The 72,089-nt window shown below is 46.4% G+C and overlaps 1 protein-coding gene across 1 annotated transcript; it reads right to left on the reverse strand.

Moving 5' to 3' along the window:
* Positions 1-863: 863 nt before the first annotated feature.
* LOC142783743 (uncharacterized) lies at positions 864-36,866 on the reverse strand. Its single transcript, XM_075882323.1, has 3 exons — positions 36,719-36,866; positions 28,251-28,541; positions 864-1,680 (listed from the first exon to the last, which is right to left on the reverse strand). The coding sequence occupies exons 1-3, from the start codon at positions 36,756-36,758 to the stop codon at positions 1,661-1,663; spliced, it is 351 nt and encodes a 116-aa protein (XP_075738438.1). The 5' UTR covers positions 36,759-36,866; the 3' UTR covers positions 864-1,660.
* Positions 36,867-72,089: the final 35,223 nt, after the last annotated feature.

A 72,089-nucleotide genomic window follows, 5' to 3' on the forward strand; every position in this document is an offset into this window, starting at 1 on the left:
GCCCAAGCCTTCCATTCGCCGAATTTTCGATATCTTCTTCCAGTCTCAACAAACCAATATAAAAGAATGAGGACAATGCTATCGGCAATTTCGATATTTTTTCGTGTTACTTACCACACAAACACTCATTTTGATTACTTTATTTCAGTTTTGGTCATTCTTACTGCGTAATGAGATCCCAAAGAAAAGTACAGAAAGGATGGTTTATGCAGTTTTTGGCTCTTCGTGCAGGTTGGCGGTCATAACAATATTGCCTAGTCTAGTTTTAAGACTAATAACGCCTTTTTTGTCATACTTTCGAGCCCAAAAGCCATGCTGAATCATTTTGTTTGTTATTGCTGATGTTGTGTGGTGATGTTGAAAGTAATTCTGGTCCCTCTAAAGAGCAACCAGAAACTTTAAATGAAATATCAAGAACTATTAGGGATCTAAACCAGAGAACCAATAGAATAGAAGTTGTACAGAAAGAAAAGTTTTCAAACACAATCGTTGAGCTTAAAACAAGCAAAAATTGGTTGCTACTGTTGTTTTTTGACATCCGTGAAAAGCTTGTAAATGTCGATAATGAAACTGGAAATATTGATCACTGACAGAGCGAAGTCAGCAAATCACGCGAAAGAATGCAAAACTTCGTGATCTTTCAAGTGACTTGCGTGTAAGACTTGATGATGTGGAAGACCCTTCCCGCCACGATAATTTTGTGTTTTATGAAATACAGCAAGATACCTCAGAGACTGCACTGCAGCCTGAGAAAAAAAGTGTCGGAAGTCATAAACACACTAAATCTTGCCGTAACTAGTGATAACATGGCAAGAGCTCACAGGATTGGTCGTTTTTGTACTATAAAAAAACCGTCCCTTGATTGTCAACTTTGCCGCCTGAAAAAACAACAGATGAAATTCTTCAAATACGTCCAGTGTTTAAAGAAAGTGTTGTGTCAATAATGTATATATCTGCCATGAAAAATAATCTCCCAGACCTGCTACAAAGATAACCGAGTTCGGCAAGGCCAACAATGTCCAACTTGCTCATGCGATTATCGATGAAATGACCCGTAGTGAAATCTCATTGGGTAATGCTTAACTCAGTGCGTGGAATGACTCGAAATATTATTCAAGGCGTAAACTATGAGCCTTCTTTTAGGGCATACCAATAAATGGCAGCAAGCGTTGATTTTTTTGCCTGAAAGTAGACAAAATATATGTTTTAAGGTACTGTTATTTAACGCTTACTATATTATCAGGTGTGGCCATGACGGTGGCCTTGTATTTATTATGTTTATTTTGGTGCCATGTGCAGGAAGCCTCAAAACGAATGCTACTTCAGTTGTGTATGTGTTTTCATTTTCTACATTTTTCCTTCATGTGTCACCTATTCTTAAGCATGAACCTCAGGTTGGCTTTCTTTTGATAATTACCAAGCGGTGCATAAATTCAGCGTATTAGTAACAACTCACTCGTAAAGGTCAGCGTACAGCATGGCGACTTCTCTCAGCATCAGGTTTCGCAGGTACAGATCGTCGAAGCTGCTGAGGGTTATGCCGAACAGACGTTGCACGTAAGCAGCGTACGAGGCCGTGCCATGGTCTCGGCCTCTTTCGATATCGATGGCGAACAGATCCAGGCCAAAGGGGTTCTCCGGAAGGCGAAACAGATTTGCGTCACCGCTCTGTCACCCAACCTGCGCAAAATCCATAGGTCGGCAATCTCACCCGGGAGCCGACTCGTTCCGATTCAGCCATTATTCTCAGTGTATATAAGTATCGGTTTGTGATGTGTTCATAAGTTTGAGTCAGTCTAGTAGAGGTAAATTTTGGTACCTCAAGCAATAATTCTGCTTGAGGAAAATTCTCCTAAGTCTGAGTCTAAGCAAGGCCTCTAACTTCTGTTGTAGTGTTGAACTGCTGTTCTCATTTTGTTTCTGCCTGGAGAATTGCGGCCACCGCCCTCGTGACACCTTATTGGCTTTTTGCATGGTCATGAACCTTCTATTAATGATGAAACAATTAGACTTGATTTGATTACTTATATTTTTAGAGTGAACTCAGTGAGCTCCATATTTGTGTGCTGATGTATGGGGACTCATCTTCGGCATAACCATCAGCTCTATGTCGGCTTCCATTCATATTCACATCTATAGTGCAAAGTAACAAAAACGCCGACCAAGGTGAAATACACAAAAGGTAAAAAGACGTTTTGAATCCCCACACGGGAGCCTTGTTCACAGTCCTGTTCACAGGACTGTGAACAAGGCTCCCGTGTGGAGAACCAAAACGTCTTTTTACCTTTTGTGCATTTCTCCTTGGTCGGTGTTTTTGTTACTTTGCACTATGTTTGCCCCCGACCAGATGGGATTCCATCGGACTCTTGACTATACTCAAATCTACTCCAACATACCATCACGTAGTAGTGTTCCTTCAGAAGCTTGATTTAGAAGCCTGCCTTGAATCCCCGGCCACTACTCAGTCCCAAATCCTTCCATCTCTTTCATGGAAAGTTTTTTCAGGGGGCACTGAAACCATTTTTTTCGGGGGCGAGTTTACTTTGCCATACAATAATCACTGCACTTTTTGCTGAACTAGTGGCACCGTTAAGGGGTACGGCTTGCTGCTAATCAGTCGCGACTGCGTGTGGCTGCGTAGGCGAGAAAATACCAGTTCGAAGGGATAAAACTGACTCGTCGTTAGAGAAGAAAGTTGCGTGTATTGCTTCAATGACATTTGCAGCGACGCTGTCGGTAAGTTGCCAAAAAAATAAAACTGTGCGGTTTTGTGTTGAAGGCTCACGAGTACGAGTAATGAGAGCGTCAGATAAGGATAGGGATTGTGCGAGATAAGCATGATCTCTTCATTTTTCCACGTACCGGTATTGCGAATTTATGCTCAATCAGCGCCGCCAGTAGTGACCATGCACATGAATCCGTCGCACACATCATCCGAGTGCCGCAGCGCCACCATACCACCTGTCGAGGCCCATACAGGGATGGCTCTGACCAAGCGTGACCTCGACAAATGCTGATATTGCAACGTTCCTTCCTGAAGATTTGCTATCACCCGGATACAGTGTACGCAAATCTCATTCCTAACTGCGCCTGCAGTTTTCTAGAAGCTTCCGGATGGCTGTAGATCATTTTGGTAACACTAGGCCCACTTTGCAAACATTACAGATTATTCTTGAACCTACGCGACCACTATCGATGACACTAGAATATCGAACGGCACGTGCATAAATGCCGCTGCGCTTCGCCGCTTGTCAGCTGATCGCCAGCCGACGCTCTGCTTGCCGCTATCAGTGCCCATGTGCTGCGTAAAACTGACCTTCAGTTTCCTGGCCACAAGTTCGCCGAAATAAACCCCCGTATTCTAGAACCTCGCTTCACTCGACGTTTCGCCTCACTTGATGGATGAATGGATTGATATGGCTGTACCCTTTAGATCGGGTGGTGGCTAGCGCCACCAAGCCGTAATACTTAATGAACCAAAAACTAGATTTATTTGTTTGCCTAAATAGTGAAGTTGAGGATTCGTACTTTGTATAAAAGGGTTTAATTTTCACTCGTGCCTTGACTTTAGCCACCAATCAGACGACCTCCTTCTAGGTAATTCTACCCGCTTAAAGTCTATTTTACCCTCACTGTCCCTAAACCCCAGTGCTTTGAAAAACTCTGCGCCATCATCCTGAACAAAGGGTGAAGCCCTTTACAGAACACGATCAAGTGTTCGGCAGTTTCTTCTTTCTCTACACACGCACTGCATACTGTGTCTACCCCTTCGTATTTGGCCCGATATGTCTTGGTCGCAGTACTCCCGTTCTGGCCTCAAACAGTAGAGAACTACCCCGAGTATTATCATAGATCCTTTGCTTGGCAATTTCTTGCTTAAAAGTTCGACATATCTCTAGTGCGGACTTCTTAATCATGCCCATTCTCCACATGTCAGTCTCCATATCCTTCACTTTCTTCTTAACAGGTAGTTCTTTTTGGTTTGGCCACCTGCTGTTTTCTAAGTATTTACCAATCAATTTCCTTGTTGTCTTCCTCCATTTTGTATCGACATTCTTCATGTACAAGTAGCTGAAAACCTTCCTAGCCCTAACGCTCCTCCCCCATTTCTCTCAATCGCTTTTCAAATGTTATCTTGCTGCTAGCTTCCCTGCCCTCAAATGATGTCCATCCTATATCACCTTGTACTCCCTGATTTGGTGTATTTCCGTGATATCATAAAGCAAGCCAACCTATCCCACGTTGCTTAGTTTCTAATCTTGCTTGAACTTCTGATCTCGTGCACAAGACCGCATTGCCGAACGTTAGCCCAGAAACCATGATCCCTTTCCTTATTCCTCTCACAACATCATACTTATTGTAATTCCACGGTGCCCTGTTTTTCATTACCGCTGCATTCCTGTTACCTTTTGTTGACATGTATATTTCGTGTTCCCTTAGATACTCGCCCCCATTGCTTATCTATACGTCAAGACATTTGTATTTTTCTGTTATCTCTAGCGTGACCTCCTCTATTTTAAGCTCACTACTTTCATTGTCATTAAAAATCATGACTGCTGAGTTTTCCTTAATAATCTGAAATCTAACCTATCTCCCTCATTACCACAGATGTCCACCAATCTCGGCAAACCTTCCTTGTTGTCTGCCATTAGCACTATATCATCTGCGTACATTAATGCTGGTAGTGCTTGTTCAATGAGTTTTCCTTGTTTGACAGAAGAGAGGTTGAAGCCCAGCCCACTTCCCTCCAATTGGGCCTCTAATCCTTATAGGTACATCATGAATAATAAGGGTGACAGGGGACATCCCTGCCTCAGCCCCCGTTTTACCTCTGCAGGCTCGTGTACCTGTTTTTCCCAGTTTATAATTACCATGTTACTTTTATAGATATCCTCTCAATGATTAGTGACTACATCTTTCACGCCTAGTGTGTCCAGTAATCCCCACAATTCCTCTTTAACCACGCTATCGTACGCTTCCTTGATATCCGAAAGTGCTAGCAACAGGGGCCTATGTTCCTTTTCGGCTATTTCGATGCACTACATCAGTGAGAACAGATTGTCTTCAAGCTTCCTGTGTTTCCGAAACCATTCTGCAGTTACCCCAGCACACGCTCATCTTCTGTTCATGCCTGCAGTCTTTCTTTTATAATCTGCATCGCGAGCCTGTAGACCACTGATGTCACTGTTATAGGACGGTGGTTGTTTATGTCAGCTTTTTCCCCCTTTCCTTTATAAATCATGCTCATCCTGCTAAGTTTTCATCCATCGGGAACTTCTCCATCGATTATTATTTTGCTCACTGCCTCTCTCAAAGCCTGCTTAGACTTCGGACCCAATGTCTTTATCAGCATAATTGGAATGTCATCTGGGCCGGTTGATGTACTACTAGGAATCTTTTTCTCAGCCCTTTCCCACTCTTGATTCATGCTTGTCTTTTGTGGCGCATAAGGCGCTTCGTTGTTGAAAATTTTCTGTCACCCTTCTTCTTATATATTCAATAGCTTCGTCCCCTTCTTGCCTAGCACCTTGAACTGTAGGTATAAACCTCTGCTCTAGGCTCGTCTCATTTCTGAGGGAGTTCAGAAGGTTCCGAAATTTGGCAGCTGTCTTTCTATCATTTTTATGTACTTCCACCAGCCACTGAGCCCCCTTTCTTCTAATCTTTTCATTGATCAGAAGAAATGCTTCCCATCAACAGCTTAAAAATATTTCCCCTTTTTTTCAACATCATCTGTCAGTTCACCCCGCTGCTTAGCAGGTCTGTGTTTCCTAGAGGCTTGCTGACGTTTTGCTATGGCTCTCTTAACTTCCTCATCTCACCAACTCTTGGGTTTGTGTCTTTTTTTCTGAGGTGACTTGTCACGTGCCTTAGCAAGCTCTAGCTCAGTTTTATTAGATTCGTGTATGTCCAAACTGTTTTATTATCCTCAGTGATTACTTTCTCAATTTGTTTAGTGGCCATTTCTATTTGCCTTTCTGAATGAAAAAATTCCTGTTGTTGCTCATGTTGTCTCCTACCCACTTTCACTGCTCTTTCAAAACTTAGCTTGATACGTTTGTGATCACTACCCAGACTTCTGGAGCCACCTCCATCTATGTGCATTCCCCTGAGCTTATCCTACATTCTATGTGACATCAGTGCGTAATCTATTGTCAACTACGGCCTTCCTACCTCCGATGTTATTTGCCCTTCACACTTCGCGCTATTGTTGCAAATGGTCAAATCAAGCCTTTCACACATATCCATGATCATTTTGGCTGTCGGGTCGGTATACCCATCTATATTTTCTATGTGCGCATTCCTATCTTCCAGTATATTTATCTCGCACTCTCCTCTTAACTCCTTAATGTCCTTTGATATACACTCTACCATTGCCTGGTTTTCCTCTCTGGCCTTTGCTCCCGTCCACAAGTACACAAAACCAAGGAGTGTCATTTGCCCTGCCACTTTCTCTTTTAGCCATAAATGTTCCCTGCACTCCTGCTTAACCCTTTTCCAGTCTGTACCTTTATGTAAGAATGCCCCAATACCACCTCCCTTTCTGCTGCCTTCTGTTCTATTACAATATTCCCACGCGTAGTCCGCAGTGTTAGGAGGTTGTTCCAAGTTCCTGAGATGTGTTTCTAAGAAACCGTATACCATCGGCCTCTCCTCACCTTAGCTGTTCTTCTATCTCTTCCCTCTTCAGCCTGTTCCTACCACACCGCGTGTTAATATACACTATGTCTGAATTGGCTTGGCACTCGTGGCTAGTCTATTTCTGCCCCGGACTCTACTTTTCTTAGATACTGGTGGCACTTTGGAATGGTACCTGTCCATACCACCTGTCAAAGAGTCTCCCTGTGGAGTTTTTCCTCGTTACTAGCTATCCTGCACCCCGAAGGGCCCGCTTGCCCCCCAAAAAAGCTACTGCGCGTCCTGCAAGCCGCCAACCCACCTCTTGACCTAGCCGCCCATCGAAGTGAATTCTGTCTCGTTGAAGACCACCCCGCCTATGCACCTCTGTTCATTTCCACCACCTCAAAGCGTTTCTCTCGACTTATCCACCATATCTTTTGGTTTACGTTGACAACTGCTCTTTGCAGGTTGCTATCACGCACCGGAACCTCCAGTATCGTGCATATTGCTACCTGTACCTGAGGAGAAGTGGCGCGCATGTCATCGACGCCTTTCGCCAGTGTAGTTGCTAGTCCTGCTGTATCTTCATTTAAGACATGGTTTAAACCGCTTGAAATTACCACGAGGTTTTGTCTATCAGCTGTAGTTTTGAGTTTTGCGCTTGATTGCCTCAAGACTGCGTCCAGCTTGCGTCCTAGGAACACCCGTACTGCAACCCTTTTGTCACCTCTTACCCTCTCTTTGATGGCTTCTGTGCATCTATTTAAATTCTAGTCCCCAGCGATTATCACATGCTGTGACTTTTCAGCTGAAGCGTCTTGAACCTGGGGGCTACTTGCGCCTGTGACACCGGCTGCTTTGTCCCCTGCAAGCCACACCACTACTTTGCTGAAGCAGGGCCTTGCGACAATTGAACCAGCTGAACCTGTTTTTTTGTCGAACTTGCTTGCTCTTTCTTTTCAGCCGTTCTGGTTGCTGGTTCCTTACTGTTCTCTCCGTCGGCCGCTCCTTTGTTCACCTTGGCTAGTGCTTCCTCGGTGGACTACAGCCTTTCTCACATAGCCCTCGTTCTCTCTTGCTCAGTCGCCAACGCAGTCTCCAGCTTGCTGATTCTCATTACCAGTTCACTCTGGGCAACTGTCGTTTTAAATGCGAATCATTTCTTAGCGAACTTCGGCGACATTGAGCGTATTTATCTATCTAGCCGCCTACGACATTTAGCTCTCTTGGCCGCTTCGTTAAAGATATCAATAACAAATTCGGTATGGCATAATATGACTGTATGAAGAACACACTTGACTAGTCATATTATGAAAATTATGACATATATGTCTTGAATGTCATTATTTACATTCCCTGGTCCTGCAGCAAGAGGTTCGTTCACAAGGCATGTTGCAAAACTGGTATGGTATGACATGATTGCATAGCGAACACAAGCGACAGACTTTAACACAAAAATCATGACATGCATGTCATGTAACAACATGACTACATGCCACGCTCATTGTGCGCTCACGGCTTTTCGCTAGCGTCACATAAACCAAATTTGGTATTACGGTTATGGTATTATGGTATTATGGATGACGAAAGTTTGTGATTGGTGCAAACATGAGAATCATGAGATGCGTGTCATGTAAGAACATGACTAGATGCCACGCTCATGATGCGCTGGCGGTCGTTTAGCTAGCTTCACCTACACCGAATTTGGTATTACGGAATGTGAATGGATGACGAAGTTATGATATTGGTGCACACATGATAAACTTGAGATGCGTGTTATGTAACAACATGACTACATGCTACGTTCATAATGCTCTAGCGGCTGTTTCACTTGTTTCACATGTACCAAACTTGGTAGTACGTGTCGTGAACAGACGACAGAGGTAAATGACACATCTAAACATGAAAATCAAGATATGCGTGTCATGTAACAACATGACGACATGCCACGCTCATGATGTGCTGGCAGCCATTTCGCTATCTTCACCTATACAAAATTAGGTATTACGGGTTGTGAATAGATGACGAATGTTTGATAAACATGAGATGCGTGTCATGTAACAACACGACTACATGCTACGCTCTTGATGCGCTCGCGGCCGTTCCGGTATTTTAAAATGTACCAAACTCGCTATTACGTGACGCGAGAAGACGACATAGGTAAATGACACATCCAAACATTAAAATCACGACATGCATGTCATGTACAACATGACTACATGCCACCCTCATGAGGCACTTGCGGCCATTTCGCTAGCTTGACATATTGAAAATTTAGTAATATGTGACTTCAATGGATGATCAAGGTGTGTGACTGGTGCAAACATAATAATCATGAGATGCGTGTCATGTGAGAACATGACTACATGCCACAGTCAAGGCGCCATTACATTTCGACGTGACGCGGGGCGTGTGCACGCCGGCGTTTATTTTGTTGTGTCACGCCGGCATTGACACGCCAGGCGCCGGTCTTGCCATATGCTCTAGGTACGGCAAAATACTGCATATCAGCGATAGTCTGGTGTGTTTATTGAGTAGCGCCGAGTCATTTTCAGCTGAGTGGTGGCACAGTGCTCAACTCTGTCAAGTGAAGGGTGAAAGTAGAGTGGAGGAGCGTTTGTGAATACGAGAGAAAGAGTCTCACCTGAACATCGACTGGGCTCCCTTTGTCCACGTCAAAATCCTGTGACGTCTAAGGGAGGTGCTGTCCAACCCGTGTACCGAACGCGCCCCTCCAGCCATGAGCCGATCCCACACCACCAAAGGGACATGGCGCCAACGCAGAGCAGTGAGCCAACCACCGGAAGCAAGGACTCCCGCCAGAGTTCGGGCTCAAGCCTGACCCAGACCGGAAGGTTCAAATGCTGATCTCGACTACTGTGACGATGACAGCCCCTCTTACACCTGCACCCATCTTGCTCCGGCAGCCGAAGAAGCCTCCCACTTTTTTGAGATTATCGTTTCAACACCTAGAAAAGTTAGCTGGAGACCTATGACTGAGTAGCCGCTTTGAAGAGCTGGGACCACGACTAAAAACTGCGCCGTGTCTACGTTTACCTAAATGACACCGCGAAAACGTCGTTAGAGAATTGCGAACGCATGCTTACGAACCTGGAATATTTTTCGGATGACGTTCCTGAGCACTTCTACGAGCCTCGCCCGAAAGAAACGTGCCGCTACTGCCTTGGAGCACGTGTGCAACTTTCCAATGAAAACATTAACATCTTCGTCGAAGTGATGACCCGGCTGTTACGTCACGCCGACCACAGCATGACTAAGGAGAGGAAAGTGAGCTTTATTAGAGGAGTGTGAAGCAAGAAGGCTTCCCCTTATTGATCAGGAATTCTCCAAAAATGGTCGCTGTATTCGCTTTGGAAGCGTATACAATGGAGAAGACGCTCGAGATGTGGACACTGCAATACAACCGCAGCTTCTCGTCTACACGCTAAGCTAGCATCCAAGTTCTGGGAGCCGCCGACCTGCGTGAGACGATCTGATCGATCGAGCACGAGGACCTGCGGAAATCGCAACCTTCAGTGGAGCATAAAGTGGACTCCATTCCAGACGTCGTACGCCAGGAGATCTAATAATATATGGGCGTTTCTCACCTTTCACAGCCGCAAGTGCAAGCCGTGAGCTATGCTGCAACCATACGCTGTCAGGTTCATCCTCCACGCCACGCCAAGACGCCGAATTGCTGCAGTTTCGCTGCCAGACAGTGGAGTCGCGCCCACCATCATACGGCCTGTCAGCCGGCCAGCGATACACGCCGAAGAAGACACACGTTTTGCGCAATTTTGACCACCACACATTGTCCTATCACTACGGGGAAGCTCACCACACCTACCGCCACTGCCAGCACCGACAAACGGGGCTACGTGGTTTCGACGTGATTGTGTCGGTTCCGCAGCGGGGTGAATGGCTTCAATATATGGCCGACTACCTCGCAGAAATGCAGTAGATACCACGAAGAGTCGGCAGTCACAACCGACAGGCCGCTATGTGTTACCGTAACGCCGCGATTATATGGCCCTACACGTGGCCATTCCCCAAGCCCATACTCGGAAAACTAAGGGCAGCAACCTATCTGCCGAAAATTCTCAGTCGAAGACGCCACGATGAAACTTCAAGAGTTCGCCGTGCTTCGTGTAGGGCCAACGTTGAAACTTCCCGGCCAGGAGAAGACCCGATGATGCAACGTCGAAACAGCGGTACAAACTATCGTAGCCGTGATCCGACGCCATGACCCAACCGCAATGCCAGGCGACAAACTAGCGATCTTGACACCCTCATCGACGGACGTAACGTCACCGCTTTCGTCGATACTGGCGCTGCCTTTTCCGTCATGAGAGGGAGGTTTGTCGCCATGCTGAACAAAGTAAGGTCTGCTTTGAATGGGCTCAAAATTCAGACTGCTTGAAACCACGTGATAATGCCCTTAGGAGTTTGCACACCCAGACTCACAATCAACAACAGGACTTAACCTCCGAGCTTCGTTAGCCTACAACAGGGCTCAGCGCCATGATACTTGGGATAATCTTCCTATGTGCACCCAGTGCCGTCATCATTCTGAGTTTCGAATCAATACCACTAACCAAATAAAAAGCGCTTCAAAATACAAGACCCTAGAGATTCGCGCATTGAATGTAATACAAGAGCAGGTCAGCGTGCCGCCTATTTTTAGGGTCAGTTCCGACGGCACCGAAAAGCTGGAAACCTTGATGGCGTCATCGAGGGCGACCAGCACCTGCTCCTAAATCGTTAGAGTTGCGTTCCAAAAGGCGTAGCCAGGCTGCCCAATGGCAAAACAAACGTAGTGCCGACAAACTTCAGCCTCAAATATAGGCACTTCAACGTTGGTACGACGGTCACCTACTTCAATAAATTCATGGATGCCAGGGATGCTTCGCTTTCTTCGTTGATACCGAAGTTGTTCCACGAATCACGGTCTCCAACCAGATTTCGATATGAACCCGAACTTTCCGAACTACGAGCAAGACCAAGTGAAGACCCTGCTCCTGCAGTTCAGGGACTGCTTCTCGTCATCTTCAAGAATTCGACAAACACTACTCGATTATCATCACTTCATAACAGAAGCAAGTTCACGACCACATCGACAGAGCATATACTGAGTTTTGACACGCCCAGATGAGGTCGTGAAGAAACAAGTCGACAAAATGATACATGACGACATCATTCAGCTATCTAAAGGTTCGTGGGGATACCACTGGTATCAGTGAAGAAGAAGGACGGAACCCTAAGTTTTTGGGTAGATTGCTACTGCCTGAACAAATTCACTGTGAAGGATGTGCCCTCTCCTGCGTATTGATGACGCCCTGGATAGTGCCCACCGAACGAAATACTTTTCTTCGACGGACCTTAAGACCGGCTATTGGCAAATCGAGGTCCACAAGCGAGGTCAAGAAAAGACTGCTTTTGCCAGGACAGACGGCTTCCTCAAGTTCAAGGTCATGTCATTTGGTCGTCGCTCGGCGCCTGCGACGTTCCGGCGTATTATGGACACCATGCTGACTGAATAGAAATGGCAGACTTGACTCGTATATTTGGACGACGTCGTCTTGTTTTCCTGGAGCTTCAACGAGCATCTCCGGCGCCTTAAAAGAGTACTTCAAGCTATCAAGGCCTCCAGGCTAATCCGTAAGCCATAAGAGTGCCGCTTACCGCAAGAGGAACTCTTGTTCCTGGGACATGTTTATAGCGTCTAGAGTCCATCTCGACCCGCGCAAACCAGCTGCCATAGGCGATTTCCCGCCGTCACCCAACAATAAGGCATTACGCCGATTCTTCAGACTGTCTACTTGTTACAGGTGTTTTGTCAAAGAATACTCACAAATATCCGAGCCACTAACTCTCCTTAAGAAAAGTGATCTACAATTCAGGTTGAAAATGGCAGAAAAGGAAGCGTTTCGGCAACCAAAATGACGCCTGACAACACCACCAATGCTTGCGCACTTGAACAAATCTGTAAGAGAAGTACGCACAGACGCAAGCAACATAGGAATCGACACCGTCCCTATGCAAATAATCGAGGGCCTGGAAAGGCTTATCCCTTACGATAGTTGGTCGCTATTCAAGGCCGAGGCCAATTATTCCACAACAGTAAACGAGGGCCTTCCCATCATTTTGCAAGCGGTCAACTTTCGCCCTTACCTCTATGGTAGGCCTTTCAATGTTATGAGTGAACACCACGCCCTGTTTTCGCTAGCTTACTTGAAGAGCCTTTTAAGTCATCTCGCACGGTGGAGCCCAAGTCTTGAAGAATTCAACATTACCATCGTGTAGAAGTCTGGAAGGAAACACTCCGACGCCGACTGCCTGTCTCGCGTCCCCGTCAATCCACCGTCATAGGACGACAAGGCTGAGCAGTGTTTCTTAGGAAGCATAAGGGCTGGCGACATGGCTGAACCACAGCGAGCCGACCCCACATGAGGGGCCTAGTGAAACACCTTGTCTGCCGGACCACCCATGTCCCACAAGTATTCAAGCGAGAAATCGCGTCATTTTCTTAAAGAACTTCATGGCAAAGAGCTTCTCTCCGGCCTGAGCCAGCTACCTCATCATTGTACCTTCGGCAATTCGACCAGACATTCTTCAGGCTCTACACGATGATGAGCACGCAGCGGCGTCTGCACAAGTAGTTTGGTGTGTAGCGACAGCACAGACCCAACCTAACGGAAGGGAGGGGGGGGGGGGGGCTTTGTTTTCTTCAATGCTTCGCCATGCGTGGCTTAGCCATGTCGAGGAAAAAGGGATCCTAGGGGTTGAGCTAACACCGGGTGAGTGTACCTTTAAGGCCACCTGGCGGAGGCAACACACCTCTTAGGCCCCGGCTTCACGTAAATGGCACCCTTGAGCTGACCTGTTGCTGTCGATTTTTGAAAGCTCTCGCTCAGAAGCGTAGCAGTTTTGTCTAGTTGGTACGACATGAGGATAGTTATAGCGCGAGAACAAAACAATGACAAAGGGACAAGAAGGGCACCAGCGCTCACCTCCTAGCACTCGTCTCCTTCTTGTCTCTTTTTTGTCGTTTTGTTCTCACGCTACACTTGTCGTCTCTCGCTCAGATATATCGGTTGTTTTAACAAAACAAACAGAAAAAAGAAAGACAGCGTCCTGTCTATCTGCATGTCGGCTTGGTGGTTTGGTATTCAACGCCCAGCGTATTGTCGGAAGAAAGTGAAAGACAGTACATAACAAGGCGCACAATAATTCGACCATTCCAGCGACTATAGGCGGCGCAGCGGAGGGTCGAAATGATGGACAAGAGGGTGATGTCGTGAGTGTCTAAGTCAGCGCCGTACACCGTGAAGACGCGTTCATTGGTTCATGACTACTGAGAGACCGAATTGTGTCGCTGTTTTATCACTGTGTGACAGCTTCGCAGCACGGCTACATGGTGCCGCCTGCGTCGCTGGAATGACCAAATTCAGTCCTAGTCCTCTACTCACGTGCAGGCCCCTCATAGCAATTTCAAATAGAGCACTGCTGACGAGACATATGCAGCAGACAGCATTACGTTAAAGAAGACGCGTTAAAGAACCAGACACGTTAAAAAAGTTATGACACCCAATATAGGCCTATAATTTGTGTTTGATGGGTTAATCCTTGTACGTTCAAAGACAAGCAGGCGACATTTTAGTGCGTGTGGTTTTGCCGCTTATTTATAATTGAATATTTTTATAAGCGAGCGAGTGGTCCGAGAGTTGGGAAAGACTGGCGTGCTCGCTGGCTCGGTACAGTTCAGCTTAGTTACCCTAAGAATCTCCCGAAAAGACAATACATTACTCCAATACTCCCGAAAAAGACAATACATGAAGGAAAGGTAATGGCAGCAATGTCAGCAGGAAGGCCATACAAGCCTTTGGCAGGGTTTGTGATGAATGAGGTAGATAAGGGAGCAGTTTGGGCACGTGGGCGTGCGAGTTGTTGCAGACGATAGGTGCGAGAAATGTTTGCGGTGGGGATAATATATGGAGCTTTATTATTGCTGCCCTAAAAGGATCTGTGAAAAAGAGCAAGACTGGGAGTGCGTCGGCACTCAGAAAGCTGTGGTAAACCAGATGCTGGATTAAGCGTAGAAACTCATATATTATATAAGTAGCATCAGCGAACGAATCTAGTAGAGCGATTCTGCACAATTTCACGAGAATCTGAGATTGGTATATCTTCCGGCAGGCTGATGCATACTCAAGATTTTGTCTTACGAGTGACTGATAGGCGAGAAACTTCACATTTCTGGGGGCCTGATGAAGATTACTATTAGGAAAACCTGGGGTCGGGTTTGCTGAAGTTATGATATTGTTACGTACAGGAGTAACTAACTCGACCACCATACAAAATCAAGTGTCTTCGCCGTTCTCCTTTTCAGGACTACTCCTGACGTGCCAGTCCCTCTGTCGGTATGTTCCACTACATTCTTCGCCCCCCTCTCTCTTGAAGTCTGGGCCAGAAGATAAAGAGGCGTGAATACAGAAATCATGCGGCACGTAAAGTTTAAACTGGCTTGCATGGGCGGGAACTTAGTGGTTTGTGTTTTTGGTGCCCAGTTCGGAAATAACTTTGGGTAACAGGGCCAAGGGCTCTCTCCACTCTAACAGGGCCGGCAAACCAGGGAAGAAACTTTTGCCAACGCTGTGGAACGTGCTGGTTGCGTAGAATCAGCATGTGGTCTCCTGGTTTCTAAGGGGTGTGGTTCATGTTAGAAGGCGAGCGAAATTTCATCTGGTGATGAGCTAAGGCCAGGTGCACTCTAACGCGAGTTTTACAAGTTAGCTCTGAAGTCCTGGTATCAGTCAGACGGTTGTGCACCATTGTGTTGAAACCAAAGAAGCTCTCTTGCGGAAGCCTCGGCGTCGTTCCATAGACAAGCTTGTACAATGACTCCCGTGTGGTTTCCTGCTGTGATGTTTTGAGGGCAAAGACAGCTGCGACAAGTTCGTCCCAGTTGTTATGACTAGGACTCACATATGACGACAGTATGTCCTTTATGGTATGGTTTGCACGCTCCACCAGACAATTCATATGTGGGTGCTAAGGAGTGGCTGCGGCATGTCGAAATTCACGGTCATTCAGTAGGTTTATAAATGTGCGCGACGTGAAGGCCGTGCCGCAGTCAATGATGAGCAAGCGTGACGTGCCGCGTGGAAAAACGACGCACTGGTTGAAAAATGTGAGAACGTGCTGCGTCGAAGGGTCAGGGATGGCCCTGACTGCGGTGCACTTCGTGAGATAATACGTGGCGACGATGAGGAACTTGTTGCCGCGCGATGGACGAGGGAACAGTCCAATATGATCATCATCATCACCATCATCTTCATTATCATCATCAGCCTGACTACGTCCACTGCAGGACAAAGGCCTCTCCCATGTTCCGCCAGTTAACCCAGTCCTGTGCTTGCTGCTGCCAATTTATACCCGCAAACATCTTAATCTCATCTGCCCACCTAACCTTCTGTCTCCCCCTAACCCACTTCCCTTCTCTGGGAATCCAGCTAGTTACCCTTAATGACCAGCGGTTATCCTGTCTACGCGCTGCATGTTCGGCCCATGTCCATTTCCCCTTCTTTATTTCAACTATGATATCCTTAACCCCCGTTTGTCCCCTAATCCACTCTGCTTTCTTCTTGTCTCTTAAGCTTACACCTACCATTTTCTTTCCATTGCTCGCTGCGTTGTCCTCAATTTAGGCTGAACCCTCTTTGTAAGTCTCCAGGTTTCTGCTCCATAGCTAAATACCGGCAAGATACAGCTGTTATATACCTTCCTTTTGAGGGATAGTGGCTATCTACCTGTCATAATTTGACAGTGCTTGCCAAATGTGCTCCACCCCATTCTTATTCTTCAAGTTACTTCAATCTCGTGGTTAGGCTTTGCGGTTATTACCAGCCCTAAGTAGACATAGTCTTTTACAACTTCAAGTGCACTATTACCTATCTCGAAGCGCTGATCCTTTCCGAGGTTGTTGTACATTACTTTCGTTTTCTGCAGATTAATTTTAGAACCCGCCTTTCTGCTTTGCTTGTCTAACTCCGTAATCATGAGTTGCAACTTGTCCCCTGAGTTACTCAGCAATGCAATGTCATCGGCGAAGGGCAGGTTAGTAAGGTATTCTCCATTAACTCTTATCCCTAACTGTTCCCATTCTAGGCTTCTGAAAACCTCCTGTAAGCACGCGGTAAATAGCATTGGGGAGATTGTGTCCCGCTGCCTTACACCCTTCTTGATTGGTATTCTGTTGCTTTCTTTATGAAGCACTATGGTAGCAGTTGATCCCCTGTAGATTTCTTCCAGAATGTTTATATATACTTCATCTACGCCCTGATTCCGCAGTGTCTGAATGACGGCTGATATTTCTACTGAATCGAACGCCTTCTCGTAATCTATGAAGGCTATGTATAGTAGTTGGTTATACTCTGAGCATTTCTCTATTACCTGATTGATAGTATGAATGTGGTCAATTGTTGAGTAGCCTGTTCAAAATCCTGCTTTTTCCTTTGGTTGATTGAATTCTAATGTTTTCTTTACTCTGTTAGCAATTACCTTTGTAAATAGCTTGTATACTACAGAGAGCAAGCTGAGCTGCCTGTAATTCTTCAAGCCCTCGTCATCTCCTCTCTTATGTATCAAGATGATGTTAGCGTTCTTCCAAGACTCTGGTACCCTTCCCGTCAGGAGACACCTCGTAAACAGGGTGGCTAGTTTTTCTAACCCAATCTGTCCTCCATCTTTCAGCAAGTCTGATGTTACCTGATCCTCACCAGCAGCTTTGCCTCTTTGCATGCTCTCCAAAGCTTTTCTGACTTCTTCAATCATTACTGGTGGGGTGTCATCTGGGTTACTGCTAGTTCTTATAGTATTAAGGTCGTGGTTGTCTCGGCTACTGTACAGAGATCTGTAAAACTCCTCCGCTATTTTAACTATCTATCCATATTGGTAGTTATTTTGCCTTCTTTGTCCCTTGGTGCATCACATCCTACTTTTGCCTATCCCAAGTTTCCTCTTCACTGCTTTGACGCTTCCTCCGTTTTTCAGAGCGTGTTCAATTTTCTCCATGTTATACCTTCTTACATCGCATACTTTACGTCTATTATTCAACTTCGAAAGCTCTGCCAGTTCTATTTTGTCTGTTGTACTGGACACTTTCATGATTTGACGCTTCTTAAGTAGGTTCTTCAATTCCTGGGAAAGCTTGCCAGTGTCCTGTCTAACTACCCTGCCTCCAACTTCCACTGCACACTCCGTAATGATACTCGTCAGATTATCCTTCATTGTATTTACGCTAAGGTTGGTTTCCTCAGTAAGAGCCGAGTACCTGTTCTGTAGCGACACTCTGAATTCCTGTACTTTCCCTCTCAGTGCTAGCTCATTGATGCACTTCTTGCGTATCAGTTTCTGTCGTTCCTTCTTCAAGTCTAGGCGAATTCGAGACCGTACCATTCTATGGTCACTGCATCGTACCTTGGCAACCACTTCCACATCCTGCACGATTCCTGTGTGTGCAGTCATTATAAAGTCTATTTCGTTCTTATTTTCGCCATGTCCACTTGCGGTTTTCTCGTTTTCGGTAGAAGGTATTCAAAATCCGCAAATTATTGCGTTCTGCGACTTCTACTAGTAGCTCTCCTCTGGCGTTTCTAGTGCCGATGCCATAATCTCCGACTGCCTGGTCTCCAGTCTGCTTCTTCCCAACTTTTGCATTAAAGTCGTCCTGCACTGTAGTATACTGTGTTTTTACCTTACTCATTGCCGATTTCACGTCTTCATAGAAGCTTTCAACTAAAGCGTCATCAAGGCTGGATGTAGGCGCGTAAGCCTGTACTACCTTCATCTGGTATCTTTTATTCAGTTTAATTACAATACCTACCACCCTTTCGTTAATGCTATAGTGTTCCTCTATGTTTCCAGCTATGTTTCTGTGAATTAGGAACCCCACTTCCAGTTCTCTTCTGTCTGCCGAGCCCCGATAGCAGAGTACTTGCCCATTCTGTAGCACAGTATAGGCCTCATCTGGCCTCCTAACCTCACTGAGCCTTATTATATCCCATTTGACACCCTCTAGCTCCTCGAATAGTACAGCTAGACTTCCCTCACTAGATAAGGTTCTAGCGTTAAACGTTGCCAAGTTCAGGTTTTAATGACGGCCTCTCCGGGTCCAGAGATTCTTAGCACCCTCTGCTGCGTTGCAGATCTGACCGCCGCCGTGGTCAGTTGATTTGCAGCTGCTGGGGAATGAGGGCCGTGAGTTATTTGACGTATGCATGTGGGAGGTAGTGGCCAGATACTGCAGCAGGGTGGCCAATCCCTCTCTGGTGAGGGAGTGCGTTCGCGGCGGTGGTTACCGGTGAGGCCGCACCCCAGGCCTCTTAATGCAGTTTCATCAACACACGGAGTTTTTTTAATTCTGGTTGGGAACTGCGCGGCACCGGGATTTGAACCACGGACCTCTTGCATGCGAGGCGGATGCTCTAATCACTACGCCATCGCCGCACCCGAATTGTTATGTTCTAAGTGTAGGTATCAGCGGTGTATCAGTCAAGTTTGGTGTTATTTCTATAAAAATGTTTTAATGAAATGAGATTTCTGCTGAATACCCCCTTAAATAAGGGCCTAGAGAGTACGGAGTGGGGTCTCCGATTAGCCTATGGGGTGCTGTTTATTATTATATTAAGCGGACAAAATTTAAATTTGTTGGTGAGGTGATGTTACCAAATTAATCTTTTTAGTGATTAGGCTTAATTTTGGTCACGAAATAGTTCCGGTACTATCACTCCTGTCCTGATGAAACCTGAGTGGCGACAGGTCTACAACTAGGGCTTTGCACTGTATGAGTTAGAAGTTTCCCGGTAGGTTATTGGCAAAGTTAAAAGCGATCGTAAGGAAAAAAAACACGTGGTTCAAGACATTGATCTGACGGGCGTACCTTTCTCCCGAGCAGTGAGCCACCCTCCTCCTCTGAGCGAGGGCGAGGGAAGACGCGGGCGCCACACGTTTATTAGCGGTTCTCGTTATATTCTTTCTAACTCTGTATCTTCCGGTTACCTTGAGCTATCAAATTTATTTTTACACAAAAAAAAGCCGGACTGTTGTGTTCTAAAAGAAGATATTAGCTATTTTTCGGTGGCGTTTGTAGCTCCTTTTGAAAATTTGTTTTAATGAAATGAGCTTTTTGCTGATTACCACCTCAATTAAGGGCCTAGAGTGTACGGAATTGGGCCTCCTGGTAGCCTATGAGGTGCGGTTTATTATTATAATAAGCAGACAAAATTTAAATGCGTTTGCGAGGTGATATTACCAATTTATTCTTTTTAGTGATTAACCTTAATTTTGATTGCGGAATAACTCTGAAACTAATAAACCTAGTCCGATCAAACTTCAGTAGCGTCAGGTCTACCCTAAGGAGTTTCAACTTTATTAGTAAGAAGTTTCCCGGTAGAATAATAACGAAGCTACAAGTGATCGTAAAAAACACGTGGTCCGACTGTTGTTGTTTTCCCAGACTCACACTGTTTTCTTCTCCTAAAATATAAACTTTTCGTTTGTAATAGCAGTATTTGTAGCGGTTGAACTCCTTGTATCTTCACGAAGAAATAGACACCACTTTGGCTCTCCTAGAACCAAAATTGCTAAATATATAGGTAGATATGTGCAGAGCTCACTTACCCGTGCTGCTGACGCGGCCGCTCTCATGTTCCCATATCTCAAAAGATGTTTGAGTAGGAAGAATAGGCTGCATGGGAACCAGTTGTCTATTTGTGATCATTTTCTGTTCTTGACACACCATGCACGACAAAAGGTGGCGGGAGATGTCACTGTGCACGTGCTGCCCCAAAACCTCTCTTTGATGCGTGCCAGCGTCTTGTGCAGCCCGAGGTGACTGGCAGTCGGGGCGTCGTTGCACACCAATAGTACTGATTATCCCATGGCTTCTGGGACAACCGGCAAGCATGACGAATTTTGATAACTTCGGTGATAGAGCGTCCCCTGTCGAATGACATACGACGCAGAATGACTTTTACGACAATGGTTGGGAGTGCGTACTTCCACGGATAGTCACCGGGCAATCTCGACAACTTCTGCATCTTGTAGCTGTGTAGTTCGTAAATGAAGCACCGCAACGACTGGGGAGATGTCGTTGAAAGATGTCGGGGGGCAAGAAAGGTAGTCACAGACTTGATGGCGAGTGCTCCTGTGATAGACAATAGACAATTTGTAATCTTGCAGTTTGAGAAAGATGCCGCTGAAAAGGGCTCGCAAAAGAGACGGCTACTTTCAGTTCTGTGTGGACTACCACCAGTTGGAAGAGGTCACAGAAGAGTTGGAAGGATGCCTATTTTATGTAAAACCTTCACTCAATCGTAAGTGCTCTAGGCGATGCCTGCCACTTCAGCACCTTAGTAGCTGGCCCTAGTTACCGGCAGGTTCAGATGAAGGAGGCTGACGCGGAGAGAACTGCGTTCCCCTTTCGCAGGAGTCTGTGCGAGTTTAGTCGCCAGCCCTCTTGCTGTTCTAAAGCTGTAGCTACGTTACAAAGATTGAGTCATAAGACTCTCGGGCACATTAAGTGACAATTTGCCAAAGTATACCTCGATAGCATCGTAATTTTCTCTCAAATAGTCGAGGAGCAACTCCACCACTTCATGGATTTCCTTCGTCGGTAGCGTGCCAGAAGGTTGACCCTGAACCCTAAGCAAGCTGAAATAGCTGAGACTCGCATTTAACTCTTGAGCTTCACCAACGAGAGTGGTGGCGTTCCATTGTGAGAGCAGAAGGTAGTAGCGGTTGTGGAGTATCCCACACCGGTGAACACTCTGGGCTTGAGGCACGGTTTGGGCATGGTGAACTACTACAGACAGTTCATCCAAACTGTGTGGTTCTCCAAGTGCTCTATACCGCACTTTTGAAAAAGGCGGCATGATAGAGCTGGGGCCCAGAGAAAGAGCAAGCTATTAAGTCGCTGTCGGAATCTCTATTCGTGACAGCTGATCTGAAGATGCCTTATCTCGATGGGATTGGTTTGAAATACAAGGGCGATAAGTAGACGAGAACAGCAAAGACAAAAACATGTATCATGTTTGTATTCCAAACCATCTATATACTAGCGTAAAAATCAACTACAATCAACTCGCCCAATTAACGATTTTAACATTTCAACAGGGAACTCGTTGTCCAGGCGGGCACGAGTGACATGGGCCTTGAGGTGGCACTGCTTCAGGAGCACGACGATGTCTTCCGGCGAGTCGCCTTTGAGAGGCGGTAGCTGGACGCTACCGAGCGTAACATAGCGAGGCTGGAAGGGAAGCCCTCGGGCTATCTCACGCCGGGGCGTCGACCTTCCAGCGGTACAAAATTGTTGTGAACTACTAGAAAGAGAGTTATAACGTCGTGGCTGATGCCTTGTTGCGGGCGTCTATTTTAGCGTATGACACTTGTGTCCGCCACTCCCAAGAGCAGTTGCACCTAGTAGACTCTGGGGCCTCTGTTCCAAACGGGTCGAATGGCTTGGACTCCGCAGTCTAAATCACTTTTCAGCCAAAAACCTCGTTTGATGATTTTATATGTGGGGTTTAGTGTCCAGAAACCATCATGCGATTATGAGACGCCGCAGTTTAGGTCCGGAAATTTTCGACCACCTGGGGTTTTTAACGTGCACTCGAACTGAGCACATGGGCCTAAGCATTTTAGCCTCAATTGAGGACGCCTTCGCCGGGATTTGATTCCACGAGTGGGGGGTCAGCAGCCCAGTACCTTAGCCCCTAGACTACTTCTACGGGGAGTCTACAGCCTCGGTTGATGAAGCATACCTAGTAGACCGTGTGACGTCCGACGGTATCATCTTCAGCAGATCGGACCTAGTTAAGGCCCGACAGCACGATCCGTTTTGTCAGCAAATTTTTGACAGCCTCAATGAGCAAAACTCCCAAGAAAAGCGTGGTGGTCAATCCGCCGGTCGCAAACGGACAGCTGGTATTGCTGTCAGCGCAGAGTGCTAGATTTTATTTGATTGATATTGATTGATATGTGGGGTTTAATGTCCCAAAACCAACATATGTAATGCGACACGCCATAGTGAAGGACTCCAAAAATGTCGACCACCTGAGATTCTTTAACGTGCACCCAAATCTGAGCACACTGGCCTACAACATTTCCGCCTCAATCGGAAATGCAGCCGCCGCAGCTGGGATTCGATTCCACGACTGGCGGGTCAGCAGCCGAGTACTTCAGCCAAAAGACCACCGCGGCCGGGCAGGCTGGTATTGTTTAGGGCACGTTCAATTAGTGCCTGTTTGATGCTTACGGTGTTTTCCTGCATTACCTACCATCTAAGAAGCTCCCGAGAAGTCCTAAGGTGGTGACACCCCACAGTTTACGGAAAGTCACCCTCGGGTATTTCCACGACTTATGGTTGGTCGGAGATGCAAGTGCTCTTAAGACTTTTCAAAAGTTTTGCTGCTCTGCTACTTGGTCTGGCATAAAGCGTGATGCTCTTATTTATGCCCGCTCGCGCCACGAGTGTGAATGCGTGAAGCCTCGTGGGGGCAAGCTGCCCAGAACTATGCAGCCAATTGAAGAGCTACTGGGACAAACTGTTGCACGCCAGAAGAAAGCCAAATGACATTTCGTCTGAACGAGAATCGCCAAAATCTTTGCCCGAAGGGATAAAGTTTTGAGAGTTCTTCAGGTAACAAGAAAGAATGATCAAGGGAAAATCGTCTAAGCCTGTTCCATTTCATCTTTAAGCAAGAACGAAAAAAGAACACAATCAGAATGGCTGCAGATTGCTTAACGCCATACTAATGGAGTATATTTGTATCAAGTAAGAAGTACCGCATTTCCTTTCTTGATATCAATGCCCAATCAGCTATAAACAAGGCAGTTGATATACTAATACTGTTAGAATCCTTCGAATTTTTATTGGAGGTCACCATGGTTTCTGAAACGTGGCACCACCATCAATAAAAAGTTGTTCGTATACATAGCTACGTCACTTATTTCTTCAACCACTATGATAAAGTAGGTGGTGAGAATATGCTTTTAGTGAAAGATATGATTGAATGTGAAATAGTCAAAGCTATTTCTGTGGTTGCTGATGATTATAAGATTTTTGCTATGATATTTCGTTCAAGTATTTTTTATTTTACCACCCCCCCCCAAAAAAAAAGAGCATTGTGTTCACCTTTATGACGTTACTAGACACTTTTCTGTCGCGGCCCACACAAACCAATTTTAACATTCCTATTAGAGGTGACCCAAACATTTATATGTTAACTACCAGTGCCCACTGGCTTCATCTTTGTGAGATCATGCAATCAGACGCATTTACTGGTGTTTTAAAGAAACGTCTATTTCATGTCCATCCCTGCAAACCTATAGACGTCGTTAAAACAAATATCATCGGTACACTTAGTTGCTCTCGTGTCTTTAGGACACAAACTAGTGCTCATTATAAGTTTATTCTATTTTTACACAAAGACAACTTAAAATTAGGGATGCTATGCCACAGACTACATTGGACTTGCATACACGCTCTAGCACACTTGATTCGTTTAGTGAATATGGATTGAAGATAACATGAGACTCCATATACAGTGAAACTGATGCCGACACTGCACGTAATGTTTGCATCTCAAGATTTATCGAAGACTATACTGAGTGCTTTCTACTTGAAATAAGAGGGCGACCGCGCAAGACAAGAAAACTTTGCAATACTTCGGAGTGCCTGAAAGCTATTAGTAAAAAATGAACTCGATGAGCTAATACTAAGCTAAAAACAAGACTTTTTCATTCATTTTCTCTCAATTCACAAGGCATTACAGAGAGGAGTGGTGGAAAAACAAGTAACAATCTGCACAAACAAATATAGCATGTTTAAAAAGGGTATGCGTTTATGGTACTCTTGAAGTTGGCCGGGTCAGTGATGGATGCGATGGAAGCGGGAAGGTGATTTCAGTCCGTGCTTGTTTTTGGGCATGAGTGAAATAAAATGGAGGTTTGTACGGCTGCTTATAATTCCAACTTTGAAGCGGTGATCGCTGCGGGATGAAATGTAGGATGGCGGCAAAAAAAGCGAGTTACTCAGTGAGTGCATGGTATGGTACAACTTGTGGAAGAGGCACAAGCGCGAGATTATGCGGCGAAATGATAGGCTAGGTAGATTTAAGGTTGACTTCATATGGGTTACGCTTGCTGAACGGGAATAGTTCGACAAAATGAAACGAGCGGCGCGATTTTGAATTGCTTCGATGCTACTGATATGGATGTTTACGTGGGGATCCCATACAGATGATGAATATTCTAGCTTTGGTCGGACTAATGTTTTATAGAGCAGAAGTTGCAGTTGCATCGGGGCAAGGAAGAAGCTACGGCGTAAATAACAAAGTGTGCGGTTAGCATTGTTTTTAATAAGGTCAATGTGAGACTGCCAGGAAAGGTTGTCAGAAATTGTAACGCCAAGGTACTTGTAAGAGCTAATTTTAGTAAGGGGAGAATTATTATGTACGTAGTTAGTAGAAATATTACATGTTCGACGTGAAACTCTCATTACCTTGCATTTAGTAACATAAAGGTGCATTAGCCAAGTATCGCACCAAGGTGAAACATTGTCTAAGTCACACTGAAGGGCAAGGTGGTCAGAAGGGGTTTTAATTTCGCGGTAAATAACATAATCATCGGCGAAAAGTTTAATAGAAGAAGAGATGTTATGTGGCAAATCGTTAATGTAAATCAGGAACAGTAGTGGGCCAAGAACGGGTCCTTGGGGAACGCCAGAGGTTACGGGTGAGAGGGAGGAGTTAGATTCATTCGCGTTACAAATTGGGAGCGGTCTATTAGAAAGCATTCAATCCATTTTATTATGTTAGCATCAAGATTAAGTTTGCTCAGTTTTAGCAGTAGCAGTTTATGGCATACATTGTCAAAAGCTTTAGCAAAGTCGAGAGAAATGCAGTCAACAAGGGAAGAAGCGTCAATGGCAAGAAAAAGGTGATTAGTAAAGCAGAGAAGTTGGGTCTCACACGAGTACTGTTTCTGGAATTCATGCTGGTGATCACTAAGGAACGAGTTGTTTTCTAAAAAAGTGATTATGTGGGAGTAGATGACGTGTTCCATGAGCTTACACGGTATACTTGTTAACGATATGGGCCTTTAATTGCGGGGGTTATGAACGTCACCTGATTTGTGAAGAGAAACCACCTTTCCCGCTTTCCAGTCGCCCGGGAGGCAATGACATTCCAAAGACTGTGTGAAAAGCTTACATAAAATGACAGATGAGTAAACAGAGGTATTATGCAAAAACTTTGCACAGATACCGTCTTCACCTGGAGCGCTGGCTAATTTCATGTTTTCTATCAATTTTTATTCCGACACAGTCAAATAAAAGGGGTTCCATGGGAACAAAGTTGTGGGTGGGGGTATCGGGAAAGGAAAGTGCTGTAGCTTTAACAAAGCACGATGAAAACAGAGAGCTTAAAATGACACAACACTCTTCCTTTGGTACACGGCTGTTATCATCATGGATTATTTCTATCGCTTTTTTTTTCATTTCCCCTAATTATCTGCCAAAATTTCTGTGGGTTAGTTGCAAGCAGGGAGGAAAGAGTTTGTTGATATTAATTTTCTTTTGCAACGGATAATGCGCGAGTGTACTCGTCAGCTGCGTGATGATAAGCGGACCACCTTTCCAGGTTGTTAGTTAGCTTTGCCTTTCGAAAAATTCGTTTCTTTTTATTCAGTAGTCGTTTTAGTGTAAGCGTGAACCAAGGGGACTTTGCGTTTTGCCTAACTCTGCGGAGTGGAATAAAACGATAGGTAAGTTCTGCTACCTTCTGCTTAAACAAATTCCAGTTTTGTTGCACGGACCTTTCCAGAAACTGCGAAAGGTAATCGTTTAGGAAAAGCTGAAGCTCATTAATAATTGAAACATAGTCGGCTCTTTTGTAGTCCCTAAAAACTTTTGAGCTATCATTTCTTTTAGTTGTTTTAGTCATGTTAAAATGAATAGCTAGATGGTCGCTTACGCCCGGAATAACTGATAGGGATTTAATAAGGTCGGGATGCGTGGTTAGCACCAAGTCTAGAACTGAGGAGGTGGACAAGGTAATGCGGGTTGGAGCGTTAACCAGCTGGGTAAGGTTAAAGTCTGAACACCCATCAAGAAAGGCAGCACTGTCAGCAGAAGTTGATGAAATTATTGGGAAAGGGGGAGACCACGAACCAATAGGGAAGTTAAAGTCACCTAGGATAAACATAGGCGCAGCCGGAAACCTTACTCGCAACTTATTTAGTACATCGTGTAATTCATTTGCGAAACCGGTATTAAGGTTAGGAGGCCGGTAGCAGCCACAAACAACGATATCTTTGTGGTTAATGCGAACACACGCGACAACAATTTCAAGCGGTGAAACAACAGGCACGCTGAACGAGCTACTCTCGTCGCTAATGGCAATCAATACGCCGCCCCCGCACCTCGTACTTTGGTCACAGCGGTAGAATTTAAAGTTTTTTGAACAGTTAAATATTTCGTTATTTTCAATTTCCGCGGACAGCCAAGTTTCAGTTACTACGACGACATCAGCTAGACATGTATCTATTAGCGCAGATAGGGCATCACGCTTGTTAGTAACACTTCGAGAATTACATAGCAAAAAAGAAAATTCGTGAGCTCGAAAATGCTTATCTAGCTATCGATGTGAAGGAGGAGCGCTGGCCCCTGCGCATTCTGCATTGCTTACTTCGAGAGCAACGTGGACGGGGTTATCATAAATAGGTCCTGCCTCAGTTACACGATCGGGGACCGGACAATAAACGTAGGCTTTCTTGTTGAGTAGTATCTTGTTATACTTTAAGTAATATGGCGGCCCAGTGCTTTTCGCGAAATATAAAAGCTTTTTCTGGATGTGACGCGTGGCCTTGCAGAAATCTTCGCTAACTGACACGGGCGTTCTGCGAAGCATCGATTTTTTAGTAAAGACACTTTCTCTTGTTTTGAACGAACTGAAGCGAACAATAACAGGTTGACATTTGTTCTGTACATATGTTCCAAGCCTGTGTGCACGGGAGATGGCTTCGTTAGGAAGTTCCAGTTTAAGGGACGCAGACATGATTTCACGAATTTTCAGCTCCGACTCAGCCCAGGTTTCTGAAGCAGAATCCAATATCCCATAAAAAATTACGTTCTCCCTACGAGAGCGATTCTCGAAGTCATCAAGCCGTGAACTGAGAGCGACATTTTCGTGTCGCACGGCAGCCGTTACAAGACCTTGCATCTGTGCATTGTCTGGAACGTTCTCGAGGGAAATAACCTTCTGTTCAAGTACAGTTAGTCGGGTGGTTAAATCTGTTACTTTGGAATCAAGTAGCAACTGGTTTTCTTTAACTTCGTTATTAGTCTTCTGCAAGTTGTCATGACGCTCATCCAAGTGTGCGGTTAGTTTGCTGATGGCGGCTAATACTTCGCTATTCGGACCAGGATTCTGTTCAATATCCCCGCAAAGAAGTTCCTTTATAACGACAAAACACTCTGCAACTATATCAAGCAACACATGTGGGCATGGAAGAAGCAGCAGACAATAGTTGCTAGATCGCTTAGCGCTATAATCTTGGGAAAGACCAACCTGTACGAAAAGCAAAAAGTGGTTGGATGAGACCATGGTGGCGGCCGCTCCGTTCCACTGCCCACTGAGGCGCGCGGTGCAAGGCTGGCTGTATTTGTAGTTTTCTGGGTGGCTTGACGATGTCGATGCGGTTGGCTTGGTGGCAGCGTAAGGGGTTACCAGAACGGGAGGTTGAAGTGGCACCAGGCAACAACGTCTCGGTTCGGGCTGGGGAGGGCACGTGCCGTATGGCGTGCCAGGCGCATGTGGTTCCACGCAGTCCGGCGAGCTCGTGCTGATGACTTCGAACAACTGTACGAAAAGCAAAGAGTGGTTGGATGAGACCATGGTGGCGGCCGCTCCGTTCCACTGCCCACTTTGATATGTTTAAAAAGGAAAATACTACGAATATTCATTTAGGGTAAAGCAAGGTAGAATATTTTAGTAGCCTTTTCAGCCTAAAAAAAACTAAATCATCAGAATTCATCTGAAGAAAGTGAAGTATGTTGCTCCATTCATCTTCCGAAGACTGCACACACCACAAAAGTCTGCTGTAGACAACCCAGTCCCCACGGGTTATAACGTTGCTAAAGCCTTCAATAAATTCTTTACCTTAGTTGGGGAGAGCTGGCGCAATTGCTACGTGTGACTCATGGGTGGGCAAATAGGAAAAAGTGCATTTCTGTGTCCAGCGACCACATCAAAGGTTACGGCTGACTACATGTCCCTAAACATATGCGGGCGTTGCGACGGGGACAACCTTGAAATTAGCCCAGTAAAGCATGCCATTTATGTTATATCGCCTATATTAAATATATTAATAACGCAATATTTTTATTAGGCACTTTTTCTCGTCGTCTTCAGATGGCTAAGGTCTCGGTTCATAGTTGGGGGCGAAAATAACATGTCGAATTAGACATGCATTTCTAGTGTACCTGTATTTGCAAAAGTAGCTGAAATGCTTCTACATAAACGTGTAGTGTAACTTTCAAGTAAGAACCACATTATTACGCCTTGTCAATTTAGTTTCACAAAGCAGCGCTCCACAGAGACTGCTCTAAAAATTCAAGAAGAAATATAACTCGATGCATTCGAAAAATAAATATACACACTTCAAATTTTTGTGCATAATTCAAAGGCATTCGAAAGGATTACTCACACCACAATAAATAAAAAACTAGAACACAATGTCTGTGAAAACTTTATTTATTCTCATAGAAACCTATTTGAAGTACCAAAAGCAAAAAGTAGAATTTAATGGCTACATATCTAGTTGTAAAGAACAGTTCCATGGCGTGCCCTAAGGCAGTATACTGGGTCTCCTGCTTCATAACATTTATTCTAATGACTTGGTAAACCTTGATAATTATACAACCTTTTTAGTTTATGCAGATGGCACCAGCTTATTTTAAGGACCAAGATTTGAATGAATTTGCCGAAATAGCAAAAAGTGTCTCAGAAATGCTGAACATTTGTAGCATTATAAACTCGCTAAATATAAACAGATCAAAAGCAAAATTTGTGCTCTTCAATCATGTCAACAAGCCGGTTAACTGCAGTCTGGCCTTCGAGATTGGCTCTGAGTCTATTAACGAGACCCTTCAACACTTTCGGAAAATGGCCTGAAAATGCTGCCGATCGGTAGTTGAAGCTCCCGACACACGTGAGCCAAATATTATAGCGCTGCACGCGGCTTTGAACTTACAATAAATTATCAAATTCAGCTGAACATTGCTTTCTCTTGTCTCGGCAAATCACGGATGACGCTGAAAAATCACTTGTAGAAAACCAATCTATCAGCCATTGGCTGTTGTGAACATGGCGCGCTCGGTCATTACAGAGATTGCCGCGGGAGGCCGCCACTTAACCACGCGTGCGCACGCGATCACACAGAAGAAGCGGGGCATTCGAAAATGAAGAATTGCCCAAGGTCACGACGTGAGCATGACGTCTTTCATAGCCCCTGCATTAAAAAAAGTTTTCAATGTCGCGACGTCAGCATGACGTCTTTCTTTGCCCCTGCCATCTCTCTCTACTTAGCTTCCAGCGCTTTCGTCGGGACGAGAGAAAGAAGAATGCAAACGGAGCATGCGACAAATCTTTGTAACTCTACTCGCACTGGGTGGGTTTTTAAACATTTTGTGGCGTTAAGTTCGTGAAGCAATAAGGTCTTTCAGTGAATTCATTCCATCGTTACTTGAAAAAGTGTTTCAGAGCCTCTTTAGCATTGAGCCTCTGGTAGGAGTAATTTTTCACGAAACATGCTATAGAACGAATACTACAGTGAAATTGCCCGTACTGTAGGTGCTCTATCATGCTCATGTTTTCTTTTTTTTTCTACAAAAAACTAAGCCTTCACTGTATGCTTCCCTATTTTCATCTTCATTAGGATACTGCTTTTTGGTGTGGGTGACCACAACGGGAAAAAACTTGGGTCGATTATATAGATTGTAGAAAAAGCTGTGCGTATACCTGCAGGTGTTCCCTGTAAATCCGCTTTCTACGTGTACCTGAAATACTAGGCGACCTCTGTGTCTGTATGCAAATCAACGCTGGGTACGCTCAGACATCGCTTTCCACATAGGTACGAGATGCGTGCCATACTAGACTACTTCGCATAGGACCATATTTGCAGGAACTTCGCTCCCGCATTTTGCCCTTCCTTGTCAAAAAAATTTGTCTGCGAGTAAAGTAGGTAAGCTTGTGCATTGAAGGCCTCAGTACCCCATTGTATCTCCGCCAACCTCCACGATGCAGCCGAGCCATTCTTCAAATTGTTTGCTTTTTCTGAAAGCCGTTAACAATTTTTTTAATAAATCAATCGGGGGAGTTCTTTCTCATGAGTACTTTGTACTCATGTTCTGCACATGAGTGCACCAAAAGTGTTTTGAACTGGCTCACGGTTGTGCTCGCTTGGGTCACTATCATGCCGACAGGAGCTGGGGCATGAAAAAAAAAGAAGTATAGCACCAGCCGCCATCAATTCTTCAATTTGGGATGGTTAGGGGGCAAGGAAAGATAATGTTCAGAGCTGACCCAAGATATTCGGTTTTTATGAAGCGACACCTTCAAGCACTGCAAACCATCCCGCATAGACAGCAAAGGACTAAATGGGCAGTAGGCGCGCCCCGTAATGCGTCGAATGGAGTGGTCACGTCTTTTTTTGTTATTACGCCTGCTTCGTCCAACTGAGACGGTCAGAAGAACCCTACTGCGTGCGCCCGATAAATGCAGCCATGCCTATGTATACGGCTCTATCCCGGCCTATTTCGACGTAGTTTGATGGCCTCACAAGTGCGCCTGCAGATCGCCGAATGGGCTCGTTGTCGTCGCGATATCTGTCGAACAAATTGCGTTAAGGAAACTCCTTCCACTACACGGCATTTATGTAGTAATTTTTCCCGAAGCATGCTGCAGCTGCAAGTAACGTCGTGGCTTTGTGGTAGGACACCTGCTCGCCACGCAAACGGCCTGGGTTCTATCCTCAATAGGACCGAAAAGGTTATTCTTTATTTTATTTACTTCTTTCTCGATTTTTCGCTCAAGGACAAGTTTTCGCTCACAACCAACGGTGCAGATGTCGACGGTGGTATCTCTGCAACACGATATGTTTAGTGCTATTGCGTTAATACCAGCTGGGTGATCAAGTATGAATACGGACATCAGTACGACACTATGGCTGTCAGAAAAACTCATTCGACGGTACTCTGGTCCTCATTATCGTATTTTTTGACGACTAAGTGACGAAACTTATGAATTAATTTCTGATAGACAAGAGAACTTGAGTCAGCAAAGCCATGAGGAAGTCGTGCACGTTGTCCGCATGAAGCCCCGCCAGTACTAGTTGAAAATCCCCGGTGTTTGTTACCTCCAACAACCGCGCTAAGGCGCTATAATGATATATAATAATATAATATAGTATAGTATAGTATAATATATAATATAGCAACAAATCTTTACGAATGGCGACTTTTATATTCATTTTGTTCCTCTTCCGACAATATCAAATCCTTCCTAAAACATACGTCACGACTAGAATACAAAAAAAGTGACTCGCGCACTCGTAGCCAAGACAGGTGGTTAGTACCATTCAGATGCGCAAATTATCTTATGCAGTCACTACGACATAGCCTGTCTTTGTTGTTAATTAAAGTGCAAGGGGAAACATTTATTCTGAATACTTTCACTCGCAAACAAATTAGACAATACTTTTGTAAATCGGAATGAACATATAAAAGACATCGTTATTACATTTTCGCATTTTCTGTTATATTATCTAATTCACGCTCAGTGTTTCAATATACAAAGCATCATCATATCGTGCATCATGGTCATATTTATAGCAGTGCTTTTCTTAGTGTTGTAAATACTATTGTTTATTATGTATCACAATGTACTCTCACATCTCTTCTCACATATGTATTACATTTCTATGTTATTTTTAAGCACCATGTGTTCGTGGGAAATCACTAGTGTTATTCAACATGTTGCGAGTTCCTAGTTTCAATTAAAATGGTGTATTGTATTTGCATATATGCTAAACATCTGTATTTATGTTGGTTTTAGTGTTACTGCTGCCATGTGAGGGCCTTCAGGCACATTCAAGTTGAACTATGCCGCTTTTCGCCAGAAGGACCCCCAACAATTTCGTTGGAAAATAAAAGCATGTCTGATTCTGATGCACAATTCGGAGAAGGGTTTATGCGGCAAATACTTCTCGAAATAACCTTTACCAAGAAAAACAATAAACCGCTCTGTGAGCCTTTACACTGCCTTACGCGTGCTAGCGCATGTGTGCCAACGTAACACGTGCCTTTCGTGCACGGGCTTGAGACATTGTTGTGGCGTGCCAGGTGTTAAAAATACGGCATATCCACGGAGTGAATGATGATGAGTGAATAGGAGCACCCGTCCGTACGTCCATGTGCCCATCCTTCAGTGCTTGCGACAATCCGCACTCAAGGACGCACAGAAGGACGTACAGACGGGCGGACGTACGCACGGGCGTGCTCACAGACAGACGCTAGGGTGGACTGACGCACCGACAGATGGAAAAATTGACGAACTCATGGACGGACGGATGGAAGCACAGTTGGACTGACGGAAGCATGGGCGGGTGGACGGAAGAATGAATGGAAGGAGGAACGCACGGACAGACGGGCGCATGGACGGATGGACTCTTCGGCCCGCTAATCATTAATCACTACGTGGATATGTGGTGAATATCACTAAGTCCATCTAGTGATATAATTTCCAAGGACATATACACACAATGCTAGCTATTGAGCAACCCATGAACTTGAGGTGGCTACGTACAACTGCTACTACTACAATGTCTACTACTACTACTACTACTACTACTACTACAGAAGAAGAAGGACTGACCCATGATCTGAGGAGCTTCGCCCTTAAACAATGTATGTGTGTGTGTGTGTGCGGAACGCTTTAGCAGACTCTCATTACTTCATAACTGCTTTTCTGGGCACAACTTCCCCTCTAACAAAACCGCGTTTGTGTATTACCTCTGGCACTACGCAACAATCGACAACACCAATGAACGCAAAAACCTTTCATACATTCAAGACATATTTCAGTGGTGTTTAACACACTTCATATGCACTATAGATGGGGAGAGTTGAGTTTGCCAAACCTAATATTTAATTCTTTAGGTTTCACATCAAAGGCTGGCACTGGCAGAAAGCGTGATATTTCGTTGAGTTCAATCAATTTCCATTATGTACCAAATAACAAATTACAGTTAGACAACTTCTAAATGTACTTCCACTTTTGCAGGCCTCTCATATTCGTCTGCTTGTGGTTACAACGAATGTTGTCTTACCCGCTGAATTTCCCCACAGGTTGCTTCAGCAGTCCACGTATTAAACTACTTTCGGTTGCCGAGATGTGGAAGACTTCAAAGTATTCTCGCTCAAAGAGGACTGAAGGTAGCTTCCGACCTGAGGCGCTGAGCCTACGTTGCAAGAATTATCCGCAATAAGTAAAAAAGTGTTCCGGAGAAAGCATATTCAAGTACAATGCGAGCGTGACTCATGAATGAACGCTCGCATTGCGCTAAGGGAACTGCAAGTGCGCTTTACAGTTTGTTTCAATAATTTGCTTTGTTTGGCTGCTGCTCTTTCGCAATAAGAGAGAGTATGCAAGCAATACAGATGCGTCGCAAACTGTTAGAACAGTTCTGTGGATTCGAGGGTCCGAGAAATACGCTTTTATTTTTTTTTAATTCAGGGCAAGTTATATGAGCAGCACATAGGTCCAACATGGACTTTTAATGAATATAAGGTGTTTATTTTATTCACAATTTTTATTTATTTACAATTTAGAATACTCTCTGTGCTAATGGCATTACAATCTGGTTAGAAATCCGTTAAGATCCAGTTAAGTGCAGCAGTTTAAAGTATACAAGTGGGCCGCTATGTCAAACAGGAGTGTTGGGTTCAAGATGGAACGTTAACCCATAGCTTACCTAATCACTTCTAACACTGTGTAGAGTGCATATATGTGTCGGTGTTAGAGAAATGCGCAGCTGTTTTTTTTTTTTTGACGCAGTTGAGTAAACACGTCAATGATTAAGACATCCCATCCCATTATGGTGGCCTAGTGTCAGAGGTACTCGGCTGCTCACCGCAGGCCGTGGGATCGAATCCCATCTGTGGCGGCTGCATTTTCGATTGAGGCAAAATTTCTGTGCACCCTTGTGCTCACATTTGCGTGCACGTTAAAAAACCCCAGGTGGTCAAAATTTCCGGAGCCCTCCACTACGGTGTCTCTCATAATCCCATTATGGTATTGGGGTGTTAACCCTACATACTAATGATTGAAACATCCTATATTTATAATGGGACCAAGCATGCGAGGGTCCACCATCGATCAACTTGCTATAAAAATCTAATTACTTAGCCTTATTTTTTTTCTACTGACTGCCACGCGTGCCGGGTGAGCTGGTTAGTTGCTTTGAAATATTGCGCGTAGACTGTCATAATAGAAAACAGTAGGGGTGCTATGCAGGATGCCCCGAGCTTCTCGGGCAGACGAGTTTGCTCCGAGCATGGCGGTGGAAACGCATGTGGGACTTCTGCGGCAGTCATCGAAGAAACGCCGCGTTCGATCACGTCAGCGCCAACACTCAGTTAACATTTTAACAGTGGAGCGACGTCAGCGTGATTTTCGCGCTATCTTTTTGCCAACTCAACACGCACCTCCCACAGGCGTGTTCGTGGGCATATGTCTTCTTTCGGACAGGCTCTTTCGTTCCACTTGCAGAATGAAGATTTCCACTCTCGAAGGCAATAAGGGTGCATACACAGCACTTTTGTGCTGCTCCTTTCGCTTCTATAAAATATTGCAGATAAACATAAGGACAGGCGGTCAACAGGGGCACTCGAATCATGGTGGCAACACGTCTGTGATTGGATATGTCGTGAGCGCAGTGAAATTGAATGCGAAACGTCGTGGCCGCGTGGCGATATGGCTTCTACTTCTGCGTGCGTCTGTGCATAGTCTTTGCGATGAAGCTGATAGATAAATCGTCCAGCTTTACGTGAGTACTACTCTTCGGCAAGAGCAAACGTGGTGAGCGTACGTGATCTTCACCGTGGGCGTCTGTCAATTGAACTGGCTGACGCGTGAACTCGGATACAAGCTCACTGATTCCAAGAAGGCCCCAGTTTAAATCAGCACTGGGATGGTGCCGGTGTGACTGTCAAGCGTTTGATGCATTGAACGCTACGCGGCAGTTTCATTGCATATAAAATAATTTCGTGAGCTTACCCTACTAGTGCAAGGATAGAGCAATAGAGGAGCTTGTGATAACTTGGATGCTTGCAGCTTTTTAAGTTGGTCGTCTACTATTATGCGTGGTGAGCTTCGAAGTGAAGATCACATCAGCGTTGTCTTAATTTCATTGTATTCATTGGCTGAGGCTTCAAAGAGAAGGTTAAGAGGCTTCAATTAAAAAGCAAGTATCTCGGGCGCAATTAGTAAGGCCATGATCAGTATTAGGCTATTAAACGTATTCCTGATTAGCAGGAATATAATTGTCATCATAATAATGAGGGCTAATTAGCACTGCTTTACTTAGTGTACTAGCGTCACGTAATTAACAATGTTTAGTGAGGTCATCATCTAGCATGCTTTAGCTAGCCCAGTTCTAGCTTTACATAGCTTCATTAGCACTGTATTTTTAAGAAGTGACTTAATTACCTCAGCCTTACCATAAGTTGGTGTAGTTAGCTTGGCCATAGCATGTCCTGCCCTCACTAGCGAAAATCACAGCAAAAATCAAAGAATATTCACGGAGTGAATGATGATGAGTGGGGCGAAGCTTCGGAAGGTCTGACGAACGGACGGACGTCCATTCGTCCGTCCGTCCACACCTGCCGAGTCATTCATGGGCTCATCAGTGGGCTCGGCAACAACGTATCGATGACGAACGCTCACCAGCGACGCCTGTTTTTCATGCAGATTGTCACCTGGGCAGGTGTTCCGACAGTCTTCTGCACGGAGCCTCATGGTACCGACGGAAGCTTGGTCTCGCTGCACTGGCGACCACAGCGCCCAAACGACTTGCCACTCCCGCCCTTCACTGACAGCCCCCTTCAAGACCGCTGCATCACCGAACTGCCGCCTCTTCTACCCTGCCTTCTGCACTCCCCTAAGTCACGTGGTTTCCACGTCACTGGCCCGACACTGGCGCCACACCACTACTATAAAAGCACCAGCGTCACTCGTCCCCCCCCCCCCCCCCCCAGTGGGCTCGGCAACAACGTATCGATGGTGAACGCTCACCTGCGACGCCTGTTGTTCATGCAGGTAATGAACCGCTACTTCATATTTGCCAAGCCTATATACATGGAATTATACGCTGATAGTAATGCCGAGCCCACAGTATTGCTATGGTGCCCCTTATCACTACTGCTACTGCTTACTAAACCTGTTGCTGCTCTCCGGAGACATAGAAGAAAACCCAGGCACTACTGCTCGTTCATCCTCCACAGAAAACCCAGGCCCTACTACCCTTTCATCCTCTACGCAAACAGCTGGTGACGTCTTGTCTGCCCTTGATGAAGTTCGATTATCCCTCCTAAAAAATGAAAAGCCTTCAATCTACACTGTCCCAGTATAATAAAACTTTTGAGAACATGAACCAAAGGCTTGCTAAAATTGAAGCAGACTGCGCGAACGTAGTCACCTTTAAAGCAGACGTTGACGAAATCCGTGCCAACGCTGTACAAAGTTCCGAACAAATTGCTGAACTAGCTTGCAGTGTTGACAATTTCAACGATAGAGCCCGGCGAAACAACCTCTTTTTTTATGGACACAAAGATTCCGGACGCGAAACGTGGGCCCAATCGGAGGCTTTAATCACAGATCACTGTAAGGCTGCCCTCAGCCTGACGCTTAACCCACGCAATATTGAACGCGCACACCGACTGGGAACATTCCATCCTAGCACAGATCGGCCCATAATTGTAAAATTCACGCAATTTAAATATAAAGACCGTACTCTATCTAACGCAAAAAACTAAAAAATACTACACACAGCATTTCACAAGATTACTCCCCTAACACCCATGTGATACACAAACGACTTATCGAATTTGGCACAGCCCAGTCTTGTTCTTATAAGATCGCATACCGCAAAGTAACAATTGACGCGGTGACATATTTTTGATCCAACTACGCAAGCGGTACTCCCACGTGAACCATAGCTACCCACTAAAGCCCATGTTCAATGGGAAAACTTTGTTTCAATTATTTATAGAAACATTAGGAGCCTATTGCCTAAACGCGATTCCCTGCACAGTCTCATCCCGGCTACCGAGTGTAAACAAGTGGTTCTAACCAAAACATGGCTTCGATCTTCGACTCAGAGTTCCTTCCTATATTTGCTGATTTTGATGTTGTCCGCTGCAATCGCCAAAACAAACGAGGGGGGGGGGGGGGGAGTCTTAATCACTGCTCCCCATAGTTTGCAATGCTGCACAGTAGACATTCCTTCTTGCCTCGAAATTACCTTCAACCGCTGCAAAGCTGCCGCTTCCCACATTACGATTGGCGTTTGCTACCATCCCCCTGACTCCAATCCCTCATTTATTGGAAACCTTTATGAAGCTCTCCGACTGGCAATTTCAGATTCGGGTGGTTCCCTTCTCTTGCTACTCAGAGACTTCAATTTCCTTTAAATAACTTGACCCAGCTTAGCATTAACGACTTCAAAATATAATATTGAAAGTGACTTTGTAGATGTTTGCCTAATGTTCAATTTATACCAAGTGTTAACATTCCCTACACGAACAACCAATAATTCAACAATCCTGCTATATTTACTTCTAACGTCCGAAACTGATAAAATTTCGTTGGTTTCTAATCTAACGAGCCTAAGTGATCACTCCGTCATTCATGTCAGTTTCCAATAGAGCTTTCCGACCCCCCCGCCCCAAATTAAGAAAAGAATAACAGTATACAACAAAGCCGATTATGAAAGTATGAATAACGAACTTTCCTCTTTTTTACGATTGGTTTCTCATAGATTTTTCGAAACGGTCTGTTGACGAAAGCTGGGAGCTTTTGAAAGAGAAAATGCAACAGGTAATAAGCACCCATATTCCTACCATTACAGAACGTCCTACTTCTCCGTGGTACAACAACGCATTAAAACGCTTAACAACAAAAAAAAGAGACATTTCCGCTCGACTAAGGCATCGGATTCTAAGCAAGCATGGGATAAATATCCTAATACTGAAAAGCTTTACGAATCCATGATTTCAAATGCTAAGCGAACGTTCTTGTCGTCTACCCTCCCAGACATGATAAGCACTAACCCGAAACAGTTCTGGAAGGCCATTAACCTAACTCATGTGAAACATATCTCGTTATGCGATCCACAAAATATTACAATTCTTGAGTCCTATGTCGCAGAAACAAAAAAATACTACATTTTGTTCTGTCTTTACCGATGAACCCGAAGATAAACTTCCTTGTGCTTCCATTCATGATTTCTCTGTTATGCCTACCGTCATCTTCGAACCTCACGGTATCACTAAAGTGATCGAGGCATTAAAAGTGACGTCTTCAGCTGCAATTGACTGCATGAATTCTAAGCTTATAATAAACACTAAACATTTTTCTGCCGGTATACTGTCTCATATTTTTCAGCAATCACTGTCATCTGGAGTGGTGCCATGAGACTGGAAGGTTAACAAAATAATTCCATTTCCCTAGAAAAGTCCGTCATCCTCTCCTTCCAGCTACCGTCCTATATCACTAACATGCATATGCTGTAAGCTTGTGAAACATATTATCTACCCTCAAACCATGAAATTTCTTTCGTCTGTAAACTTTTTCCACCCCGGTCAGCACGGTTTTCAGAAAGGCCTCTCATGTGACACCTAACTCGCCCTTTTTATTAACGATATCAGCACATGTCTTGATCATTATATTCCTGTTGACGCTCTCTTTCTAGATTTCGAAAAAGCCTTTGATAAGGTACCCCATAAACTCCTCTTTTTGAAACTTTCGCGCTTAGCCCCGCCGCGGTGGTCTAGTGGCTAAGGTACTCGGCTGCTGACCCGCAGGTCGCGGGTTCAAATCCCGGCTGTGGCGGCTGCATTTCCGATGGAGGCGGAAATGTCGAGGCCCGTGTGCTCAGATTTGGGTGCACGTTAAAGAACCCCAGGTGGTCAAAATTATCGGAGCCCTCCACTACGGCGTCTCTCATAATCTTATCGTGGTTTTGGGACGTTAAACCCTACAAATCAAATCAACTTTCGCGCTTAAACCTTGACCCTGCTTTTTAAACTGGATCCAAAATTTTCTTTCAAACCGTGAACAGTTTGTTTGTGCCGACCAGGTATCATAATCCCGTCGTCAAGTAGTCTCAGGTGTACCCCAGGGTACAGTCCTCGGTCCCCTCCTGTTCTTGACTTATATAAATAACCTTCCTAATAATATATTGTCAAGTATCTGTCTATTCGCAGACGACTGTCATCTATCGCAATAATAATGACCCTAATGACTCCTGCATTCTCAAAACGATCTATTAACAATTGAAACGTGGTGCAGAACTTGGCTAATGACTCTAAACATTAACGAAACATCTGTTGTTTCTTTTCACCGGAGAAAACATTACCTGGCTCCAACATGCTTTATTTTCGGCTCTAAATTGTCCCCCGTGGACTCCTATAGGTATTTAGGTATACACATAACTGCCAATCTTAATTGGACACACCACATAATATACATCTGTAACGAAGCAAATAAAGTTCATGGCTACCTCAGACGAAACTTATGCCTTGTCCCTCCTCCTGTAAAGCGTTTAGCCTACCTAACATTAGTACGCCCGGAACTCGAGTACGCTTGCGCCATCTGGGACCCGCTCCAATCTAATCTATCTAAAATGTTGGAATCTATTCAGAATAGGGCAGCAGTGTTCATTTACTCTGAATATTCACATCACTCAAGTGTCACTAATATGAAAAACCAAGCCCAACTTGAGAATCTAGAATCGCGACGCAAGGCCGCTAGACTAGTTCTTTGTCACAAATTCTTTCATTCATTGTCTGATGCATCTGGTATCTTGCCCGCACATCGAATCTCTTCTCGTACTAGCCACCGTCACACTGTTTATCTTGCGCATACCAGCACAACTGCCAACCTTCGCTCGTTTTTTGTTCAAACAGCAAAGGATTGGAATGATCTTCCACACGACGTCTTGCACCACACAGGCCCAGTTCTGTTCAAAACTCACACTGAAAGAAATGTGTACCACAGCCCACCACTCATGTAACAGCCTGCTGGGGCATTTGAGGTATAAATAAATAAATAAATAAATAAATAAATAAATATATAAATAATTATATATATATATATATAAATAAATAAATAAATATTTAGTACTAACGATGATTGACATGTGGTATTTAACGTCTCGAAATCCCAATATGATTATGAGAGACGCCGTAGTGGAGGGCTCCGGAAATTACGACCCCCTGGGATTCTTTAACGTGCACCCAAATCTGAACACACAGGCCTACAACGTTTTCGCCTCCATCGGAAATGCAGCCGCCGTAGCTGGAATTTCATCCCGCGACCTGCGAGTCCGCAGCCGAGTACCTTAGCCACTAGACCACCGCGGCGGGGCAGTCATCGAACTATGCAGTCACGTACCACGAGCTAGGAGATACAGACCCATGGCTTTAGAGTCTTCGACCTATAGCTATATAGCCGGTCGCACGTGCTCAAGTGCTAGCTGGCTCTGACGACAAAGACAACGTGCACCGACCGAGCAGCGCGCTAGAATGTGCTGGCTGACCATGATGATTAACACGTGGCCTCGGATATATCTGTGGTCGCGCTGTTGTAAGACGTTCGGATAGTGCTGATCTCGGAGGCCACCATGCTGACCATTCTAAAACAGACTTAGTGCAGGCATTAAAAGCTTCAAAATAAATTTTAACACTCCGTGCCTCTAAATATATCAATACGAAACGTTTTTGACACTTGTATTGTTTTTTTGCACTTCTGTGGAACGACAAAGAAATGAAAGAAAATACCTATGGTATAAAAACACCGCCCAACTTAGACGACAGTTTTTGACGCGAAGAATGGTTCCATCGTAACCAATGGAACGCAGCGCGCTGAGGGGTGGATTTGACTTTTTCGTACCGTTGGCTCATTCATAAGGGGGTGTCGCCAGAGTACGGGTCGATCTTGAGTTTCGCAAACTCGGGCGAAACTCGGCCGATCCCGCATCCCTGGGTGATGCGCTTATCTACTTTTCTTCATGACTATTTTTTTCGCAAAATTTGAAAGCGATCCGAGCCAACTAGCCAATCTTTCAATCGTGGGTAGGTTAATTTATTGCGTGGGCACTCGCAGATATGTTTTCACGCTTCGTTTCTCTTTCACATTCGCGCACCCTAACAATTGTCAGTCGGCGTTTGGGGTGTCTTGCCATAACATGACGCGCAAACATGGACTTGCGTTCATTTTGGCACAACCTGGCTTTTAGAGTGACTGCTTACATTGCAGAATATATTAAGGCGAATTAACGAAGGTAATGCGCAGTAAAGATCTTTGCAAGCTCTCTACACTCTTCAGCAAGCTTGGCTGTAGCAGAAATAGGCGCACACTCAGACGCATCTGGCTTGTATAGAACTATCGTGTCGATAGTGTGTGACGGGCGCCTTCCATATAAAAAAAACAAAGGTTAAAAGCCAGTAGTGCTCAGAAGGGTGCTTCTATATGCGTAGGTGACGAACGATAGAATGGCATCACAATTTGTGTGATCAGCGGCGACGTACTCTGAGAGCATGTCGCCGAGCGTGCGGTTGAAGCGTTCGGTGAGGCCAATCGTCTGTGGGTAGTAAGCAGCAGTTTTGCGGTGAACAACGTGGCACTCTTTGAGAATGGCTTCAAAGACTTCCAACAGGAAGACACGGCTTCTATCACTGAGCAGTTTCTGGGGTGGACCGTGTTGCAGCATGAATTGCTGGAGCAGGAAGGAGGCCACATCGCTTGCTGTAGCAGCGGGGAGAGCGGCAGTTTCGGCGTTTCGCGTGAGGTGGTCTACAGCGCTGATGGCCTAGTGGTTACCGGATGACCTTAGTGGAAGTGGCTCATACAAATGGATGCTAACGCGTCCAAACGGCCTAGCAAGGCAAGGTACAGGCTGCAGGCCTACCAGCGACAGGTGCGTCGAAGTTTTATGCGCTGACAATCTATGCAGGAGCGAACGAATTTCTGCACGTAGCGGTACATGCCACACCAAAAGTACCGTTCGCGAAAGCGGTGGTAAGTCTTCGATACCCCGGAGTGCGCACATTGCGGATAAAAATAAAAGAACTCGCATATGTCAGAGCACGGACTGCGTGGTATGACTACTAGCCACTGGTGGCCGTCACCATTGTAATTGTGTCGGTGGAGGAGGTCGTCGCGAACGGCGAAATAGTGGGCTTGACGGCACAGCGCACGAATGAATGGATCAGTCAGCAAGTCTATCAATTCATTGATCCTTGCGCTGTTCAGTGGCAATAGTATGAATGTTGATGGAAGAAACGCAAGGTGGGATGCTGAGTTGTGGGCATTGTCGTCAAACAAGGGAGAGCGCGAGAGAGGGGCGGTGTCCGCATGTTGCCTTCAGTTGCATTGCGGCACGCGGATGTTGTAGTCTTGCAGGTGAAGTGCCTATCAAGCGATACGGCCTGAGCGATCCTTTAATGACGACAACCACCATAAGACGTGATGTATTCCGTAGAATTCATCGTAATTCCTGCACGCCCTCACGACATCATCTTAGGATGAGTTTTCCTTTCCCACCACGACGTCATTCATGGCGCACCAGCTGAAATAGAGCTCTCACAATTCTCTTGTTTAACGCCAGCCGACAGTCCATCGGCTGCAAGCAAGGTACTCGTCAAAGACAACACGCAAGTGCCCGCAAACTCGTACACGGAGGTGTGAATCTACTGCGGAAGTCTTTCGAACAGTGCTGCACGCCTCTCGCCATATGATCGTGTTTTCATGAGGAAAGGCTTGCTGGTTCCTCTCGCGACCAAATAGCGAACCGGATTACAGCGCTTCTGCTGTGAGAGTCTGTCCTATGCTGACTGACTCCAAGCCTGCGTCAACGCCAATGAAGCAAGCGTATGTAGAAAGCACAAACATTTCCCCAAGAGCCCAGTTAAACATGCAACCTGTATACCCCACTGCAAAATGAAACAATCTGCTGCAAAGCTGAACATGCATGAGTGACACAAAAATGGCAATCTGTGTACTAGCGCAGGGTGCTTGTTTGTTTATTCTTCACACTAAAAGAAAAAAATGGAAGGGGGGTATATGTGACCCCTTTCGGCTATTCCTGACTTGCCTCGTTTACGACTACTTAAAGACGCACGTTAACTCTGTTTGGGGGCCTTTTATTTATTTTCGGAAACTTTTGTGGCTCCCAAGAGAGTGAACGTGCCTATCTTCTGAAAGTCGTATATGTGACACGTTGGACTACCCGAAAATTGTCACACATACTCGTTTTTTAAGTGTTATGTCAATCATGCATGTTCATTTACACAGCGGATTGCTATACTTCGCGATTCCATATGAATTAGACCTAGTGAAGCACAAACAAGGCCATTTTCAAAGCGGTACTTTTTTTTGATGCGAGGCCTTTTTCAGCGAACTTCGGTGACTTTGCCGTATCTGTCCATCCATCTAGCAGCCTATGGCATTTAGCTTTCCTGTACGTTTAGGTAGTGTTATTTATAACAAAATTGGCATAGCTAACATGATTGTATGACGAGCGTAAATTATAATCATACTATGAAAATCATGACATATATATCATGAATATCGTGATTTACATGTCACGGTTTTGCTGCACCTTGGTTTCGTTCACGTGACATATTACAAAACTGGTATGAGGTGACATGACTTCATGGTGAACATAAGTGACAGGCCATAACATAGAGTTGACATGCGTGCCATGTAAAGTCATGAGAACACGCCACGCTCGACATGTGTGTCATGTAAAGTCATGAGAACACGCCGCGCTCGTGGTGCGCTCGTAGTAGTTTTGCTAGCTTGACATATGCCAAATTTGGTATTATGAGACGTGAATGAATGACGAAGGTAAATTAAACGTCCAATCATGATAATCATGAGACGCGTGTTATGTAAGAACATCATTATATACCATACTCATGATGTGCTCGTGGCCGTTTCACTATTGACCTATACCAAAATTGGTATAATGTAAAATGAATTTACGACCAAGTCAAATGACATGTTTAAACATGATAATCATGATATGCGTGTCATGTACAACATGACCACGTGTAACGCTCTTAGCGTGCTTGCGGCCGTTTCTCAAGCTTCCTGTACACTAAATTTTGTTTTGAGCGACGTGGTTAGACGACTAAGGTAAATGACTTGTCTAAACGTGATAATCATCACATGCGTGCCATGTAAAGCATGACTGCATGACAACATCACAATGAGCTCGGGGCCGTTTCACTAACTTGGCCAGCGAACTGGTTATTACGTGCCGTGAATTTATAGTGAAGATATATCACTGGTGCAAACATGATAATCATGACACGGATGTCATGTAAGGACATGTCCACGTGTCACGCTCATATGCACTCATAGTCGTTTCTCTAGCTTCAAATGTACCAAATTTGTGCACGTGACTTGCACAGATGGCGAATGTATATGACTGGTGAAAGTATGACAATCATGCTATGCGTGTCGTGTTGGAACATGACCACATACCATGCTCATGATTCGCTCGTGGCCGTTTTGCTAGCTCTAAATATACCAAACTTGGTATCACGAAACGGGAATCGTCGAGAAATATGAACGCCAGGCGTAAACATGATAATCACGTCATGGAAGTCATATACGGCACAATATACATGCCTACGCCTGCTGGTGCTGGTATTGCAAACGATATAGTGGAGCCGTCATTACGCGACACTAAAGATTGCTTGATTGAAATGTGAGCTTAACGTCCCATAGCCACCATATGATTGTGAGAGATGCCGTAGCGGAGGGCTTCAGGAATTTCGGCCACCTGGGGTTCTTTAACGTGCACCCAAATCTGAGCACACGGACCTACAACATTTGTGCCTCCGTCAGAAATGCAGCCGCCTCAGCCCGGATGCGATCCAGCGACATGCGGGTCAGCAGCCGAGTACCTTAACCACTAGACCACCGCGGCTGGGCACGACTATAAAGAACATACTTGCTTCTAGATGAGGTTGCGTGAGTGCGCATGAAATTTCTAGTTGTGTTTACTGTGTCCGCCTGTGTTTTTACTGTGTGTTTAATCTATCCGGCTCTTAATGCTAGGCTGATTTCAATGTGACATATCAACCTTCTTCTATCATGCTTCACCTATCATCGATTCCCACTGTAAGTGGCATCTGCCTTTTTATTCTCACAGCCAAACTACTAAAGCTAGCTGTAACGTCTCAGACTCTATCTCATAATAATCTCGATGCGCCTTTGCCTAGCAACCGCTTGCCTCGCACAGATGCAGTAACTTTTTGTCAAACCACGCGTCTGCCCGGCTAGCAGCTACGCGTCAACGGAGCACTCGCGGCTAATCGAACATCGCTACGCGCCGTCTGTCATGAAGTCACGTCCAATCGCGTAAGCACCGGGCAACAGCTGCGCAGAAACGCCCGAGCTAAGTAAAAAAAAAAAGTCATGACCTGTGGAGACAGTTGCTGCCACGGGTAGCCACCAAAAGAAGGTTCCTATTCCCATGAAGACCTGCGCATCTTTTCATATCTTATTTTGATAAAAAGAAAATTCACTGCCTGCTCTGACGCGATTGAGTACACAGTCGACTTGTAACAACAAATTATCGCACGGAAGTACAGATGTTTCAAGCGGGCTACTGAATCACAAAGAAGGCGGGCAATGAGCGTTGTTATGCCTGCGAGTCCACAGCGAACGTCCATGCCCCTGAAAAAGGCAATCTGTGTCAAGGCCAGCACGCGAGCCCGCCTTAAGCACGAAATTCTCCGTGTGAGTTATTTGAGCAGTCACTTGAGCGGCCTGTCGCCGAAGCGACTGGCGCGGTTTTCGTAGCAGGGAAAGACGACTTGGCACCATTGAGTCAGAGCAAGAGGGGTGCAACGCTCTCGCTTGTAGCGGAAAGTTGGAGTTAGCTGTCGAGGGTTGATCGAGAAACGCTCATTCGAGAGCAGTGCGAGGACCTCTCGATAAAAGCGCTAATGGAAAGCGTAAACTTGGGAAAAAGGAAAAAGAATGTTTCTTTTTTTGAGAAAGCAGGGCTTTTGTATCGGAGCTACACAAATTCGCAAGGTCACAAGTATGAGCAGCTCTTGGTGCCCCAAAAGTATCGCCGCCAACTATTGGAACTGGCGCATGAAAACGCATGGGCAGGGCATCTCGGCATAAAAAAAGACCAAGGCTAGAGTTTACCTTGAGTATTATTGGCAAAACTTCTGGAAGGATATCGAAGACTTTGAACGCTCATGCGACACTTGTCAGAGAGCGGGGAAATCCACGGACAAGTGGTAGGCACCCATGAAGCTTTCTGAAACAAATTTTGAAGTGAAATCAGGAAAACGGCCGAATAAAAATTACCACAGTAAATTGATGAAACCATACCTTCTACGTCAAGCGGTCGTAAATCTGCTGTTGAATGATTCAGAGGAAAAGGGAGCAGATATTTTGAGTTCTAGTGATGGAATCGAAAGGGGATCGGAGGTAACCTTGGAGCAGTTGAACCTAGAGCCTAGGTTAAGTGAAGTCCAGAAGGAGGACCTGAGAAAGATTGTTTCCGAGTTTGGAGACGTGTTTTCGGACCGTCCCGGAAAAACGACGGTGATCGAACACGATATTGAAATAACTTGTGAGCAGCCAATCCGTAGCAAGCCGTATCGTTGTTCCCCTGTGCAACGTCGCAAGTATGAGCCGCTCTTGGTACCGCATAGGTATCGTCGCCTAAAAGTGGCCGATTACTGAGATGGAGCATGGTGCTCCAACAGTACAACTTTGATGTTCGCTACAAAAAAGGAAAGCTAAACGCTAATGCAGACGCAGTGAGCCGTGCGTTTATTTAGTACCTTCTCCACCTTTCGGTTTCTCGCTGGCGATTCGGGGCAAAATTTTGTCCTCATCACGGCCTTAGCTGAGCGCTGTCGTCCAGAATGAGCTCAAGGAGCCAACTTTATGTTCTATTCTATTTAGTTACGTTATTGTACGTGTAAACGTTTGAGTTGGCATTTTAAGAGTCTTGTGTCCCACATGTGCCTCTTGATGTAGAGGGAACGAAATACCGATAGACATGTAGCTACGTATATGTTGTAGTATACTTTGTCTAGTGTTCTGTCGGGTGACCGACGGCACTTGCGTGTGTCGTGTGTTGTCTGTTGCCGAACCGTTCTTGACAAGTTGCAGAACCATCGACAAGTGCTGAAACCGAAGATCGTCAGAAGAGACGAGCGAAGCTGGTCGACAAGTTGTGGCGACAAGCCAGTAGAGCTGGGATCCGTCCTCAAGAATGTGATGTGTTCCCGGAACAGAGTCTGGAGCTGCATTCTCCCCATGGCCCTGAAGGCGAACCTGGAGGGACTTGGCGAACGAGCGCGCCTGGCATCCGAGCCACGTGGAAGCAGCTCGTCTTTCCGGCGCATTGTCTGGTGGTGGGGGTGCTGTTATGCCTGCGAGCCCACAGCGAGAATCCATGCCTCTGAAAAGGGCAATCTGTGTCAAGGCCAGCACGCGAGCCCGCCTGACGCGGACAACTAAACGGCGTCATCACGCGGTGGTGCCTTTCTGCCGTGCACGCACAGTAAGTCACCTCAGCTAGTTAGCCCGTCAAAGCAATCGGCGCCTTCCTGTCTTGCGAGTCTGACGCAATGCCTGGCGACGTCACTCGTCCTTGGGTGCAGCCACGTGCAGCGCAGCGGCTCCGCATTCGATGAGAATGACGCTGCCCAGCGGCGACCCCATTGGAGTATTCTGACCTCACGACCAGCGGCGCTTCTGGTTGGACATTTGGTTACTCAAAGAATCCACCCGGTGCATATAAAAAAAGCCCTGTGGCGCATCGTGAGCAGCAGAACGATGTGTAAAAGAGAGAGCTCGGCTGTCCGAGTCTCTGAGCTGTCGGCCCCAGTGCCGAATTTGTAATGCCTCATATATATGCTGTACATAAACCTTGTTAAACTCACCGTCGTCTCGTACGCTCGTCTATCAGCTGTGCGCAGAAGCAGTCGCGAGCTGAAAAACCTATGCTACCAAACGGCTGGAAACCTTCCCGATGGAGTTCAAAGCAGTGGCGCCTTCGGGACCGTGTTGGCGTCGCCGTCTTTCGTAACAGTAGTGGCAACGGCGAAATTCGTGGCACCCTTCGTAACGTCGTCGGAGGCACGCTTCGCAACAGCGTGAAACATGCGTATTTGAGTGCTTGTCCCATAGCTGATCATGCGGTGGCGTAGAAAGAAAGCGGCCTCTTGTAGCAATGCGTTTAAGTGAAGATGGCCGTATTCGATTCCGTTTGGAAGGTGGCACTGGGCGGCTGCTCCGTGAAGGCGTAGTTTTTACTCAGCTGATACATGTGACGTTTAAAAAGTCAACGCCTCTTGGAGCTCACATGTTATCACCGATATGAGACGTTGCATGATAGGCAAGTGACTTAAGCATAGACTGAAGCTTTCGGTATTGTATGACATGGTTTCGGAGCAGTTGCGCCTGACAAATGTCCATGAAGATGCTGCGTCGGGTTAATGCATTAAGTTACAAAAAGATGGTACACATATTATACGCAAGATTTTAATGTTAGTACCTGTCACTTATATCTGTCATGCACTCATGCTATTGCATAGAAATTTTGGTAGAGATCCTGTTGATGAAATGACCAGAAAAGCATGAAGTCATTGGAATAATTATGGATAGATAGATAGATAGATAGATAGATAGATAGATAGATAGATAGATAGATAGATAGATAGATAGATAGATAGATAGATAGATAGATAGATAGATAGATAGATAGATAGATAGATCCTTCAAAAGTGCACAAGATTGCTAAGAAATGTTTCACCTTTGGTAAGTGCCGCGAGCTGATGCCTAAATGCAGTGCTGCTCTCATTTCCTGTAGTGGTAACCCGCTTGCTTGCAAGTGTAGGCAACTCAAACTACCGCTATTTATTTTTTATTCAAATAAAGAACAGCGGCATGCTTCATTCGAAGCTGCAGAACACACGCAAAATGCAAAACAAGCGTTCCTCTTGCAAGGGAGTTTAATAGCAACGCCAGGTAATTGGCAGACAGCCGGTATGGAAACAAATGCTCGGGCAGTCCAGCGTCTACAGCTCGTGCAGCCGCTCGCGCTTCGCACTCAGCGATGGTCCCACTAGTCATTGCTTTGCGAATTCCCCACTACAATGCTCCGGCGACGAAGACGAGCCATCCTGGCGACTCATGGTGACGAGAGAACAGAAGGGTCGTAACAGGGCTTGAGGCGACTGACGTGGACCGTCTCACGACCAAGGCGGTGCTTGTCCGGGCAAACATCATTCGCTTGAGCGGTTCAATCACAAAGGTGACAGAAGAAGGGTGCTGTATGACGCGGTAAGGGCCCGTATTCTTCGGTGCAAACTTGGGAGTCAGTCCAGGAGAGTGGAAAGGAAGTCGGAGCCACACGAGAGAACCGACGGGGAAGGTATTCTGAACAAGATCATGGTCGTGGCGATCTTTTTCGAGGGCTTGGTTATCGGCTGTGAAGGACCGTGCAAGCTGACACTCTTCGGCATGTTCGGCCATTTCAGAAACTGGGCTGAACTCGGAGGCATCAGGATTGTATGGCAGAATTGTGTCGAGTGTGTTGCTTGGGTCACGACCATATAAAAGAAAAAAAATGGAGAAAAGCCTGTTGTTTATTCAATCGCCGTATTGTAGGCGTACGTCACGAAAGGAAGAACAACGTCCCAGTTGTAGTGGTCGGAATCAATATACATAGCGCGCATGTCTCCGAGGGCTCTGTTGAAACGTTACGTTAGGCCGTTCGTCTGAGGATGCATAGGCTGTTGATGTGCGGTGTACCGTACGGCATGAATGTTGGAGCTGCTGCAGAACTTTGGACAAAAATACGCGACCTCTGTCACTAAGGAGCTCCCGTGGTGCACCATGACGAAGAACAAACCGGTGCAAGATGAAGCTTGCAACGTCACGAGCGCCAGCCGAAGGTAGCGCTGCCGTTTCAGCGTACCTTGTCAGTTGGTCGGCAGCCACAATCACCCATCGATTACCACCAACAGAGCACGGTAGCGGGCCGTATAGGTCAATCCCAACACGGTCAAATGGGCGTGCAGGACATGGCAAAGTCTGCAGTTGACCGGGTGAATGAGGGAATGTTTTGTGCTGCACACACTGGGAACATGAGCTAATGTGTTTGCGTACAAACGTGTACATACCCCGCCGGTAGTAACGTTGGCGGATCCGCTCATACGTCTTTAGCGCACCAGCGTATGCGTCTTGCGGTTCAGCATGAAAATATTTGCAGATACCAGACCGCATATGGCTGGGTATGCTAGCAGCCATTTACGACCCGCTACTTGATAGTTGCGACGGTATAACAGGCCACGCGTATGGTGAAATGCGTTGCTTGGCGGCGAAGAGCGGGTAACCGGAAGTTGATGCGTCAGAAAGCATATTCAAGAGCGAGGCAATACAAGGGTCCTTCCGCTGTTCGGATGGCATGTCTGTGACGCTGACGGCAGAGAGGGGAAGGTCCAGGGCTGATATATCCGTATCATCAGATTTTACGGGTGATCGTGAAAGCGCATCTGCGTGAGAGTGCTTTCGCCCCAATCGGTAGACGACGCATTTGTCGAATTCCTGGAGGCGTAATGCCCAACGTCCAAGGTGGCCGGAAGGATCTTTCCGTGAAGCCAACCAAAACAGTGCGTGATGGTCAGTTACCACATCAAAAGTTTGGCCGTACAAATAGAGGCGAAACTTGTTTAACGCCCACACAATCGCGAGGCACTCTTTTTTCGCAACAGAATAGTTGGCTTCTGCCTTAGTGAGGGCGCGGCTGGCATAGGCGACCACATACTCCGTAAAACCTGGTTTGCGTTGCGCGAGTACTGCACCAAGGCTGACGCCACTTACATCCGTGTGTACTTCGGTTGGCGCAGTAGGGTCGTAATAGCGCAGTACGGGCGGTGAGGTAAGGAGTAGGCGCAGTGTTGCGAAAGATTCGTCACAGGCTGCTGTCCAATTCGAAAGATCTGCAGGGCCAGCAAAGAGTTTGATGAGTGGAGCGATGATAGAGGCAAAGTTTCGGACAAACCGACGAAAATAGGAGCACAGGCCCACAAAGCTTCGTAGTTGTTTAACTGTAGTCGGCTTAGGAAATTCGGCAACAGCACGAAGCTTGTCAGGGTCGGGAAGGATGCCGGCTTTCGAGACGACATGACTAAGTATGGTGAGTTGTTTAGCCCCGAAGTGACACTTCTTCTGGTTAAGCTGAAGCCTGGTGTTTGTAAGGCACTGTAGAATCTTACGCAGACGAGTGAGATGCGAAGTGAAATTGGGTGAAAAAACCACAACGTCATCAAGATAGCACAAGCATATGTTTCATTTAAGACCACGTAAAATGCTGTCCATCATTCGCTCTAATGTGGCAGGCACATTGCAGAGTCCGAATGGCATTATGGTAAATTCATAGAGGCCATCCGGTGTGACAAACACCGTTTTTGGACGATCAGACTCAGCCATAGGGACCTGCCAATAACCCGAGCGAAGGTCAAGCGAGGAAAAGAATTCTGCACCTTGGAGACAATCGAGAGCGTCGTCTATGCGGGGAAGAGGGCAAACATCTTTCCTCGTAATGTTGTTTAGGCACCTGTAGTCTACGCAAAACCGGATTGAACCATCCTTTCTTTTTGATGAGTACAACTAGGGAAGACCAAGGACTACAAGAAGGCTTGATGACTCCACGCTGTAGAATGTCGTCTACTTGTTCTGCAATTACGCGACGCTCCACCGGCGACAAACGATAGGGGCGCTGGCACAAAGGAGTACTCTTTCCTGTGTCAATTGTGTTCATTCTTCACAACAAAGTTTGGGGAAAGTCAATTGAACGCCTAAATTCGTGCAATAGGGTAACAAGCTGCTCTCATCGAGCCGGAGCAGGATGGCTGTCAATAGAGCGGTGAAATGCATCGGAAGACACGCTGTCCGAGGCAAGGTGAGGAACCAACGCGTTCAGCTTTATATTCGGCTTGGTGTCGAAGAAATCGGCCGGCACGATGGTACCTTCATCGATAGGCTGAATGTGGCTGAATGTCTCGTTGCGGCGCAAACTGAGGGGGCACGAGTTGAGATTGGAAATAAATATTCCGGTGGTGTCTTGACAAAGCGCAAGAATGGCGAATGGCAGCAATGTGTGGTGGCGGCCACCGAAGATGTCAGATGGCGTGAATAGGACAGTAGCGTCAGAAAGTGAAGCACAGTAGGAAGGTACAAACTGGGCGCTGAAAGGAGGAAGGTCAATGTCCGTCGCGACGACAAAGTTAGCAACACTAGATACGGCCACATCAACAAAAGGCGCATCACGAAACGGTAAGAGCTCCACTTTGGCCCGAGCGCAGTCCACGACAGCGTGATGACGTGATAAGTAATCCCATCTTAGGATGACATCGTGAGAACAAGAAGCCAACACGTGAGATTCAATGGTGTACAACTTGTCTCGAATTACTAATTTTGCTGTACATGTCACGATGGGCTCAATTCGTTGGGTGCTCGCAGTGCTAAAAGAAACCACGGGAGAAAGCGTCGTCACTTTACGAAGAGAGTGGCAGAGTGTTTGACTTAATCACAGATATCGCGGCACCGGTATCGATGAGTGCAAGTGTTTGTACACCTTTGACGATTACATCGATAAGATTGGCGGGAGACAGGCGAGGACTTGAACGATTAGACAATGACCCAGCTCGCACCTCTTAAGCTGCAGCAGTTAGTTTTCCATCTCAATAAAGGTGGGTCATCGACGCATAGGCAATACGGAACGACGACTTGTTGAAGGTAAAGGCGTGCGGGAAGTAGAACATCTAGAAGTGAATGTTTGGGCACCGGAAGCAGTTTGCGCATCGCGTTCGTGAACTTCAGGTGGTACGTGAGGCGCGTGGTATGAAGGCCGAAATGAATAGTCAGGATATCTTGGTGCGTTAACTGTGAAGCGCCGGCGACATAGACGTGCAACGTGACCTGGAATTCCGCAAAAGTAACATACGGGCTGGTTGTCAGCAGTGCGCCAAGGATTTCCGGCGTGCTGCTAGTGTAGCTGGAAACGGCACGGTGGACGGTCGCACAGGTTGTGACGTATACATTGGCAGACGAGATGGAGGCATTGCCGCGATGGCCGCATAAGTCAATGGCGCGGCAACATGCGTTGGTGGAGAGGCAGGCGTAGGTAATGGCAACGCCTCGGAGACCTGCTCCTGAATAGCCGGTCTGATTGTCGGCGTTAGGCGGTTTGTTGGTGCTTCGGTGGTGGGCAGATACGAGAGACACGAAAGCTGTCTAGCGACCTCTTCGCCTACATATTCTTTTATCTGCTCCAGCAGGGAGCTGTCACCACCAACGGGCAGGGCAGTGAGAGAGTCGTCTGCTGTCGTCAACCTCCGAACTGCTGCACGTTGTTTCCGAATCTCTTCCAAGCTCTGGCACAAGGTCACAAGTTCGGATATGGTACTTGGGCCCTTTGCCAGCAACATTTGAAAGTCACCATCGTCTATGCCTTTCAAGATATGGCTGATCTTGTCATGTTCGGTCATCTCAGTGTTAAAGCGCCGGCATAAATCGATTACATCTTCAATATAGCTAGTGAAGTTTTCGCCCTGCCTTCGTGCACGTCCGCGTAGGCGCTGCTCAGCACGCAGCTTGCGCACTGCGGGGCGATCGAACACAGCTGCGAGGGTGGTCTTGAAACTAGCCCAAGTGATAAATTCAGTACGGTGGTTTGTGAACCACAGGCTGGCGACGTCTTTGAGATAAAATGGCACATACTCCAATTTCGAGGGGTCGTCCTACTTGTTGGCGGCGCTCACCTTTTCAAGCAGCTGGAACCAGTTCTTCACATCTTGGTCCTCGGTGCCGGTGAAGAAGGGGGGATTTCGTTGGCGCAGGGTGGTAGGCACGAAGACCAGTTGAGATTGGGCCGTGCTTTGCTGGGTGGTGCCTTGCTCGGTCGTCTGATCAGGCATTGCTGATGCAGTGGGCAGCTTCCGGCTTCGAAGTTGCAGGTTTGTGTACCCAGCACACTTCCACCACTTTGCAAGGGGGTTTAATAGCGACGCCAGGTAATAGGCAGACAGCCGCTTTGGAAACAAATGCTCGGGCAGTCCAGCATTTACAGCTCGTGCACCCGCTCGCGCTTCGCACTCAGCGATGGTACCACTAGTCATTGCCTTGCAAATTCCCCACTACAGTCTGTGTAAAATCAACACTGCATCGCCGCAACTTAAATCGCGCTCCACCCTTCCTAGTGGTGGGGAAGACGGTCCCGGTATTTTTCCCGTCACATTGATAGAGGGTCTGGCGAAGGCGCAGCGCTGGCGGTGACATGTGACACGCCAGAACTGGGCCGTGCGAGTTAGGTCGCCACAACGGCGCAGAACCGAAAACGCCCGATGTATGTGGCGTATTAGGCGGCACCTTCGACACAGAAGCAAATCTAAACGTGTTTCACGACAGTTCTGTGTTCCCTCTGGAAATGAAACCTGCCTTTCAGATGAAACACAGCCTTTTAACTAAACTGCGTGACGCTGTCCCTCCGTCCGCACCAGTCCCCTTGTCGCAGGTGTTAGAGCAGTCACAAGTAGTTCAGGCCCTCGTAGAAGTATCTCAGGCCCTCCTGGGTGGGTTCCGCGGCTGTGCCAATTCACAGACCGCTTACCCGTTCATCCTGATGATGCAGGTTTCTGCACGCATCATCACCGACCTGCTCGTGTCTGCCTTTCTGACAGCCTCCTCTACCACTCCGGGAAGCTTCGGGCCTGCTGGCAACGGAAGCGAACGTTGCGTTTGCATCCTGCCAGTCGCCCATGCTTCAGGACATTGAGCAGCGCTGTGGATCATCGAAACGAATCCACATGCCCTATCACCGTCGACAACATCTTATGCGCAACCTACAAAGCAGCAGCCATCGTGCACCGCGCACTGCGGGATCCGCGGCTGTGCCAGTTCACAACCACTAACCCGCTCATCCTGATCATGCAGGTTAGTAGCTCGTATCAAGGACGTACTAAAGAATGAAGCGATTACTTTTTGGTACAGCTACCAAGCCCACAGTGCTGCCTTTAACTTGTTTCTGAACGTATCTATGTCATACGCGCCTTGATACTGCTGACGGGAGATGTAGAGACAAACCCCGGTCCAGACAAAATTGTCCTCGATGAACTGAGAAAGTTGCCTGGTGGCCAGACCACACTAATATCTGAGATGCAGAGCCTCAAAACCCAGCTAACAAGCACAAACAACACTATCGCTAATCTAAGCACCCGCCTTACAGATTTAGAAAAACGTTGCTAAGATCTTCTAGCTCTCTGAACCGACGTTGACGTCCTTAATTCTAAAACCGGTCAACTAAAGCCCATCGTATGTGTGACATCAAAGAGCACCTTGATGACCTCGAGTACCGTTCTCGAAGAAACAACCTAATATCTTATGGGTTTCTCGACACCAACCCGAAGGAAACATATGCTCAATCAGAACAAACAATCATGTCTCGAAAGCTTTGGTCTTACAGTCGAGACTAAAGATATATAGAGTGTGCATATCGTCTAGGAGGTAACAGCACCTAACAGAAACGACCCATTATCGTTAAGCTTTCATCCTTCATAACTAAAGAGTCTATCCTTTCGAACAGCCCAAAACTAAACGGCACTAATTTCAGCATTGGCGAAGATTTCACGCGTTCAGTTCGAACTGCACGAAAACAGCTTGTTACCTTTGCTAGGAGCAAATTCGTATCATTTTCATTATGCTTCGAAACCCTGCACAATGGAGCGTAGCGATAGATCTTTGACAGTGCGGCAGGAATTGTCAGAGCCATATGGTAGGGATCATGTCGCCGTCAGCAAACACGCTATCAGCCCCGTTTAAACGCAAGAGCAAACGTGTCATTTTCTGTACTTTATACTAACACACGTAGTCTTCTTCCCAAGCGCGTGCCCTTGCCTAATCAAATACAATCATCCGGCATTAGGGCACTGATACTAACAGAAACATGGCTCAGTGACGACATTTCAGATACGAAGGTACTGGCCGACTTGCCAAACTTTAACGTCTTTCGTTACGATCGCAAAAATGCACGTGGTGGAGGCGTACTCATCTCCACTAAATAAAGCTATCATGCTCTCTAATCAACACATGTTTGCAACTAGAATCATTATGGGTAATACGCCGTGGCTTTTCCGAAGCAATATTAATTGGTGTATGCTATAGGCCCCCACGAACTGATCAAGACTTCGCCCGCAAACTGAACAAAATATTATTCCAGCTTACTAATAAACACCCTAACGTACGTATTCTGCTTTATGGGGATTTTATCTTCCCTTTATAATTGGCTCCCTCAGACTTCACCAATCACAGGAAATACTGAAGCAAGAGAATTTGTTGATGTTTGCCTCAACTTTAACCTCAACCAACAGGTAACCGAACCAACGCGCGTCACTAGTGAATCCTCAAACATTTTATACCTGGTAATAACGAATAGCCCCAAAGGCTTAAAATGTATTGCCTACTTACGTGAAATCAGTGATCACAAAGTTATTTAAACCATATTTAACTTCATCCCAAAAATAAGCCCCATTTCCTGCAAAATTATTAATGTTTATAAGGGTAATTATGAAATATTTAATTGTTAATTACGAGAATTCGTGCCGTACTTTGAGTTCAATCTCAGTTTCTGTTCTCTCAATGACAGCTGGCTAAAGCTTAAGGACAAGATAACTGACTTGACTAATAGATTCATCCCTACAGTGGGCTTTACTGCCAATAGAAATAAACCAGACGCAATCGTAAGAACGGCAAATGGGAGCACGATGCCTTTGCGTTCAGTAAAAACAGGGGATGGCGTAAATACCACCGTGGCGTCAGGTTGCGCCACACATGAAAGGCTAATAGGGACTGAAGCTTCCGGAGGCAAGGTGATGTCGTCGTCAGCGATGAGTTTGCAGAGCAGTGGTGAATGGTCGGGCGATGGAAACTCACAATTTGGCACTAGGGACACTTCCGCACGGCAACAATCGATGATAGCTTCATGACCTGATAAGAAATCCCAACCCAGGATGAGGTCATGAGAGCAAGATGGTAGTACGAAAAATTGGACGATGTACAAAACGTCTTGGATGACGACGCGCGCCGTACACACAGACGAGGGCTGAATGCGTTGCGCGCTAGCCGTGGACAGCACGATGCCACAGAGAGATGTGGTCACTTTCTTCAGTTTGCGACAAAATTTTGCGTTCATCACAGAAACGGCGGCCCCAGTATCAATTAACGCTTGTGTGGCGACTCCCTCAACATTGACATCAACAACATTTCGCGGCGAAAATGGAGGCCTTGATAATTGCGCAGAAGTTGCAGTTCTTGCCTCTGGAACTGCACTGATTAGTTTCCCTCCTCAGGAGGTGGTCTACGACGCATAGGAGATGGTGATCGGCGACGAGGAGATGGGAAACGAGAAGTTGATGGGCGACGATCCGAGTCAGAGTGCCTCTGTTCGTATGCAGACGAGGTGGCCTGCTGCGACGCATAGGTAGGAGTTCCAAAGGAGGCGTACGCAGGTGTGGGACGGCGGCGGCAGTAGCGTGCAATGTGGCCAGCGATGCCACACGCGAAGCAGATAGGACGGTTGTCATGGGTGCGCCACTCATTAGATTGACGGAAAAAGCGAGGTGAGGGCCTGTAAACCGGTGGCGCTGCCGGAGGAGTTGGAGCCGATAGGGCGACTGGATGCGGTGGGGGCCGCGCGACCACAGCTGCGTAGCTGAGAGGTGAAGGCGGCGCAGTTGGTGCGTAGCCAGCAGTTGAGAGATCAGATGGCACCGAAGTGCACGGGTAAGAGGCCGGAACTGTAGGGAGTGCATTGCAAATTTCAGTGCGTATGGCCTGCTGCATATTCGAAGGGAGGCTTGTCGTGGGCGCGTCACTATGCGGCAGCAGGGAAAGCTGTCGGGCGACTTCCTCCCTGATGAAGTCTTTAATCTGGTTCGACAGAGTTCCTTGGTGAACGTTGCCATTGGCGAGTGCGACGGCCGAGATGGAATCTGGTGATGGAACACTCTGTCGGGCGATGGAACGCTGACGACGCAATTCATCGAAGCTCTGGCACAGGCTTACGAGGACCGCCACCGTGGTCGGGCTCTTCGCCAGCAACATCTGGAATGCGCCATCCTCGATGCCTTTGAGAATATGTCGAATTTTCTCTTCTTCAGGCATGGATGAGTTAACACGCCTGCAGAGGTCGAGCACATCCTCAATATAGCTAGTAAAGGTCTCACCAGGTTGCTGGGCTCGGTGGCGCAGACGCTGGTCAGCGCGGAGCTTGCGGACCTCTGGTCGGCCGAACGCTTCGGTCACGAGGGTCTTGAAGGTGGACCAGCTGGCGATGGCGGTTTCGCGGTTGGTGAACCATAGCTTGGCGACGTCAGCCAAGTAAAAGATGACATAGGCAAGCTTGGAGTCGTTGTCCCATTTGTTGCTGGCACTCACGCGTTCGTACAAGGAGAGCCAGTCTTCGACGTCTTGCTCACCACTGCCGCTGAAGATTGGTGGGTCCCGCTGACGGGTAGCACCGGGGCAGGTCGACGGGGCAGCCGATGGTGCTGGCTGGGCTGGGACGGGCTGGTGGGCGACTGCGTCAGTCATGTTTCGCGGTAGTCTTTCAGGCAACTTGCGAGAGCGGAGCTCCAGGTCTTCTTGGGGATCTCAGCACCTCCACCAAATGTGATGACGTTTATTCGAGCCGAGAAGTCGCAGCGAGGTCGCAACGGAAAGTGGGCGTACGGCAAGTCTGGCAGAGGCGGCACAAACTCTCGCGCAAGCAGAGCACGGGCTTTTTGTTGTCTTCCGAAGGCGCATACGCGTTGGTGCGTATGCTCCACTACACATGGTTTTCCAAAAGCTTGAAAACACTCGAAAATAAAAGAAAGCGCCTCTTTCGAGCTGCGAAGTATCATAATACTGTGTGCGCATGGGGCAAGTACTGTGCTGAGGAACGCGCTTATTATGCTGAAATTCGAAAAGCAATACAGACATTCTATCACAATGATTTATCTAAATGTCTGAAATCTAACCATAGAAAATTCTGGTAAATCAAAAACCCGCAACTAACACGAGATATCGTGCTTACAAACGATAAAGATGAAGACGTAAGCGACACTGTTTGTGGCGATACCTTTAACATCGCATTCTCATCCGTGTACACTAAAGAAGCCAACGTACCGTTTCCTACGCCACCTACTACGACATTACCAGAGATGGCGCCTGTTGTGTTTTCCGTCGGTGGCATTTCATCACTCATTGACAAAATAAAACTTTCATCATTGGCTGGCGTAGACAATATTAACTCCAAATTGCTAAAAAATACTAAAAAAGTATTGCAGTGTACATTTCGTTGATGTTCTCCTTGTCACTCCAAACAGGAATTTTTTACCAGACGACTGGAAGAAGAGAAAGGTCATTCCAGTCCACAAATCCGGTAACAGAGCATCCCCCCCCCCTTGAATTATCGACCCATCGCCCTAACAAGCATCCCTTGCAAAATCATGGAACATATCATATACTCTCACCTAATGCACTTCCTTGACACCAACAATTTTTTTTTCATTCTTCCAAGCACGGATTTCGTAAATCATTCTCTTGTGAAACCCAACTTGCTATATGTATTCGTGATCTACATTCTACCGTCGACCGTCATTTTCAGACTAATGCAATCTTTCTCGACTTCGCAAAAGCCTTTGAGAACGTACCACACAAACGCCTACTGTTAAAACTTGCCCAGCTGAACCTGCACCCCAACATTCATGCGTGGATCACACAATTTCTTACTAACCACTCCCAGCTTGTCTTCTTTAAAAATGCGCGTTCTAGCTCCCTGCCAGTAACATCCGGCGTCCCTCAAGGGTAAGTACTCGCACCGCTCTTTTTCCTAATATACATTAACGATCTCCCCGCTCATGTATCTTCCCATATCCATTTATTTGCCGACGACTGTGTCATATATCGCACAGTTACTAACATTTCTGATCCAACTGCACTCCAACAAGATCCTAATTTAGTGCAACAGTGGTGCGATCTGATCTCTGGTTAATGAAGATTAATCCCACTAAATGCAAACTCATCTCATTTCAACGCCAGCGTATTCGTTTATTATTCTCATACCTAACTTCTAATTCCACTATTGAACAAGTTCAGTCATGTATACCCAGGCGTCACCTCATCACCTGACCTTTCCTGGAACGCACACATAAGAAACATCATATCATCCGCGAACAGATCCCTTGGTTTCCTAAACCGTCATTTGCGTCATGCCCCACTAGACATAAACTTCTAGCCTACAAATCACTCATCAAACCTAAACTAGAATATGCAGCGCCCATCTGGAGCCCGCACCAGATATACCTTATAAACGAAAGAGAATCTGTACAAAATCATGCCACTAGGTTCAGTCATTCTTTATATTCATACGACATAAGCACATCATCCCGAAAACGTGACATTGATGTTGCTAATCTTTCTGTGCGTCGCCGCATCGCCAGCTTTCGTTTTATTTACAAATTTTTTCACAGTTTTCTCAGTGAAGCACCTTACATCATCTCACCAACGCGCTTATCTCAACATACGACCATCCTTATTCAATGGCATGCGCACGCCCTCGCTTCACTACTTTTGCTGCCTGAATTTTCTTCGCTTTGCAGTCTACTGGAATGGCCTTCTCATGACATTGTAGCCATCACGTGTTCATCAACGTTTGCGCAAAACATAAATGCATATCGTTTGTCGAAAGATCACTCTCTGTAACCTCCATTTGTTAACCCACCCCTTAGGTAATACCCTCCCACCAGGTTCTTTAGAGTAATAAAGTGAAGTGGTGTGAAGGGCACGGCGATGTCTCTCCCTCTCTCCCTCGCCTGCCACGCGCTCATCGCTTGTCAGCTCTCTCTCGCTTCACCCTTTCCACTGCTCGCAACGCTCAAGCCCACTCATCTCACTCACGTCATCTCAACCGCTCTACTTCGCTCCGTCTGTCAGCGAGAAGCCACGAGCCGGCGGTTGCGTGAGCTCCACGCACCTTCAGATTCTCGCGGCGCCGAAAATGTGGACAGCGCGCCGCTGCTTGCCGCGTGATCGCGATGACGGGTGGGACGCCATCACCGCACACTTCTGGCTATTGTGCGCGTACTTTTCCCGTCAGTCGCTCGCGAAGCGAGGGTTTGAGAAGCCGATCACGAATGGCGACGTCAACACCGACGAAGCACGAGTCAGGCAAGCTGAACGCAAGCTTCGGCAGTCAAAGGCCAGGGACATCGATGAAATGCGATGAAACGCCGATCGCGTTCAAGAATACAGACGGGGCGTGGGTAACACTGATGGAAGGTGAGCCGAAGAAGTCGCGCGCAAGCGACTTCAAAGCGTGCCGCCTATCGTATCTTTGCTTTTAAAACAAATGCTCACTTAAGTAAATACTACACCGAGTTTCACTTCAAACTGTCCTTCAAGTACCTGCGTCAACGCCTCGACGCCCGTTTCAACCGTGTCAACGCCGTGCGCAATGCTGCTGCTTGGCATCCCATCTGGGTTCCCTTTGAGTAGATGGTGCATAGCTTTCAGGGGCGAAGCTCCTGATGCCGTGAGCTGTTCATCCCGTGTTTGTAGTACTAGCCACCTCTTGTTTAATCCTTCGAATTTCCTCTGGGTGGCCCTCCTTGTATGTGATGAATATAAGATAAAGAAGATGCGGGATGACGGTACTTGGAGTGTTCACTAGGTGAATGGATGCACGGACAGATAGACGGACAAATAAATGGTCGGACGCACGGACAGACAGAAACAGGCAGACCGGATGAACGCACGGACGTACGAACAGCAAGATGGACGACGGATGTATGAATTGACTGACGCATGTATGCACGGACAGACAGACAGAAGAACGAACGTATGGACGCATGGACGGAAGAACGGACGGACGCATGGATGGAAAGAAGCAAGAGTGAATGATCGAACGGAAGCATGGAAAAACTGATGGATGCTTCACCCCACTTATCGTCATTCACTCCGGGGATAGGCTGTAATGTTTTCTGCGTGTACCTTTTAAAAGAGGTCAAGTGAGTACCCGAACAAAATCATCCTGTCACAACCATCCTTTGACCTTTTTTTTTTCTTAGAGAAGAAGCGCTGGGGTGTTTTCATGAGTCTTATCTGTTCTCGTGAAAGAGAAGTACTCTGCATATGGTTCGAAATACTTCGCTCCATCGTGGAGAGCTAGTGGGCAATGTTCAGTATTTGCTGGGTACTCTAGCCAGCAAACACGTAGCAAAAAGTATGAATACGAATGATAAAATTATCAATAAATGTTCTAGACCTAAATATGCACACATTCCAATTCTGGTAGATGAACGCTACATATTTCAATGCAGCAAGTGTGCTCAACAACGCAACTGGCCTATACGGTCCCTTTTGGTGAAATGATCATGGTGTGGGTAGAGCGATAACGTCTGTTTCTTGCGCTCATTCTGGAATTGTGGCATATATATCCAAACGACAGAACAATCAATAATAATTTTGTTTGTATTGGTATACATACACTAGCAGTGTGTGATTACTGAAGTCAAGTAAGCTCATCAAGGCAGTTGTCAAACATTTGCTGACGCAATTCAGACTGAAAACACTATCATTTCTGAAAGCAATGTAAGTAGTTGTTCTCAGCCCCTGTGAAAACGTTTTGCGGCAATGTACTTGATGCTATGAGTACAGAAATGAACACGAGAATATACACCTGTGGAATGTGCCATCGATGTTCGAGTGCATAAAGCGGAAAGCAGTGTTGGCAAATTCGTTGATTGATGTTGCGTCCGCGGTATTGTCGTACTGCGTGAAACCAGCAGGCAGCGGCCGAGTCCATTGGCTTCGATGAACTGGTCGCCCAGTACAGCAGGCAAGAATTCATTGTACACAACGTGCTGGTACTCCGACTCCACAATGCTCCTGCACAAAACATTAGTAGCTGTTTTGTAATTCATGAAGGACTTCTGCTGACGCTCAGGATACATTTGGAAAATGTTTTTTTTTTTTTTGCAGGACGTTCAGTAAATGTTACAGCCACTAATTCCTGTTTGAGGATCTTAGTTTATATATGCATTATTAAAACTAAAAAATTGAGCGGTTATTAAAAGTTTTTGAAGTATTTCCTGGAGACGCAATAAATCATTGTAATAATTTAAATCGAGAAAATTTCCGAATGCAAGTCAACGCACTTGATGATGCTTGATATTCCCATTGCATGATAAATGGGATGGAGCGAATACGCACAATGAAGTAACTATAATAGCTGGCTTTACAAAGAACGGGTGTAGATGTAAGCATGAAATGTCCCCAGAAAAGCATGCAGGTCAATAAAACGAAGAGTACGTATAAAGCAGCGATACCGTGAGAGATGCCGCGAAGTCGAAGGCTTCCAATATATTGCCACGTTCTATTTCTCAAGTTTTGTTATCACCCCAAATCACTACACAATTCTCAGCGCAAACCGCGCCTGCAGTTTTCGAAAAGCTTCCGGGCTTTAGTAGATCATTTCGCTAAGATGACGCCCACTCTGCAAACGGTACAGATTATTCTAGAACCTACGCCACCGCCAGCTATAACGCTAGAACATTCGATGGCAAGAGTATAAATGCCGACGCACTTCGCCGCTTGTGAGTAGCTGATCAACGGCCGACGTGCGTGAAAATAGCATGCGTGAAAATGTCATATGGTGCGTTCAAGTAGGTGCCTATCTGGGGTTTGCTCTTCTGTTTACTCGCGCCTTATAATAATTGCTTCGTGTGGAACTCAGTAAAAACTTTCGTCTACCTTGTGTTTTGATAATAATGGTAATGCATGCAACTACATTATTTTGAAATAGGGCTACTTGCTGGTCCGGGTGAAACCGCTAATGTAGAGAATAGAAGACCACTCTCCCAGTGGCCTCTCTGGCCTGCTGGATAGCCCAGGTTTGTCCTTGTAAATTAGAGCTGAGCAGTGTTGTACGCCATGGTTCGTTTAGAGAGTGGTCCTACGTATTTTCGTGGCCGTTCACTAAGTCTCCTTTTAAAGCTCAGACACGTTGTCCCCAGAAGATACTTTGGTCTCCGTGCTTCAAGTTACACAAGGGCGCATATATGCTTTGCTGCTGGCTAACCTTCCTGTCCTTCCTCCATCGTTCGTCCTCCTCCTCCTCTTTTGCAGCACTCATGCATTTTACAAAGTGCTATTGTTTTAGTCCTGGTAACAAGGATGCCTCACTCCTTATTGAATGATGTTGAACGTTGAACGTTTATTGAACGTTTTTCGAGGAGCTTTTCTTTTACTAGACACAACCAAAAGAATTCATACGCCAGTTTGCCCAGGCCTAGTTATCTGTCGCCTAATTGCATACTTTGACACTTAGGCTGTTTTCTTCCACAGCAGTGAGACGGTTCATGCCCTGCTCGTAAATGGACATAGTGATAAGAAAAGTCGCATTTCTATTTCCCCACATATGGTGAGCACAACCACATTTTGCCTGAAAAAAACACTTCCGTTTAACCAACTTTTATTAGTATTATGAGACCACATTCGGTACGGCAGTAATAAGGTTATCTGTTAATCCAGACGCACGAGCCAGAGACCCAGCCTGCGTGACCTACGATGATGATCACTACAATGGTTTTTGTCATACAGATGAAGATGAAGTACATTATTTTCTCCCCTTTGAGAAAGAGGGCAGCAAGTTAGAAAGAGTTGGGACGCCGAATATATCATTTCAGTCGAGAGACGTGGGTGATCTCGGTGTGGCGGCGACGGCGATCAGGAGCCGCGTTGACAGGAGCAACGCGATAGTTCACTTTGGATGTTCGTTCCAGGACGTTGTCTGACCCGAAATATTGATGAAGGAGTTTTTTGTAGAGCCTAGGTGCACGAACATATGTCCACAAAAGGACTTCATCGCCTAGGCGGAACACAACAACTCGATGCTTTGCATTATTGTCGATTTTTCTCTTGTCCTGAACGGTAGCAGTGTTGGCACGGGCGATTTCACGGCAGCGGGCGACGCGAGCGGCGAACTCTTCCGGGAGAGATGGAGATCGAACGGAAGATGTGGACAAAAAGGTGGCGTCCAGAACAAAAGTTGGTACACGGCCATACACGAAAAAAAGGGCTGAAATTCGTTGTACGCTGTATGGCAGTGTTATATGCGAACGTGACAAAAGGAAGTAGTGTGTCCCAGTTTTTGTTATCTGGTTGCACGTACATAGAGATCATGTCGGACAAAGTTCGGTGAAAACGCTCAGTCAGACCATTAGTTCCTGGGTGATACGCTGATGTGGTCTTGTGAATGATGTTAGAGGCCTCTAAGACTTCAGCAAGGACATGTGAAAGAAATGTCTTGCCACGGTCACTAAGAGCACACGCGGTGCGCCATGTCGTAAAATAATGGCGTGAAGGAAAAAATCGGCTACTTCAGAGGTAGCACCAGATGAAAGAGCTGCCGTCTGCGCGTAGCGAGTAAGGTGATCAATGGCGGTAAAAATCCAACGGTGACCGGCTAGTGTAAGCGGAAGAGGTTCGTATAAGCCTATGCCCACAAATTCAATGTGAGTGGACGGGCGTGGCAGTGGTTGCAATGGTCCCGCGGGAAGAGACGTGGTACGTTTTCGGTGCTGGCATGACGCGCAGGAAGCGACGTACTTGGCGACAGAAGTGGAGAGGCCAGGCCAAAAGCAGCGAGTCTTCAGGCAGTCGTACGTCTTGTAGAACCCTAAGTGGCCATCTGTCGCATCGTCATGAAAGGCATCGTCATGAAAACTTTCAAAGTGAGCGAGGAATGACGGGAACCCAATGGTTAACGGGAGGATGGTAAATTTGCTGACATAATGTTTCATCTTTAAGCTTGAAATGGGCAAGTTGTCGTCTTAGGGGGCTGTTTGGAGCACGCGATGAACCAGTGAGCCGATCGATGATTGTGTGGCAGTAGGCATCGGCATGTTCGAGCGAGGCGAGATCTGTGGATGAAAGAAGGTCCACCATTTTCCAAACTCTTTCGAACCAGCAGCCGTCTGTTTGGTCACTTTGGTGGGTGGTGACGAACAGATAAAAAGTGACACTTCGGCGCTTTACGAGAGCGGGCAACGTCACAAAGCCTCGATATCTTGGTGCTGTCGACCCGACCTATATGTGACGCTGCAGTCATACTCTTACAATCATAATAAACAGCGGCGAAGGCATCCCGACAAATTTTTGAGAGACGATAACCAACAAAGAGCATGATGGTCTGTCACTATTGTGAAATGCTGGCCGTATATATAAGGGCAAAAGTTTTCTACGGACCACACGATGGTGAGACATTCTTGCTCAGTGATGCTGTAATTTCGCTCAGCCCGTGAAAGAGTACGGCCCGCGTAGGCCACTTGTTCTTCGAGAGCGTGGTTCCACTGAAGAAGAATAGCACCGATGCCAAGTCCACTTGCATCAGTGTGTAGCACAGTAGGTGCAGTAGGGTCAAAATGGCGAAGCATTGGCCATGATGTGAGGCATTGCTTGAGGATGTGAAAAGCGGCTTCGCAGTCATCCGACCAGACAAATGGCGCGCTTGGGGTCAGAAGTTCGTTTAGAGGAGCCGCAATAGCAGCGAAATCAGGTACAAAGCGGCGGAAATACAACGCCATTCCAAAGAAGCTGTGGAGGTCTTTGGGTGTGGTCGCTGTAGGAAAGTTCAGTGCCGCAGCAACCTTGTCGGGATCGGGCTCAACACCATGTTTACTGACGACGTGACCTTGATGCTTTGACTGGCAAACCGACACTTCTTGGTGTTGAGCTGGAGACCGGCCTCAGCTTAACACGTGAGTACTTCGTCTAGCCGTTCCAGGTGCTGTGGGATGCTGGACGAAAAGATGACAATGTCGTCCAGGTAGAAAAAGCAGGTCTTCCGTTTTATTCCCCGCAGTACCGTGTCAATCATTCGCTTGAATGTGGCTGGGGCGTTGCATAGGCCAAAAAGCATCGCATTGAATTCAAAGAGCCCATCTGGCGTATCAAACGCAGTCTTCTCTTTATCAGACTCGTGCATCGGAATCTGCCAATAACCAGAGCGCAAGTCGAGACTTGAAAAGTACTTGGCACCTTGTAAAGTATCAAGAGCGTCGTTAATGTGAGGCATTGGGTACACGTCCTTGTGAGTAATTTTGTTGAGTGATCTGTAATCAATGCAAAACCGTACTGAATCATCCTTTTTTTTACTAGTGCTACAGGAGCAGACCATGCGCTTGTCGAAGGTCTGATTACGTTGCGCGCGAGCATGTTGTTGACTTGCTCTTCTGTAAGCTAGCGTTTAGAAGTTGACACACGGTAAGGGCAGCGGCAAATGACACGGGATCCGGCGGTGTCGATACAATGAGCGGCCACTGTTGTTTGACCCAGACCTTTGGAACAAACGTCAAAGAAAATTTTGTGCTTCATTAATTACGCTAGCAAAGCACCAATTTGCGTTGGGTGGAGATGTTGACACAAAGTGGCCTTGAGAGCAGGAGATGAATCTTCCGCTGGCATACACTTTGAGAATGATGAAGCAGATGAAACAGTGACGACACAAACCGGTGCTCCTTCGGTAATGCAGGACAGTGGTCCCCTCTGGCAGAAGTAGTGGTTCTTGCGTCGTGTTGCAGGCGGTGATGCTTGCATAACCACGGGAAAACCCCACTAAACAAGATGCGATGGTGATCCCTCGAAAAATGCAGCGCTGGCAAAGAACAATCACAGCATCACTATCTAGAATGTCTCGTGACTTGATCGTAAGGACACGTCTTTGTCCGGGAGGCAGGAGGAAATCCGCAGCTTTCACAAGGTTGGGCGACGAAAGGTCGGCAGCAGAAGAAAGCCCAGTGTCCGTAATACGAATGAGGGGCCGACCACACGAAATTACAGCAGACGCAGCTGACAAGAAGTTCCAGCCTAAGATTATCTGATGAGCGCACGAAGACAGCACAGCCAATTGTATGTGATGACGGATTTCATCAATGAGAACACGAGCAGTACACAACTCGGCCGGGCAAATCGGACTGTCATTAGTGCCGCATAACATGGGACCGGCATAAGGAGTTTGCACTTTACGCAGGCGAAAACACGAAATTACCATCAATTACCGAAATAGCGGCTCCAGTGTCTATAAGGGCTTCAACAAAAGACCTTCCACAGAAACAGGCAGTAATTTAGCTGGACGAGACGAAGGAGCTGTAACGTTGCGACAACAAGCAGTTTCCTCTCTAAAAACTCCACCTTCCAGTTTTCCGAGCCCAGAGAGATCGGCGCGGGACGCAGGGGTGATGACGTACGCCGAAACGGTGACAGAGAACGGCGACGAGATGAACGAGGAAAATGAGGTCCAGCTTGAACCGTGTAGGGGAGGGCGACCTACGGGAGGTAGACGGGTACGGTGCGGCATTGTATTCATCGGGTCCCGGGGCAAAGTCTCTTTCGTAAGCTGCATAACCACGTCGTTCATCCTGCTGACCGCGGTGGCAGAAACGGGATATATGACCCCTTACGCCGTAGTAAAAGCAGATGGGGCGCGCAAGACGCCATGTAGAATAGTGGGGTGGTTTTGGCACTTGCGTTGTCACCGCTGCCAAATGGTCGCATCCGACTTACGCAGGCACGGTTGAAACTGGTGCAGGGGCCCGTGATGCAACGTCTGCGTACGAAGGTGCTGGAAAGCACACAGGAAACAGGGCATGTGCAATGCTTGTCATTGATGCTAGTTCATTCTTGATTATCTCACGCAGGTTGGGAGGAAGTGTGCGTACAGATGCGATGGTTGGGTTACCTGGAACAAGGCCGTGGAGTTCCTATCTGACAATTGTGCGGATAAGGGCTCGCCATTCATTCTCTCCAGTAAAGCGAGCGTCGCAGGAGGTGTGTGGAAGGCGCATGGAATAAAGCGTGTTCAGGCGTTGGCATGTGGTGGTGACGTCCCGGACGGTAGGTGTTTTCGATAACGAGAGCATTGAAGGCTACAGAGTTGATACCTTTCAGAAGGTGTCGGATGCGATCGGCCTCCGTCATGTCATTTTGTGCTCGGCGACAGAGAGCCAGAACGTCTTGAATGTAGGGCGTATATAATTCGTCGCCCCCCTGGATGTGGGTTGCAAGCTGCTGTTTCGTTACCACAGGGCATCCTGCAGACGTGCCAAATACCTGACGGAGATGCCCCGTGAAGGCCGACCAATTGGAGAAGTCGCTCTCGTGGTTGTAATGCCAGGTTTTAGCGGCGCCATCGAGGTAAAAAGGAACGTAGTGCAGTTTATGCGTCTCGTCCCAATAATTACAAACGCTGGTTCGATCATAACTGTCCAGCCATTCGTCTACGTCTTCGCCGTGAAGGCCGGAAAATACCGGAAGGTCTCGGTGAGAGGTACTCACGGTGTAGTGAAGCCCAAGTGGCTGATAAAGAGCGGTTGCAGCAGCGGACGCGCTGGGTTCTGCCATGACTGTTGTTTGAGGGCACAACCGTCGGCCAGACCGGAGCTCCAGGGGTGACGGGTAGAGCAGGGGTACGTGGGAACCAAAGCACGCTCCACCACTTATGAGACCACGTCCGGTACGGCAGTAACAAGGTTATCTCTTTAATCCAGATGCATGAGCCAGATACCCAGCCCGCGTGACCTATGATGATAATCACTACCAGGGTTTTTGTCATACAGGTGAATATGAAGTACATATTCAGCACTCACAGTATGACAACTTGCCTGTTAGTTGTTAATATTATTGCGTCTAACAAAGAAAGTGAGCACTTGACCTTATTTATATTCTTTATATATATCTCTTAAAAATAATGCCTCAGAATGCTACTTCCACAAAAAACTGAGTTTAGTGTCTCAAGATGCTGCAGATATTTTTAAAACACCAACGTTCGCCAGTTTTTATGAACTTTCAAAGAAAAAATGCGTGGTTACCTGTCAGTCAGGAGGGTTTCTCATCATTCCAGTTTGTGTGTATGGCAGCAAGGACCCGAGTCACCCTGTTGTGCTCCCTCAGCCAAATGGTGTGAGTCAAAAACAGAGGAGAGTGTTTGTTGCACTGAAAATCACCTGCAAAAGTATTTTAGTTGCCATAACTAACTCATTACACTGCAGCCTGCATTCAAAAAGGTCTAATAGGTCTAATTGGAGTGCGACCGTAATGGAGTTTACGTGCTGAGTATTTCATTCACTTCGAGTAAATAGCGATACTACTGCAAAAGGAAAAAAAGGAAAGGACCAAGCGCCCGCTCACAACAACGAATTTTCGTTTCGCTTCAGAGAATTATACTGCCACACATGCCCCTTCCTTATTTTTATGCACCATGTCTCTGTATTGTATGGTTTATATCAGTTTATTCTCAAACGAACGTGGCCACCAGAGATATTGCTTCTACGTTCGCTGCCACTTGTATAAATGCCAATGCGCCGTGTCGCGGATCATTTTGTCGATGAACGATGGTCTGTACGCCAATGTCACTGTAGAACGTGCATTGCTTTCAAAATTTGAGTTTTAGTTTCGCAGCCATGCGCTTGGTGAATAAAAAGTTTCAGCTTCAAGATGCCAACTATACCCTTTGTCCACGTCACGAACCCAAGACAAGACATATTCAGAAAAACAAAAAATAAAAAGACATACCCTGAATCATTCTCTTTAATCAAAGCGTGCGAAGAGAACATTCAATCGTCCAGATAACCATGGTCTTTTTTTATCAAGTCTATGTAATTTATGCTAACAAATATAAAGATAAAACAGCCAGTGCACTAGGGAGATCTATGAGGCGCAGTGATCTAGACGCACATTGAATAATCTGGTAGCGCGCTTCCATAAACCAGCTCAAAAAAGAGCATGACTATCTAGATCATTGTTTGCAATCTTGGCGCCATATCATTTAAAGCAGCGCAAACAACATGACAAGACGTACACACGTATGCTCTTTCATACAGTATGGAACCCTACTAACGAGCCCAGCTGTCTACCTTTTTATAATCTTGGCAAATGTGGAGAAAACCTGTCATCATGTCTGTTCGTTTTCTTCTCTTT

This window comes from Rhipicephalus microplus, unplaced genomic scaffold (assembly GCF_043290135.1).
Source record: "Rhipicephalus microplus isolate Deutch F79 unplaced genomic scaffold, USDA_Rmic scaffold_12, whole genome shotgun sequence".
Taxonomy (NCBI): domain Eukaryota; kingdom Metazoa; phylum Arthropoda; class Arachnida; order Ixodida; family Ixodidae; genus Rhipicephalus; species Rhipicephalus microplus.

Coding starts and splice junctions, on each gene's coding strand:
- LOC142783743 (XM_075882323.1), bottom strand. CDS start 36,758: ATGAGGCTCCGTGCAGAAGACTGTCGGAACACCTGCCCAG. Junction 28,542..36,718: donor CTGTCGGAACACCTGCCCAG/GTGACAATCTGC, acceptor CTTTTCGTACAG/TTGTTCGAAGTCATCAGCAC. Junction 1,681..28,250: donor ACTTTTTGCTTTTCGTACAG/GTTGGTCTTTCC, acceptor GATTTTGCGCAG/GTTGGGTGACAGAGCGGTGA.